The 69,937-nt window shown below is 40.6% G+C and overlaps 5 protein-coding genes, 1 long non-coding RNA gene and 2 pseudogenes across 10 annotated transcripts in view; 1 reads left to right on the top strand and 7 right to left on the bottom strand.

Annotated features, from left to right (window-relative positions):
* Window positions 1-549: 549 nt before the first annotated feature.
* LOC114860919 (serine/threonine-protein kinase NLK2-like) lies at window positions 550-3,499 on the bottom strand (annotated as a pseudogene).
* Window positions 3,500-9,490: 5,991 nt separating this feature from the next.
* LOC114860920 (myc-associated zinc finger protein-like) lies at window positions 9,491-12,722 on the bottom strand (annotated as a pseudogene).
* A 5,400-nt stretch (window positions 12,723-18,122) lies between these two features.
* On the top strand, window positions 18,123-21,456 carry LOC129604485 (uncharacterized). Its single transcript, XR_008695402.1, has 2 exons — window positions 18,123-18,318; window positions 18,437-21,456. It is a non-coding gene; the product is annotated as an uncharacterized LOC129604485 (long non-coding RNA).
* Window positions 21,457-30,891: 9,435 nt separating this feature from the next.
* LOC114860088 (ceramide synthase-like) lies at window positions 30,892-34,150 on the bottom strand. Its single transcript, XM_029158375.2, has 6 exons — window positions 34,018-34,150; window positions 33,712-33,795; window positions 32,698-32,923; window positions 32,267-32,362; window positions 31,999-32,108; window positions 30,892-31,915 (listed from the first exon to the last, which is right to left on the bottom strand). Exons 1-6 carry the CDS (start codon window positions 34,134-34,136, stop codon window positions 31,729-31,731), a joined length of 822 nt encoding a protein of 273 aa, XP_029014208.1. The 5' UTR covers window positions 34,137-34,150; the 3' UTR covers window positions 30,892-31,728.
* Window positions 34,151-34,832: 682 nt separating this feature from the next.
* LOC114860083 (serine/threonine-protein kinase NLK2-like) lies at window positions 34,833-43,655 on the bottom strand. The gene is made up of 12 exons (XM_029158371.3): window positions 43,266-43,655; window positions 42,229-42,636; window positions 41,576-41,705; window positions 41,409-41,464; window positions 40,867-40,973; window positions 40,657-40,742; window positions 40,370-40,579; window positions 39,833-39,934; window positions 39,143-39,229; window positions 38,734-38,932; window positions 38,500-38,593; window positions 34,833-38,382 (listed from the first exon to the last, which is right to left on the bottom strand). Exons 2-12 carry the CDS (start codon window positions 42,534-42,536, stop codon window positions 38,334-38,336), a joined length of 1,428 nt encoding a protein of 475 aa, XP_029014204.1. The 5' UTR covers window positions 42,537-42,636; window positions 43,266-43,655; the 3' UTR covers window positions 34,833-38,333.
* A 2,815-nt stretch (window positions 43,656-46,470) lies between these two features.
* On the bottom strand, window positions 46,471-52,815 carry LOC114860084 (myc-associated zinc finger protein-like). 2 transcript variants are annotated; one of them, XR_005897964.2, is made up of 8 exons: window positions 51,616-52,815; window positions 50,569-50,719; window positions 49,673-50,064; window positions 49,095-49,351; window positions 48,785-48,848; window positions 48,029-48,200; window positions 47,338-47,786; window positions 46,471-47,224 (listed from the first exon to the last, which is right to left on the bottom strand). XR_005897964.2 is itself a non-coding variant. In XM_041071880.2 (7 exons), exons 1-7 carry the CDS (start codon window positions 51,646-51,648, stop codon window positions 47,461-47,463), a joined length of 1,395 nt encoding a protein of 464 aa, XP_040927814.1. In that variant the 5' UTR covers window positions 51,649-52,815; the 3' UTR covers window positions 46,471-47,460. The 2 variants fall into 2 exon arrangements, 1 of the variants encoding a protein (XP_040927814.1); XM_041071880.2 differs by having other exon boundaries at window positions 46,471-47,786.
* Window positions 52,816-53,328: 513 nt separating this feature from the next.
* On the bottom strand, window positions 53,329-56,852 carry cdipt (CDP-diacylglycerol--inositol 3-phosphatidyltransferase (phosphatidylinositol synthase)). 2 transcript variants are annotated; one of them, XM_029158377.3, is made up of 7 exons: window positions 56,666-56,852; window positions 56,216-56,350; window positions 55,725-55,878; window positions 55,485-55,566; window positions 55,298-55,379; window positions 54,857-55,002; window positions 53,329-53,768 (listed from the first exon to the last, which is right to left on the bottom strand). In XM_029158377.3, the coding sequence occupies exons 1-6, from the start codon at window positions 56,706-56,708 to the stop codon at window positions 54,860-54,862; spliced, it is 639 nt and encodes a 212-aa protein (XP_029014210.1). In that variant the 5' UTR covers window positions 56,709-56,852; the 3' UTR covers window positions 53,329-53,768; window positions 54,857-54,859. The 2 variants fall into 2 exon arrangements, with proteins under 2 accessions (XP_029014210.1, XP_029014209.1); XM_029158376.3 differs by having other exon boundaries at window positions 53,329-55,002; window positions 56,666-56,851.
* A 979-nt stretch (window positions 56,853-57,831) lies between these two features.
* The window catches only part of LOC114860082 (serine/threonine-protein kinase TAO2-like), a 16,046-nt gene continuing 3,940 nt past the window's right edge, over window positions 57,832-69,937 (bottom strand). For 2 of the 3 annotated variants that reach the window (XM_029158369.3, XM_029158368.3), the window contains 18 exons: window positions 68,083-68,154; window positions 67,885-67,986; window positions 67,680-67,725; window positions 67,499-67,595; window positions 66,886-66,999; window positions 66,653-66,744; window positions 66,462-66,555; window positions 66,265-66,346; window positions 65,985-66,155; window positions 65,685-65,894; window positions 65,175-65,303; window positions 64,784-65,020; window positions 64,333-64,461; window positions 63,965-64,168; window positions 63,355-63,594; window positions 63,059-63,280; window positions 62,616-62,798; window positions 57,832-62,457 (listed from right to left, as the gene is read on the bottom strand). In XM_029158369.3, the coding sequence (XP_029014202.1) occupies window positions 61,588-62,457; window positions 62,616-62,798; window positions 63,059-63,280; window positions 63,355-63,594; window positions 63,965-64,168; window positions 64,333-64,461; window positions 64,784-65,020; window positions 65,175-65,303; window positions 65,685-65,894; window positions 65,985-66,155; window positions 66,265-66,346; window positions 66,462-66,555; window positions 66,653-66,744; window positions 66,886-66,999; window positions 67,499-67,595; window positions 67,680-67,725; window positions 67,885-67,986; window positions 68,083-68,154 (3,294 nt within the window). In that variant the 3' untranslated portion in view covers window positions 57,832-61,587. The remainder of the gene's footprint in view (window positions 62,458-62,615; window positions 62,799-63,058; window positions 63,281-63,354; window positions 63,595-63,964; window positions 64,169-64,332; window positions 64,462-64,783; window positions 65,021-65,174; window positions 65,304-65,684; window positions 65,895-65,984; window positions 66,156-66,264; window positions 66,347-66,461; window positions 66,556-66,652; window positions 66,745-66,885; window positions 67,000-67,498; window positions 67,596-67,679; window positions 67,726-67,884; window positions 67,987-68,082; window positions 68,155-69,937) is intronic. The other variant, XM_029158370.3, reaches the window with a different exon arrangement.

Genomic DNA, 69,937 nt, shown 5'->3' on the forward strand with positions numbered 1-69,937 from the left:
ACAGACACACACATCCTTTGTGGTTCTGTTTTACCCTCATTAAGTTGTACCTTATCTATCTAACAACACCGCTTTCACCATCAACAGTGACAAGAGCAAATTTCGTTTCCGGACAAAGACCAGCATCCACAGAGCAGGTGCACAGCCTCGGTGTGGCTCCCGTCAGATATGCATGTAGAGCACAGACACGACGACGGCTGAGGAAGGAACAAGAGACAAGGAAAAATGCACTTCATAGTTTGTCTGAGCTTTTTTCTTTTTGATGAGGTTTGTCAAAGTCATGATTCTTCTCACCATGTCGAAGACTTGCGGCTGATGCAACTAGTTTAACACTGTAAGGTTTTAATGCATGTATGTTTTTGACACAAGAACACTTGTCGACTGCCAAAACTCATTAACGTTGGTCATTCGTGCAGTCCCACTCTCTGCTCTGTATAGGGTATGTTCCTTTCAGGCTGCCAAGACTATAAATGTGACAACAGCAAATAACTGAACAGTCCAGGGCCTTGAAATTTCTCACATATATTGTTCTACTCTGTTCTGTCTTGTTCACTGCGGAACACTGTTCCAGCAAACTCCTTTAACCACTTCTGTGGTGAGGATATTCACATACTGTTTTCTGAACTGTAAACAAAAAGTGTTAATATTGCAGTCATGTAATTGACAGACTTTTTAATGTTGGGCTCTATAGCAACAATTTAGATCTGAACATTTCTTCTGAGGTAGACTGGGCCAACCTTGTGGCTGCTGGAGAGAGCATATCATGATAGTCCACGTCACCGGTTGTGCGGCGCCGCCCTCAGGATTGGGCTCATACACCTTCACCGGCCGACCCAGGGCTGAACAGAGGAGGAGTTCCTCCTAGCAATCTGTGATCAATCCAGCTCAAGCAGAGACAATGTTATAGAAAGCGATACAGTGAACAACCATGATGTTTTCTTTCCATCACAGCCAGTTAAACATATGTGGTTCTGTGGTTCCAGACCTGTACACTTGTAGACCACTGTTCCTAAATAACTCTTCACGATCATCTACTATAATTCTTAGGACATCCAGTTTTAACGAAGAACATCATCAAGGGTTACAGTTTTATCTCCTAGAAATTGTTGTTTGTTGGACTTGTGGAACACCTAATACATCTTTTCTGACTCAATCTATAACAGAAATCAGAAACTGCATTTCTCCTTGTAACTGGAAATCTGACCTAACTGCATCCTTCACCATAAGGATAGAATAAACAGGTATATAGATCATACTGAACAGTGTGTTAGAAGTAAACTTCCCTGAAGTAAAATTTGAGCTGTGTTCCCTTGACAACCCCACCTGCTGAATCGGCTCTGAGCTTTGAAAGAGGATGCGCGTCCCAGCCAGTTCTTCAAAAACTGGCGCCAACTGACCAAAGTCAATCGCTGAGCCCGTAAGTGCCGGCAGCCCATCAGCACCTCAGGTGCTCTGTAGTACTGCGTTACCACCTCCTGGTGTCATGTGACTGATGGGCGGGCTCCTCCACCGTGCCAGCCAAAATCACAAATCTAACACGACCCGAAAAATGTTGACAATCATTGTGTTGCACTTTTGGTCTGGGGGACCAACACAAAGACAAACTTACTTAAGCACGGTTCTGTTTTGACCAGCAGGTTTCCAGGTTGATGTCCCTGGCAGAATGCCAGCAGAGTGCAGGTACTTCAAACCCGAGCGATGACAGACGTGTAATGGTTATTTGTTAAGAAAACTCACTTTTCCAGAACACTTTTTTTGTCTTGCTAAACAATGTTGTTACAATCACAACACATGAGTCCCTGCAAGTAGCCCTCACCACCTGCGAGGATCTGAATAGAGACAGACTTGATGTGGGTCAGTGGTGAGAGGCTGTGAGACGACATCACTTGTGGAAGTCGCCTGCTCAGTTCTGTGATCACGTAGCTGCGGGCGGCTTGTCACAGGGAATAAAATCTCGCCCGTGGACTGACCTCACCCACATAAACACGTGCCCTCTCGAGACACGTGTCATTTTCAGTAGCTGTGAACTGGACACGGTTTGCTCAACAACAAGTGTTAATGCTTTTTCCTTTTTAAACCAGTCCTCACCTCAACTACCACATTAAATATCAAGTATTGAACGTGGGCTCACGACTGCAGTGATGAGCTGGATTTAGACCCGAACAACCCTAATAAGCGAATCAAAAAAAAAAAGCATGACGTACGGACAGTCAAAGAAGAAACTGGGACATGAAACAGGAGGGTTTGAATGTATGGAAGGGAAAGGGAATACTAGGAAGTGCATTTAGTGTTATATTAACAAATGTTGAATCTATGACTGCTGATTCAGTTTATCAACAAAAAGGATACATTTCCTCAAAGCAGTCAATTTGTGAGAGTTGCAAGATGTCCAGAGCCGACAACACCTTCTTACCCGAGAAAAAAAAAACCACACACTTATCATCCTTTAAGTCCCCTTTATAACTGCCTTGATGTGTTTAAATGCCACATTGCCACCTTTGCTCCATAGTCCTTACAGATATCGTCATGTTTCGTTTCTACCTACCTGTCATGTTTGAAGAAGCACAGCATCCTCAGCTCTCTGAGACCCTTTTACGGACACCAGTTCTGGAAGACATTAGGCATCTTCTTCAAAGCCACTTACCCGACCGTCACTGGGATCGGTATACTGACCTGTAAGAGATGGTCGGCGTCCATATGATGGCTTAAATCAGATTTCCTGTAAGAGCTTTGTTGTGACTTTTGTAGCATGCCTTGTACAAGAATCCAAGTAGATTAAATATGAAACAAAAGTGATTCATCAATTTAGGGCAAAACGATTTTTGGTCGTTCAGAAGGCAAATGTTTCCAAATGTATAAAAAATCAACTTTGCAAGCATTGGGGGTTGTAGAGTTTGGTGAAAACGAATCAGAAACCTCATCTATCTCTCTAGCTCTTCTCCACGTGTTTATGCATTTAAAACCCACTCTAAGTGACAGCCACCGTTTAAATACTTCATATCAGATTAGGTTCCATATTTTTTCAAGTTCAGGTGCGAGATTACATAGTGAAGATGGTTTGCAGCGTTTAATGTGCAATGACCCAAACGGAATGATATCTTTACGATCAGAGCACCAACTATTTGTAAGCGACAGTAAAAACTCGCACATCACAGGTTCAGGCCTTGGTCTTGTTGCACGTACCAGACGACACCGAATGCGCCATAACCTATGGGTCGGTCCGGTCTCCATCTCTGCGGGCTGGGGACCTCGCTGGCCGGTGTTTGCTGTAGAGGCTGAGGCACCGCTGCGCGCGCCGCACACGGTGCTCTTCCTCCGAGGGCTGTGGGGTGACGAGGGGTCCCGGCTGTGGCATGGGTCCGGTTAGGCACGATTGGCGCTGAGGCCCGTAGAAGAGGGTTCCGCCAGAAGAGTTTGACACAAAAATACTTGTGCCCAGCTCGGAGCCCGGAAACAACTCTCCACAAACAGTTTGCCGGCCTGCGCCGTGAAATGCCATCCCCGATAGAGTCCACTTCTTCTGAGCGGCACCGAGCTACGGCTGGCCGTTATGCGAGAGGAAACACTGCTTCTCACCACTCAGCATGGCCCTTTAGTTCCCCTGTGTGTGCATATAGGGTAAGACTGAAGCATCAGATGCATCGATGTAACAGACACCTCGCTGTCGAGAAATAAAGAAAAGCCAAATAATGGTGTCAACGTATAATCCACGCACCAGACAGAAGCGCGACTATTTAACCCAACGTGTTGAAAAACAATAAAAGAATAAAGCATGTGGTAGTGAAACCGCAAATGAGTCAGGCTGCGACTCTTCTCTTCACCCAATCAATGGTTTTTAAAACTCAAATGTTTTTAATCAGCGAGCTAAGCTACCTTTGTTTGTAGCGACAGCTGCATTAACCTGGTTAGCGCAGTCGCTCTGTTCATTCAGCTACCGGTATCTGGCTAGCTAATGTGAGTAAAGACGGTTCCAAACTGAAAAAAACGAATTAGCCGACTCCTTTTCCCATAACCCGAAAAACGCTGGATCACTGATTAAAATATACAAAGCTTTAAATATTCGTTGAACTCACAGAAGTGTTCGCTAGCTAGCTATATTGCTAACCAGCTGTTGCAGCTAATACGTAACCCAACAATGTCCTGTGGACCCACATAGTATCATCGGTTCGGTAATAGTGACCTACATACATCACAGAAATGTTTCCCTGTGATAAATGATTAAAACGAACTTACAAATCAAGCTCGGATAAACCAGTGATGAACTGCTTCAAACGGATTTTAAAGGGAAAAGCCGAGTTGAATTGCTACGTCCAGGAGCTGCTGCCCCCATCCTTGGGGCAGCGGGTTTGATTAGTCTACCACTAGCTGCAGCTAGCCTTAGATTGCTCGCTAGCTGCCATCGTGTCACATAATCCACCGACGAGCGGTCCCATGAAGGCAGTCTCGTGAGTTTTCCGTGTGGAGTCTCCATCCAGCAGCTCAGCGCTATTAGTCAAACAGACTAGGTTAGGTCGCGTTTTCAGCGACCGCTAGAGGCTAGCCTGACTGCGGTCAGTGAGCCGTCGTTCTTTCATCCGTCGTTCACCAGCCCGCGTCAGAAACGCTCTTGCGCCCGTATTACCGCTTTACAGCAAGCACAAAACACGCTCGTCGCGACTTTCTCTTTTCATAGCGACCGTCTGGTCTGCTTTCCAAAAATATGAATGAAAATCACAAACAAACTATTGCATATATAGAAAAACTGTCGCCTAATAAAGATCTTGATACTTTTACTGTAAAATTTAGCATTTATTCCGTATTTAAAACTACCATGTCATACTGTGAAAACTTTAAATTAATACTTAACTTATTGGTGTGCATATTTTCCAGACTCAGACCACTTTCCCCTTGTTCTACTAGAGATGTACTATACCCCCAAAGATCTGTATATTTTTACTGATAGTTTTGGATTTATTAGTATTCAAAACTACCATGTCATACTGTTACAGTCAACTTTGATCATTAATAACTTGACTTTGGTGCACTAGTTCCATGCTGAACCACATTTCCCCTGATCTACTAGAGATGTACTATCACCCCACAAATGATCTAAGTGTACTGTACTGTATATTTTGTGATTTATTAGTATTCAAAACTACCATTCATACTGTAACTTTATAGGCCGTATAGTCAACTTTAATGATCATAACTTGACTTTGGTGCATAGTTCCAGGCCCAGCACCACTTCCCCCTTGTTCTCACTAGATAGTGACTATCACCCCACAAAAATTCATGTTTTTTACTGTTACAGTTTAGATTTAGCAGTACTTGAAAGTACTAGTCATCCTGTAATACAGTCACACTTTGATAATCAATACAAGATCTGTGTACTTTAACTGTATAGTTTTAGGATTTTAGAGTAACCATGTTATGCTGAAATATGGCCCTTACAGTCAAGCAAAAACCAATAAGTACTCACTACAAACAGTGTAGTGGTGTAACTTTCTTTTATGGGTTTTAAGTCTGTATTGTACGAGCGAATATTCATTAAATCTAATCCTGAATATTGGTTATATACATTTTGTATTTACTTTAGTGTTCAAAACTAGATTTACAATGTGTAGAACAGACGACGGCAATAACTTGATAAAAACAACTTCAGACATGGGAAATGGTTTAATGAGAACAAATAACGATTTCGTATCCATCCATTTTCACAACTGCTTTTTTCTTGGGGCGGGTCGCGGGGGCAACAGTCTAAAGCAAACTCCAAACTTCCCTCTCTCGGACACTTCCCTCAGTTCAGCCCAGCCCAGGACCTGTTGCCTTGGGAGACATTTAGCCCCCGACAACATAGCTCCTGGGGTCATTCAGCACCAAACTCCTCCACCACGTTAATGTATTTTCACACATAAATATTCAGTTTTTGACTGTTCAATGACTTTACATTAAACAATAAACATTTAGTTTCAATATTAAAAGTCACACTTGGCGTCCTAACAGTAGGTATAAAAGGATTTAATTAATGTTGTGTTGCTTACTAGCCTCACTCACGTTTTTTATATGAAAGTGACATAATCTGGGCCTGGAATTATCACTAAAGTCAAGTTATTCATCATCATAGTTGAATATAAGTCCCATAGAGTATTACAGTATGACCTGAAGTTTTGAATCTAATAAATCCTAAACTATCGTAAAAAATCACAATCTTTGTGTGGTGATAGTACACTTCTAGTAGAACAAAGGGAAAGTGGTCTGGGCCTGGAACTATGCACCAAGTCAAGTTCATTGATCATTAAGTTGACTATAACGGCCCACTACGTTACAGTATTACTGTAGTTTTGAATCCTAGAAACTCCAAAACTATAACAATAAAATACAAGAATCTTTGTGTGGTGATAGTACACTTTTAGTAGCACAGGGAAAGTGGATCTGAGCCCTGGAACTATGCACCCAATTCAATTTATTGATTATCAAAGTTGACTGTATTACAGTATGACATGTACATTCAAGTACTGCTAAATCCTAAACTATACAGTAAAAATACATGAATTTTGTGGGGTAGATATAGTACACATCTATTAGACAAGGGGAAAGTGGTCTGAGCCGTGAACTATGCACCAAAGTCCAGTTATTAATGATCAAAGTTGACTGTATTACAGTATGACTGGTAGTTTTGATCTACATATCCAAACTATACAGAAAATACAGAATCCTTGTGTGGTGATAGTAACCTTCTAGTAGACAAAGGAACTGGGGTCTGGCCTGGAACTATGCACCAAAGTCAAGTTATTGATTATAAAATTGTACTGTATTCATTATGACATAGTACTTTCTCAGTACTGCTAAATCCAAACTATACAGTAAAAATCAGGAAGTCTTGTGGGGTGATAGTACACTCTAGTAGAACAAGGGGCAAAGTTGGTCTGAGCCTGAACCTATGCACCAAGTCAAGTTATTATGTCAAAGTTTGACTGTATTCAGTATGACATGGTATTTTGAATACTAATAAATCCAAAACTATACATGTAAAATTACAGATCTTTGTGGGTAATAGTACACCTCTAGTAAACAAGGGAGAAAGTGGCTGAGCCTGGGAACTATGCACCAAGTCTGAATGTATTTAACGAATTAAAGTTGACTATACGGCCCATCACGTTACAGTATGACTTGGTAGTTTTGAATACATAATAAATCCAAACTATACAGTAAAAATACACGATCTTTGTGTGGTTATAGTACACTTCTAGTAGAAACAAGGGAAGTGGTCTGAGCCTTTGAACTATGCACCAAAGTCAAGTTATTGATCATTAAAGTTGACTGTATACATGTATGACATGGTATGTTTTGAATCTAAGAATCCAAAACTATACAGTAAAAATATACAGATCTTTGTGGGGTAATAGTACATCTCTAGTAGAAGAACAGGGGAAGTGTCTGAGCCTGGAACTATGCACCAAGTTAAGTATTAATTATAAAAAGTTTCAACAGTATGACACGGTAGTTTTAAATACTAATAACTGCTAATTTTAACAGTAAAAGTTACAATCTTTTATTAGCCGACAGTTTTTCTCTATATATGCAATATTTTGTTTCGTATTTTTCAATATTTGAACAGACCAGAACGTGTCGCTATTGAAAAGAGAAATTCGCGCCGAGCGTGTGTTTTGTGCTCTGCTGTAAGCGCGTAATACGGCGCAAGACGTTTCTGAAGCGCGGCTGGCTGAACGACGGATGAACGAACGACGGCTCACTTGACCGCAGTCTAGCACTGGTAGCTTGTCAAGTAGTGAGGCAGCCAGAAGCCGGGGGTGGGGGTAGTGTCGACGCTTTTTCAGTCCGCTGTGTAAATAATGCTAACACGACCTAGCAGGACCCAGCCACCACGGACAACGTGGCATCAGTGCTGGCAGGGTTGTAGCTTGATCCTCCACAGATCCGCATGATGAAAATGAGATCCACTAAAATCAAAATCAAAATAAATATGTTCTCAGATCACATTATTAGTCCACAAGGAAAACCAAGCTCCCAAACATATTTATCGTTATACTTAAAAAGGACGACAATCGCCGTACTGATTGTTCTCCATTCGTGTATGAAGTTACTAAACTTATACAGATATATTCAACATCGGACAAAGGACCTTATAATCGTTTCATGCACACACTACCAAATCCACATCCAAATAACAAGTCTATTTATAACAATATAATTAAACTCTGACGACTATGTTTTTATGAGTACAATACCATGGCGGCTTTGCAGTCTGTACAAATAATAAACTACAGACCTCTTCCTAGGAGTTCATCCTCCACAGAAAAGGCAAGTTCTAAACTTTTGTCTCAACATTACTAATGCGTTATCCCCAATGGTCAGGGGTTACAGTACAACTGGAGGATGTTGCCATACCATTAAACTTCCAAGCAGTACTGAGTAAATGGTCATGGTACCTGGTTACGTTCCACTCTTGTTTTGGATAAGTTTGTACCACCAGCAATCACCAAGACAACCATGAAGATGATTTTAACTTGAATCCACACATGCATTTTACGCCTTTTAATACAGTAGTAACAAGGCGCTATGCCACTATGCATCAAGTACAATCATATGCACAGCCACAGAAAATGTGTCACCAAGGTACGCTACAAATTACATGGCAATTGTTAGAATTACAAACCAGCATCCAGAGTAAGAACAAATCATATGAAGCAGAGAAGTTATGCACATTCAATGTTCAGGGGAAATTACACAACTATTGGTTGCCTTTATCAGCTGTACAAGGTGTGTCACTGTATGATGGCCCATCTGAAACTGCTGTGCCCATGTCCTGTTAGGAGTCCATAGTCTATAGTATCTGACAAAGGCAAACTGGAGACCAATGGTTTGTAATAATTAGGGGACAACTGAGATAAGTCACGTTCTATAAGGTCTTAAGGTCATCATAAACAAACAAACATCTGTAACAGGGAATATAATGTAATATGATGTAAAAACAGCAAAGGCTTTACAAAATCATAACAGTCTGTGCAAGTCAGTTATAAATCGAACATGACGTGATGGTAAGTCTTCTGGCTTTTACCTTTAGGTTGTATCTGAGTGTTGCCACATGACAATAACATGTTTTGTCCTATTGGAGAACTGTTAGTGGGTTTTATCTACTGACAGAGCAGAAAACAAAAGTCTGCTGTCCTCATGTGGCCATGGGTCAGCACTGAGGATTCCACAGCAAGTCTCCTGGTCCGTGGCCCACTGGTGTCAGTCTGTTATGAATATCCCTAACTGAAAAACATCATCACATCAATTGTCGTTATTTTCCTGTCTATTTACTGTAAACCATCAATCACATATTTCTGTTATACTACATGCAGATAAATAGCTCTCACCACCTGTTTTGGCGCATATCTTTCCATGCCACTTCTCCAGGTATCTCTTGTTTAATTAACCTTCACCTACACCCCCGGCCTCCATTCCCCACCCACTCCCACCCCCGCAACCCCCTCCCTCCCACATGCTAGCTGTGGGGCTGGGGGTGATACTGGAGTCCAGTCAGTTCCCAGCAGTCCACTGGTGCTAGTACTGACACAGTGACAGCCACGCTGGTGGTGCCCACGGGGCCTGCGCTTAGTCGGTCGGGGTTGCCGTCACCCTGATTGGCGTGGGTTCCCATGTGACCCTGAAGCTGTGTGGCCCGTTTTCTTATTGCACCCCACACAGCTGGCAGAGCAACACCCCACCGGCCCCGTGCCCCCAAATCCGCCCCGGCCCCTCCGCTTTCTTCCACTCCTGGCCATGGTGTTTCTGAGCATGAACCCGCAGGTAGGTGAGGGTGGTAAAGCCTGAAACACAGATTAAAATACTGTTGGTTTGTATACTAATTAGTATAATTTTTTTATTTCTTTAAACTTGTTAATAGTAATTCATAACCAATTTAAGACGTTAAATATGCTGTTTGTCCAGGCAGTACAAGGTAAGCTAAAAAGCTAAGAGGACTGAAAGTTGAACAAAACAAATGCTGTGCAAATTTGAATTGTTTTGAATAGTTGTGTTTTTCCGTTTTTCCTCCTCACTCTTACTGCGGTTTGCAAGGTGGCAGCGTGGTGCTTGCGACTGGTTGTGGACCCTCATGTGGTCGGTGATGTAAGCCAGACAGCAGCTTCCCCCAGATGTAACGTAACCTTCTCCTCATGACGGATCAGGTGGGCACGAGGCGATCGCGTGTGGAAACGCTGAGGTGCACAGTCTGTGGAAAGCGGCAGCCAAGCATGATACAGTGCATATCTAAGATAACAAGAAATGCAACAATAAAGTGAGTATCATGCGTCAATCTACTATTTCAAGCAGTCCTTAAAGAATTAGGTGCTCAATGAACTGTATCAGTTCATCCAATTTTAAAAATGCAAGTACTGGTGCTAAAATCCAATATGCAGTAACAGCAATAGGCCATATCATGAAGTCTTGTTATCACTGAAAACCCTGGATACTAAGAAACATTGTCAGTCATGTTTTTATATGTAAATACCAGGAAACAAAATCTATGTATGTAGTTATATTATGAGAAATGTACTTTTAATTGCCCAGCAAAAACAATTAAACTGACCTTTACTTGTGGCCACCTCTAATAGTTTTAAATGGGACTTTCATCTTTCCATATTTTCATACACAACCACACTCCCGATTAAAAGGTAAATGGCTTTCTTCATTTGAGGGCTATTCAAAACTTGGTCTATCATAATGCACAATCGCTATCATCTTACAATGTTTAGGCTCTGTCGTTTCACAATCCATCTTATGCTAACAGACAGATGAAGTTTTTACCCGTGCACTTGAACGCTCTCGGTGGTGCACCTGTCGGACGTGACTGTTGAGGTGGTCTGGCCTAAAACCAGAAAAACACAGCACACAGTTTTTTATACAAATCATAAAAGATCTTGTCCTCTACTCCTTATACTAAAATACTAGTCAAATATGGCTATGTACTTGTATGTATTTACTCCATTATGTTTTACTAGTAACACACCACGGTTGAGGGGTCTTGTAAACAAGAGAAGATGTTCTGTGGCATGACCCCAGATTAGAAGAGAACTTGCTACATTCTTTGCGTATCTGGGTTGCTACCTGGAAAGGACGGCTTTCGGCGCAGTGAGGACAGATGTGAAGGGTTCTTCTCCACGCCGCTTGATGTGAGCGGACATGATAACTCATCTTCTTTCCTCTTGAAGCGCTGCTGGCGATGGGGCAGGAGTAGGGCTTCTCGTCTGAGGGGGACAGTCGGTGGCGGGTTAGGTGGTAGACGTCTCTGAAGGCCTTTCCACAGGCTTCGCGGCGTGGTTCTTCCTCACCTGGTTAGTGCTGGGATTAGAGTTGTTGGGCTCTATCAAGCAAAGTAGACGCTTTCAGTTAGGGATACCTTTGTGTGTTTCAGGTTGGTGAATAGGCAAGGCAAGACTTGGAATCATCTTGTCCACTCTGAGCTTGTGTTGCTGCTAGTAAGTAAAACCACTCCTTTAAATGAAGTGTAGCTCTGGAGTTAATATTGGTACCAAGATGACAGAAGTGGAAAAATATCCAAACACAGGCATACTAGTGGTGAACCAGGAAAACGCCCTCAGACGATGCCAGGGTCCGGCTGCCACATCAACTCCCTCCATACATTTTAAACACAATGACTCTCTCTCTCATGAACCCACCTGCTCCATGGATCCACAACAACAACAGCTTCTTGGTGGGTTGAGGCGGTGCAGCCATGTTACAGTTTCCGGGGGATAGACACAGAGACCACTTGGCTCTCTTGGTTGGCGTGCCTGACCAGGCTCTGGGAGGGTCTTCCGGAGCAGGGACAGAGGAGAGAGAGAAGCTGTGGAGGTAGGGTGAGGTGAGAGCGAAAGGGAACTGTCTGCTTCTCCACTCGCGCTCCCTTCCCTCCTTCCTCCTTCTCGGCGACTGCTCGGTCCTTCATTTTGATGCCGTGTGCCCCCGACTGGTGCCGCCGCAGTTGTTTAGCTGTTCTTGAACTCTTTATTGCAAGTGGCACAGATGTGGCCGGCCGCTCGGTTTAATGAGTGGTTTGACTCACAAGACCAAAAAATTCAACATTAATTTTGAGCAATGCTATTTAAAGATATTTTCATACAAGTTACCACGGCCCTTTACCACTGCTGTTAGATATGATGCTGTTTCTGTATGTGGAGGAATGTATCCATCAAACACTTCTGCACCTTGTTTAGTTATTTTCAAACAAATAGAATTATTCTATATAATAAATGTGTTGACCAAAGTAAAATAATTCAAGTACAACATCGAAACAAAAAAAAAACAAATCAGCAAATAACTAAATATAATTCTCCCGAATGAAGGTACCTTGAGACTATCATGCAGGGTATACGTATGTTTGTATTTTCTATTCCCAAACAGATCAACAGAGTATTGGTTATTTTCCATTTACACCAGTTGTCATCCTGGCTTAATGGTTTCCCAACCCTGGTTTAATTAATTTAAAAAAATCAATGTACAATACAATCAAAACTACTAGGCATGTTTCATGGTAAACTACAACAGAAATCCTCCCTGCTCCCAGGTATAGGCCCTCACTCAGGGCGGCCGTTTCAACAGTAGACGGCGGCGTCACAATGTGCTCTTCTGAAGGACTCTGTGCAGCTCCTGTCAAATCAGGCAGGCGTTCGACTGAAGGGCGTCTCAGGCTGGCTTCTGAGGTCGACGGCGTCTGCCACAGTTAAACAAAACATGTTGGTTTCCCCAACAGCGACAGGTTCCCTACGTTGAGGTGCTACTTCTGCTTACTTTTATGATTCAACACTGAGGATGAACTACAAAGTTTAAAAAATGGACAAAACTTGATCTGAGATATCAGTACTCGAAAACACTGTTAGTATGGGAGCATTCGGCCTTGTTTCAGTTGCTCATTATACTCTGTCTAACTATCAAACTCTGGCAAGATTTGACATATAGAAGCAAATCTGGTTATCAACCTCGACTGATTAATAGAAAGTACTAAAGAAATTGTTTTTTTTTTAATATTTCACTGCTTTTGTCTGTGAATGTTTTTTTACAGCCTTAAATAAGTTACTTTATGCTGCACAGACATAGCTTATTTACCAATTCTAAATAACGCGCTCCTCCTGATACCTCGTGTATCAGTAAAAACATTCCTCCGTGCCTTGAACGGGCCACTTTGCACTCCCCGATGTCATCCTGTTCCATCTGTTCATGCACTGCTGGATTTTACGTTTCTTTGTGGGATGTTTCAGCATTATCAGTTCCACTGGGGTTAAAGTATCTCGTTGTTTACTACTGACGGCTCCCATTGCCCTTCTCAGAGCGTTAGCGCGACACCCCAGACCCGTGACTGTAATCAACTGTTTTCAGACTTTTCTCCAATTTGCTTATTTCAGCAGACTTGTGGCTTTTCTAATTACTTTACACTAATGGTGCTGTTTTGTTCTTAATTTTACGCTATTTAACTTTTTAGAGACAAATAAGATGGTCAGCACAATCTATGGTGTTCTTCAGTGTACCCAACTTTTGCACCTCAATATTATCAATTATTGTTACTATTTCTTTTTTATATATACTATAGTATATTATACTATTTTACTTTTTACTTTTACTTTAGTTACGTATTACTATTAATACTTTTATTAACTACTATATATTTACTGTTATTGTATATATATATTATATATTATATTATATATATGTCATATATATTATAGTTACTATTATTATTACAATTATTATTATGATTATTACAATTATTATTATTAGTGATAGTATAATTATTATAGTTATCGTTGACTTTCTTATTATTATTTACAGTAATATACCCTCGATTACTTCACACCACCCTTTTATATGCTTGTTACTACGGACTATTATAATTTTTTGTACACATATACAAGGCCCTTTTTTTTTTTAGGGTTTTCTGTTTTCTGTTATCTGTAGCTACTATTTCCAGCCCTGAACCAGGCGCTGTACTTCAAGGCTAAAACCAGTGTGTACCACCCCTGAGAGGGCACGGTGGCGTGTAGTCACACTTGAGCCTTTAGGCTTCGAAGTCTGTATCACTCCTGAGAGGGCACAGTGATTTCTATTCAGACTCGCCTCTTGACCCCCCTGTCCGGCGCGGGTCCTAATGAGCTCTTTTCCTTATCTAAACTTCTCTACCCTTCACTGGGTTTGCATTCACACTTCGCTTCGTTATTCGTCTCCTTTCTATTTTTTATTCTTTCTAAACACCCTTCAAATGCTCTCACTCACTTTCCGTATTTTACAAAACACCAAATTATTCCTCCTAAACAGGCAAAACACAGCCCTAACCAAATGGCAATCACAACATTAAACAAGCACTTTTCAAACTTATCCATCACTATTCTCCATACCCTTTCTTTTTTACTTTCTTTTATGACGAATTAACTTAGCGTCTTTAGCATAGCACTGGGCCTCACACACTCCCATTCACTCCCGGGCACACTCGGTTACACACACATAGATAAGGACGCTACGAGTGGTTAGTTAAAACTTATACAGACAAACAACATAAATTGTTAGTTGCACACAAAAACACAGACAAACACCTATAAATGCCTGTCGATCCTGGAGTACACTGCTTGTTCTCTAAAAAAAATATGTTTTAATGTTTTATTTTATTTCTAGGTTATTTCGGAAAGGCCCACACTATCTGTTGGCCTTGGGCTGGAAGGAGTAGACAGCTCGACTCATAAATTAGATAAATAAAAGAAAATTTAGCTCACCTTAATGGTGGATTGGGGCCCCTGAGCTTCGCCGTCTCTCCCCCAGTCCGCCGCCTCAGACACGGGCCGATCCTCCTGGCTGGCTCGCCAAAATGTCGTGTGCGACACTAAAGCCTTTAAATTTTGTATTCCAATCTGACTGAGCTTTTTATAAATCCTAACTAAATCCTAACTAAATGCACAGTAGTAAGTTTCCAGAAAATTAGTAACTTCCCAAAGAGGTGAAGAGATAAAACTCCCAAAGTGTGGAAAATAAACTAAGTCCAAAGCAAGATCCTAAAATTATTCTAAGTCCCAGTAGCCAGATCCCAAAATTATTCTAAGTCCCAACCGCAGGGTCTCAACATACATACCGACATATAATCCTATGTTTTGTTGTTGAATTGCATGTATGTTACTGATGGATGGTCCTTTTAGGACCAAAGGGGGGAAGTGTTGTGTAAAAATTCATAAAGTTTATAAAGTAATTACTGTTGAGATTCCAGGAGACAATGTTACAAAATAATATGGCACCTGCTGTACTACAACAGCACCCAACAGCACCCACTGTGGCAGGTGTGGATAATAGCACTCACGGGGTCATGTGTGTAAGGAGGAGACCCTGTTATGCAACAGAAGTGTAGTAGCACCAAGACCATTAAAACTACAGTGTGTTTTACTGACCTAGATAAGGCAGGTGGGAGGAGTGCAGCTTCTGCTGCAAGCTCCTGACCTAGAGTAACCTGACCTTGGGAAAGTGAAGGTTTGGAGGGGAGCTGCCCCGCCCGGGGAGAAAAGGGCAGAGCAACAAGTGTCTTCACTTTGTTTGGGATTATGATTGGGTAAAAATATAATAAAATAATGGTCAAAAACACCCATAAAGGTCAAGATGATGATCTAACGTCTGCGGAGCTGAATCCCCCCCCCGTGAGCAACAGGTATATAAGGTGATGTTGTGACCAAAAATCCTCAGTCTGTCTTGTCTTCTGTCACTTTTCTGTGGAATAAACGCTTTGTCGACCCTGGATCTTATTGCTCTGGACTTAGTCATTTTTTGAGACCCTGCGGTTGGGACTTAGAATAATTTTGGGATCTGGCTACTGGGACTTAGAAAATTTTTAGGATCTTGCTTTGGACTTAGTTTATTTTCCACACTTTGGGAGTTTTATTTCTTCACCTCTTTGGGAAGTTACTCATTTTCTGGAACCTTACTATTGTGCATTTTAGTTCATTTTTCTTCTTTTTGGGATTTACCATTTAATCTCTGGAATTTACATATTTAGAATTTTATTATCTCAATAAAGGAGAATTTACACCTATTGGATTTATAAAAAGCTCAGTCAGATTGGAATACAAAATTTAAAGGCTTTAGTGTCGGACACGACACCTCCCATGGTCCAAAGACAGGCAGTCAGGTTGATTGGTTCCTTTACATTGCCTGTGGGTGTGAGTGTGTGTGTTAATGGTTAAACAGCCACAAAATACCGAGAAGATTTCTTAATAAAATAGCTTTATTAAAGTCTTCAACATGGCACAAAAGAAACGTGTATTTACATATTTAAATAGGTTAGACATACATTACAATCTGAATCAATAGCAGAGACACAAACAGCCACAATACTGTTCTTTAAATCAACATTCTTAAATCTGTGGAAATTTAAAGGACATTCACATAAAAACAAAAACATGTAAACCGTTTCTTTAGGGCTGAACTATAGCATAATATGAGCAAACGTATAACGTTTCAGTTAATCATCAACACAGTCTCATTGATGTGAGTCCACAGGAAGAGCCAGTTCAGTTGACCTCTTCGATAGTGGGGCCCTCAGCGCCTCCTCGTGCCTGCCCTCTACAACTACCAGTGGGCATTCCTCCCTGATACAACTTGCTGATGACGGGGCTGCACACTGCCTGTCTTTGGACCATGGGAGGAAACCAGAGAACCTGAGAGAATTCATACAAACACAGGGAGAAGATGCAAAACCCAAGGATCGAACCTAGGACCTTTTCCGATGTGAGGCTCCACCATGCCGCCCACGATCATAACAGAAGGGACAATAATAACAATGAAGACAATAGACGACAGCAAAAACAGTATAGTTCATCTGGGTCTTTGATTCTGTGAAGTGATGACTGAGGGGATTAGGCTTCGTCCAAAGCATGCTCTCCTACAACTCAGAACCTTGTGTCTGCGGGCGGACGGAGGTCAGTGGAGCTACAGTAAATGTTTATCAAGTGGGTGTGTGGGATCCTGTTCTATTGGTATTGCAATGTGTTTAATTGCATAATTAAAGCCCATTATTATTTCCTGTTTCCAAAGTATTGAGGCATTAATCATTTGTTACAGTATAGTGACTGGCAGTATTTGTGCTGCTGTGTTGCTGTTTATTGTAATCACATGATTACAGTGAATGCTCCTCTGTTCATTCCAGTCACCTCGTTTTATATGGAGGAGGACAAAGCATTTGGCAGAAGTGAATCTACTGTATCACTTTGCATAATATGTATCCCTATACATTATATTAATTCTGTATATGCCCAAGCTATGCCCAACAGTAATAATACTAAACTCATGTTTGTTGTCAAGTGATTAATAATCTATCTACAATCATAACAGTAGTGTTCTTAGTTTAGAGTCACACAGTTATAAATCCAATCAAGTAACAGGTCGGTCCTGCTGATCCATTGCTTCCAGTATAGAGTCATCCTAAACAACTACACAACATTCAGATGATAAACTTGAAAACATATATTTAAGAGGTTTTTAGCGTAGGTGTGCTAAGTTTAGGACATTTTACGCGAGACGTCTCTGGGTCACATTCTTTCATTATTGAAATAATAGAGCTGTAGTTTTCAGTCGTAACACATGTGCCCAGTGTTCCAAACTGGTTCCCAGTGTGGCTTGCCATTATGAAGAAACTGATTTATAGTTATACGTATTACAGCCTTATTAAACTGGGCAGGATGAGTCCATTTAATGTGGTGGGTACTAGCTCAAAATACTAGATAGTGTAATAACAGGTCATGAGGATCATCTGAATGCATGTAAAAGTCGAGTTTAGAGTGAACACAACACTATGAACCAATGACCACAAAAAGGATGATGTGTTTAACTGCTGATTACAATGAAATGTAGAAGTTTCTGTGTTCTAGAAGTTTCTGTTGCAGGGTAGAGGACTGACTAATACTCCATCCAGCATGAGGATGCGCACCCTGCTCTGATTGGTCACTTCAGCTAAAATAAAAAGGATAGAGTGTGCGTGTTACACAGGTCTTAAACATATTTTCTTTCAAAATAAGATAGAAACATAAGCTTTCCAAAATATATTTAAAGCCAAATGCAGGTTTCACTTTTATTTCGAAAGTCTTAAACGGAACTTCTTCTCCTCTCGGGCTTTGACTTGACTAGGTAACTCTTCTGAAACGTCTAGAAACAGCTAGAATGCGATGCCTGGAGTATAAAGCAGCTGGTGGAAGGACAGAGAAAGAAAGAAAAGAAAGAAAGACAGCACCAGCACCAGCAGCGGCACGGGCACCGAACCGAACCGAAACGAACCGAACCGAACCGAACTGAACTGAACTGATGTGAACTGTGAGTACAAAGCGCTCGAGTTGTGATTCTACTTTAGCAGTAACAGCAGAGTTGAAGCTTCTTTGTTGTGATTTGGGGGAGTTTTGTATTTGCTGAAAACGTGTTTTGTTCATCGCAGAAATCCTCCTTGACGCAATGATGTTTCATATGAAGATAACCTTTCAAACGCTTCAGTCACAGAAGTTCGCAACAGGCCTGACGCACACAGCTTTCGGGGTTAATATTGATTTTTTCTGACTTAGCTAAAGCAATGATGGGAACGTTTTATTCGACATCGCTGTAAACGTGTGGCGTAATTTAGGAAGTGGACGGAAGAAGGAAGTTTTTTGAGCCGCTGTTTTCAATTAACTGATGAGATGTAACACACATTATATGCAATGACACGTGTTCATCTAGCGAGGTGATCGACTGAGCATCTGCAGCGTAGTGACATAAATTATTTAATACTGACTTATGAAAACTAAAAAATGTATTAGAGTGTGCAGGTTTGACAAACAAACAACAACTTTGCCAGTTTGCAGAAAAATACAAATGAATAAGATAAATTGATACGATGACATAATAGGCTAGCTCATTGGATTATACTGGGTAATCAATCTTCATGTTCCATAAAGAGATTTTATAAATATAAAAAGCCTGTAAATATTTTATACATATTTTCTTTATGAAGGCAACTAGGACACAGAGCTTTTACCTGGCCTGATCCGATGTCACTCAGCCTCTCAGCTTTTGTGTTTTTAATTTGAGATGCACAAAGATGAACAAAGAACTGGTTAAAGTCTGAACAGAGCATCAGGTTCACATGTGTAGCCCTTACAGGTTATCTTTCTAGTTTATCATGTTGGTTGTATGTTACGTTGCCAACAGCTGAAGGTATGGTGAATCTGTTTACAAAGCTGAAAAAGCTCCCCAGACTCAGTAAACGGGCTGTCGGTATCACTGCTGCTAACTGTTCCTCCCTCTAGCAGGTGCTTCCCACAAGATGTGAGGTGAACTCACATAAAGTAAGGACTCCAGAAAGTAGAAAGTAGTAGTAGCAGCAGTAGCAGCAGCAGTAGTAGTAGTAGTAGAGAAAAGACGGAGTCAGACCATATCAAATTCCTTGCTTGTCCTGTGCAAACTTGGCTTAGGCTGATGCTAATTAAGAAAAATCTATTTTAAAACTAAACCACTAAAACAATCTCTTAATTTTATTTCACTTTTGTTTTTCTACTGACATTATTCTCCTGCTCGTACATTTTCGAGAGCAGCGTTTTAATAAATACCAAGGTTAAACAGTGACATCTAGTGGTCGTAACCAAATTAGAGGCCGCAGTCAAACGTTTTACGGTGAAAAGGGCATTCCAGCTGTTCAGTACAAAAGATCCAGTAAAAATGTATGTCAGTCTAGAATAAAAGTTTTCTGTTTTAATTTTTTCACTCGACTTTTTCAAAAATTAAGTCTGGTCAGTAGCTTTTAATTTAGTTTGGTCAGTTGACATTTATATTGTGGTGTAAAATAAGGTGCTTAGCTTTGTCCATCTTAGCCAAGTGTCCTATAAACAGTTTAGCTGTGGAAGGGAAACAAGTACATTTTTTCATTTGCATGGTTGTATTTTTAGTATTTACAGGGTTAGCAGTCATGTGCTGCTCTTTAAGCTAAATCAAAGGAATTTTTAAAATATGCCAAATGTAGTAAATGTGTGGTTTATAGGTGGAGCTTTGCTATGAATTCAGAATATTCATATTATAAGGGTTATACTCTAGGCACATTGAGTCTTTCCATTATAAAGACCTAATGCAGATATAGATTTGGTACCTGAAGCAGTAAAATGTACACGTGAAAAATAATGTAAACCTGAAATAGTTTGATAAATATACCTTAAGATGCAATGAAAAATGCTAAGCTATATTTCTTCTACAGAAATAATAATAATAATAATTATTATTATCAGGTCCAACAAGGCATCACAAAAAAATCCAACCATTTAGTTTGCAAAGAATCAAGTATAGTTAAACAGTATAAAGCAACTCTGAGTAATTACAATAATTCACTTATTATAGTCTGCTGCTGGACTGCTACAATGTAAATAATGTCATGAGTGAAAATACAGCCTACCATTACAAAACTGTTTTTGTATTGTGTGGTGAATTTACAAAGTATCTAAAGCAGTTACATATCAGAAGTGGAGTAAAAGAGAAATAGTTTCCTCTAATTTATAGCTGACCTGCAGAACCTAATCTAAAAGGCAAATGCTCCAGTAAAGTATCAAAGTCAGGCACTGAGGTACAGTATATGAGAAAATTACTTCCCATCTCTCAGGACTAGACACTTGCAGTATAAGTACACACATTGGCTACATGTAGTTCTATAAAGATGAAGCTGCAGACAGGCAGTAAGACTTCCAACCATCAAATATTTCTTTATTTTTTTTAATCTGCTTATGTTTGTTTTCTTTTAATCATTTGATGAGATCTGCAGGTGGCCTTTGAAATTCTATTCACTTATGATGAGAAGAGCAGACATTTGAACTAAGTAGTTACCAAACTGCCATTTGACAATATGAAATTGATTGATGGGTGAATTCAACTTGACACATTTGGGAAAACATGACTCTTTAACATAATTAGATTTTACAATCTGGCTATTTAGAAGCAATATTCATCCTACTAATAATTTTGATTACAACAGAAGTTAAGTAAAAACAAAATTTGAAACAAAATGACGTGATATAACTTTAAAGTTAAAAATCAGTAACACAATATACACATATCTGACATAACACATAAGTTTATAAGTTCTCATTTTGTATTAACAATGACTAAAAATATAAGTGTTCATGTCTTTGTCTTCCTCATTACTTTGGAAATTTAATTTTATAAATTAAGTAATTGTGTTTTTTAAAGTAGCCTGACCTTTTATTTGAAAGGTTCCAGCTTCAGACCACAGGCCAGTTAGTCTTAATTTACTTCTGGTGTCCATGCTCATCACTTAAATATTTTGAATTTAGAATAAATTGATTCTCTGGTACTGTTTTGTTATAATGTCTAAAACTGTTGCTGCTGATATGCTGTCACCATATGTTGTAAAGCTATGAACAGTGACTTGATGATGATGATAATGATTTTTAACAGCTAAATAAAAGGTTTTAGGACGTTTTCGGTTCACTGTTGTTTACCTGTTTAAGACGTTCTAACACGGCCAACCTCTACTATAACGACCTGCCTGATCTAAAGAAAGCATTTAACTCTAATGCAAGACCTGAGTGACAAATAGCAGTAAATCCAGATACTACAGAAAAACAGTAATTCCACCACTAACTGAATAATGATCCCAGTTGTCTTATATTCAGGAAGGAGTTCTATTCCTAGTTTAGTTGTTGGACTGAGATAATTTGCTGAGAGGAATTCACACAGAGGCAGTAATACAGTTTTAATAAATGTATCTGAACTTACTCTAAATCTTGGGTCAAAATGATTTTTGAACGCAGAGATACAGAAGCGCGCGTGTGCGTGTGTGTGTCCATCAGTTCCCTTTCTTTACTGAACCTGAGAAGTGAGAGTAAAAAGGACAGAAAACACGCACAAGAAGAAAAACGATAGACACATCTGGGAACATATATGTTTATTACTTTTAATCATTATCGACAGCTATAAGAATTAAGTCACAGTAACATGATTTAATCAGAATCAAATTAAAGACTGACTAGTGATTGTTTATTCTTCATGCATATGAATGTGTGTATGTTTGAGAATACAAGTCCATGAAGGATATCTGTCACTTCTCTAGTTCCTCATCTTCATCTCCATCCAGTGAATCCAGTCAGACAAAGGAAATAGGTCACTTCTTCACTCCGCTGTTTAACAGCTGCATCCATAACATCTGTTTCATCACCGCTGTGAGGACCAAACTACCCTTCTCCTCTTTACACAAACCTCTCTCGTATGTCTGTTTGCTCTTAGATAGCACAAACTAACTTAACAGCTTTTCAGCTGAAAAACTAACAAGGTCCCTAAAATGTACAGTAAAAATATAATGTTGACCACGCTCACTAAACCTAATGAAAAGGAAGATGACCCAAAAGCAACCCTCATAATAATGTAATCAGGAGGCACATGCATAGAAACAACTACAAACAGATAAATAGGTAAGTTAGTGATTAAGCAAAACTAACAAGAACCCAACCTGGAAACGTGGGAGCAGAACATGAACACACCGAGCAGAGAGCTATTCAGTCAGAACGAACAAAACAAACAAACTAGGCACACAAATGACACAAGAACAATGCACTGAAATGAAACGGTGATCTCTGATCACCTAAAATACACAAACTAAACACACTATGTTTACCAAACCCAGACAGGAGATGACACCAAACTAACAGACTCCAGGCGAGACAAAAGATGACAGTGGACATAACATGTTGCTCATCATGTGATGGAGATCAACAACACTCGGCCGTTTCCCTGTGAGCCTCCTTGATCTCCAGTGTTTCTGCTCCTGACCCTCGTGATGAGTCATCTGCTTTCAGATGGTATATGGCTCCAGTGCTTGGCCTTCGAGCTGCAGCTTCAACCTGTGGGCGGATATCTGAGAGGCAGAGAGACACAAACCATCCTACAGAGCCATAGTTAGAACACTGAGGAGGATTAGCAACTGTGGGCTTATTTGTTGCACACAGGTAAAGCACATTGACAGCCACACCCTCCTCTCATACCGACATGATCTGTGGAAGGTTATAAGAGCTGGAGGTCAGCAGATAGAGAGTAAAATCAGCTTCTGCTACTTCGTGTGCCACAGTCAGGGACTTCAGCTGTGCAGAGCAATGTTGCATTCCTAAATAAGCACCACCCTCATGTTATCACTCTTGTCTTGCAAGACTAAAAATCCTGCTTTGGGGGCATCTCTCTCTTTGCAGCAGGAGCCATCTTCAACAAGGACTGCACCTTGTAGGCGAACAAGCATGTAGCAAGTCACATCCAGACACTTCACTAGTCTTTTACAGTCACAGAGGCACGTGCTGTCAGCACACACTTACCTCTCTCTGTTTCTTGCCACAAACTACTGAATTTAACAATCTCAGTGGGAGAGTCCTCTATCATTGACGCCTTCTCAAACTGTACAATAAATGTTTTTCAGCCAAATGATGATTACAGGTAGAAAGTCATAGTTCAACCCATGTTAAGCTACTAGCTGTTCATGTGTTTCAACACCGGCCTTTTGAGCCATGTGAACAGACATGGTCTTGTTTCCATGGAGCTTACTACAGTAATGTTTTCTCATAGACATTGAGAGTCAAAGCCAGAAAGTAGCAAGTATTAGTATTAGTATTAGTAGTAGTAGTAGTAGTAGTAGTAGAGAAAAGATGGAGTCAGACCATATCAAATTCCTTGCTTGTCCTGTGCAAACTTGGCTTAAGCTGATGCTCATTCTAATTAAGGAAAGTCTTTGTTAAAACTAAACTACTAAAACAATCTTTTAATTTTGTTTTACTTTTGTTTTTCCACTGACATTATTCTCCTGCTTGTACATTTCGAGAGCAGCATTTTAATCAATACCAAGGTTAAACAGTGACATCTAGTAGTCGTAACCAAATTAGAGGCCGCAGTCAAACGTTTTACGGGGAAAAGGGCTTTTCAGCTGTTCAGTAGAAAAGATCCAGTAAAAATGTATGTCAGTCCAGAATAAAAGTTTTCTGTTTTGATTTTTGATCAAGTCGAGTGAAAAAATTATTTAAGTCTGGTCAGTAGCTTTTAGTTTTAGTTTAGTCAGTTGACATTTATATTGTGGTGTAAAATAAGGTGCTTAGCTTTGTCCATCTTAGCCAAGTGTCCTATAAACAGTTTAGCTGTGGAAGGGAAACAAGTACATTTTTTCATTTGCATGGTTGTATTTTTAGTATTTGCAGTAGTCGTGTGCTGCTTTTTAAGCTAAATCAAAGGAAATTTTAAAATATGTCAAATGTAGTAAATGTGTGGTTTATAGGTGGAGCTTTGCTATGAACTCAGAATATTCATATTCTAAGGATTAGAATACATAAAGACGTAGGTTCATATAATATGAACTGGGATTAAACTCTAGGCACATTGAGTCTTTCTATTATAAAGAGCTAATGGAGATATAGATTTAGTACCTGCAGCAGTAAAATGTACTTGTGAAAAAAAATGTAAACCTGAAATAGTTTGATAAATATAGCTTAAGATGCAATGAAAAATGCTAGGCTATATTTCTTCTACAGAAATAATAATAATTATTATGATAATGGTATTTTAGTTCACACTGGACAGCTATGAATTATGGATTTAAAACACTCACATTACTTAAGTAAGCCTTTGCTCTGTCACCTTCCTGTTACAGACTAAGGGCTCAGGTCCAACAAGTCATCACAAAAAATCCATCCATTTAGTTTGCAAAGAATCAAGTACAGTTAAAGAATATAAAGCAACTCTGAGTAATTGCAATAATTCACTTATTATAGTCTGCTGCTGGACTGCTACAATGTAAATAATGTCATGAGTGAAAATACAGCCTACCATTACAAAACTGTTTTTGTATTGTGTGGTGAATTTACAAAGTATCTAAAGCAGTTACATATCAGAAGTGGAGTAAAAGAGAAATAGTTTCCTCTAATTTATAGCTGACCTGCAGAACCTAATCTAAAAGGCAAATGCTCCAGTAAAGTATCAAAGTCAGGCACTGAGGTACAGTATATGAGAAAATTACTTCCCATCTCTCAGGACTAGACACTTGCAGTATAAGTACACACATTGGCTACATGTAGTTCTATAAAGATGAAGCTGCAGACAGGCAGTAAGACTTCCAACCATCAAATATTTCTTTATTTTTTTTAATCTGCTTATGTTTGTTTTTTTTTAAACATTTGATGAGATCTGCAGGTGGGCTTTGAAATTCTATTCACTTATGATGAGAAGAGCAGACATTTGAACTAAGTAGTTACCAAACTGCCATTTGACAATATGAAATTGATTGATGGGTGAATTCAACTTGACACATTTGGGAAACATGACTCTTTAACATAATTAGATTTTACAATCTGGCTATTTAGAAGCAATATTCATCCTACTAATAATTTTGATTACAACAGAAGTTAAGTAAAAACAAAATTTGAAACAAAATGACGTGATATAACTTTAAAGTTAAAAATCAGTAACACAATATACACATATCTGACATAACACAAGTTTATAAGTTCCCCTTTTGTATTAAACAATGCCTAAAAATATCAGTGTTCATGTCTTTGTTTTCCTCATTACTTTGGAAATTTAATTTTATAAATTAAGTAATTGTGTTTTTAAGTAGCCTGACCTTTCTTAATTTACTTCCTGTATTTATGCTCATTTAAATATTTTTATTTAGAATAAATTGATTCTCTGGTACTGTTTTGTTATAATGTCTAAAACTGTTGCTGCTGATATGCTGTCACCATATGTTGTAAAGCTATGAACAGTGACTTGATGATGATGATAATGATTTTTAACAGCTAAATAAAAGGTTTTAGGACGTTTTCGGTTCACTGTTGTTTACCTGTTTAAGACGTTCTAACACGGCCAACCTCTACTATAACGACCTGCCTGATCTAAAGACAGCATTTAACTCTAATGCAAGACCTGAGTGACAAATAGCAGTAATTCCAGATACTACAGAAACAGAGTAATTCCACCACTAACTGAATAATGATCCCAGTTGTCTTATATTCAGGAAGGAGTTCTATTCCTAGTTTAGTTGTTGGACTGAGATAATTTGCTGAGAGGAATTCACACAGAGGCAGTAATACAGTTCAAATAAATGTATCTGAATTTACTCTAAATCTTGGGTCAAAATGATTTTTGAACGCAGAGATACAGAAGCGTGTGCGTGTGCGTGTGCGTGTGTGTGTGTGTGTGTGTGTGACCATCAGTTCCCTTTCCTTAATGAACCTGAGAAGTGAGAGTAAAAAGGACAGATAACACGCACAAGAAAAGCGATACACACATCAATGATTACTTTAATCATTAACGACAGCTATAAGAATTAAGTCACAGTAACATGATTTAATCAGAATCAAATTAAAGACTGATTAGTGATTGTTTATTCTTCATGCATATGAATGTGTGTATGTTTGAGAATACAAGTCCATGAAGGATATCTGTCACTTCTCTAGTTCCTCATCTTCATCTCCATCCAGTGAATCCAGTCAGACAGATGAAATTGGTTACTTCTTCACTCCTCTGTTTAACAGCTGCATCCATAACATCTGTTTCATCACCGCTCTGAGGACCAAACTACCCTTCTCCTCTTTACACAAACCTCTCTCGTATGTCTGTTTGCCCTTAGATAGCACAAACTAACTAAACAGCTTTTCAGCTGAAAAACTAACAAGGTCCCTAAAATGTACAGTAAAAAAAATAATGTTGACCAGGCTCACTAAACCTGCTCCTGACCCTTGTGATGAGTCCTCTGCTTTCACACACAAACCATCCTACAGAGCCATAGAACACTGGGGATGATTAGCAACTGTGGGCTTATTTGCTGCACACAGGTGAAGCACGTTGACAGCCACACCCTCCTCTCATACTGACATGATCTGTGGAAGGTTATAAGAGCTGGAGGTCAGCAGATAGAGAGTAAAATCGGCTTCTGCTACTTCGTGTGCCACAGTCAGGGCCTTCAGCTGTGCAGAGAAACGTTGCATTCCTGAGTAAGCACCACCCTTATGTTATCACACTTGTTTTGCAAGACTAAAAATCCTGCTTTGGGGGCATCTCTCTCTTTGCAGCAGGAGCCATCTTCAACAAGGACTGCACCTTGTAGACGAACAAGCATGTAGCAAGTCACATCCAGACACTTCACTAGTCTTTTACAGTCACAGAGGCGCGTGCTGTCAGCACACACTTACCTCTCTCTGTTTCTTGCCACAAACTACTGAATTTAACAATCTCAGTGGGAGAGTCCTCTATCATTGACGCCTTCTCAAACTGTACAATAAATGTTTTTCACCCAAATGATGATTACAGGTAGAAAGTCATAGTTCAACCCATGTTAAGCTACCAGCTTATGTGATGTGTTTCAACACCGGCCTTTTGAGCCATGTGAACAGACCTGGTCTTGTTTCCATGGAGCTTACTACAGTAATGTTTTCTCATAGACATTGAGAATCAAAGCCAGAGCTGCACCACTGTTTTGATGGTTTCAAACACCATGTGACCCTTTGGGCTCCACATGAGCTTCCTCTGGGGTTTGCATCCCCTTCAGACCTTACCTTATCCCTTCAGGGTTGCACAACAGTGGAGTAACTAAATAACTCTGCATAAAAGGTTAATTTGACATAAGCAGTTACAAAGAATTGGATTCAACTGAAGAAATGCTTTGGTGCAATTTTTATTGAATCCATGACGATCATTTTTTCAAACTGTGGCTGAAAACTGAAATACTGTAAATGTTACAGAAAATGCATGTAAACCAACATACAGCCAAACCTATTAGGATAAGACACTATTAATACTCAGTTTCTGCTTTAGACCTCCTGCATCCATGCTGGTAAAGAACAACAGACCTGGCACCTGTTTAAAAATCTGAAGACTAATGCTGATTGAAGATTTGTATGAAGGAGAGTCTTCTATAAGCAAATGCAAAAATGTGTCAGGTGCCATCACTCACCAACCACAAGTCAATCGCTTTTAACCACTATTAACCACTATCACCAGAAAGAAAAAATTCAACAGCAAAACAGAGGGTGAATGCAGAACTTTGCCTTGAAAATTAAACCCTAACAGCAGTCACCAACCTATAATTACTTTCATCATTGACAGAATTATTGCTGCAAATGTTTTTTTTTTTCTTCAGCAGACAACAATGACCATCCTGCCTGTGCTTCTATTGATTCTGTCTCTCTCTCCCCTGGTTCTGATGACGGTTTCTTTCTAGTTAGAGAGGGAGGGTTTCCTCTCCACTGTTGCTGTCAAAATTATAATCAAATTAAGCTCTTTCTGAGCTGGTAATGTCCAGTGTTTTCAGGCTGGATCCTCGTTGGATAGCAAAATCTCAGCTCTCCATCATGAGCTCAGTCGCCCTGCTCCGAGGACCCTTGTAACCCCAGATTTTCCTTTGGCCTTCAGTGAGGACTCTGACACCTCCTCCACCTGCTCATGTCTCACCACAACCTCGTTCCTCATTCGTCTCAGCCCCTGCAAAGATTTCCCTGCTCTGTTGTGCAGTAACTTAGATGGCAGGAATTTACACCTGAAATTAAACTTTAGGCAGGTCTAATAACTAATCTCATCCCTAGTATCTAATTCCTTTGATCTTACCTGACTTACTAATTTTTAACAGTGTTATTCTCAGAAGACGTCCAATTAGAGTTTTAATTTTGTGTTAACTTTTTTCAAATTCTCCCTTAACACTGTTTATTTATATATTTGTTTTTCTCTATTTTTTTCACACTTCTTCAGGTTTCATGTTCCCTTAGACCTCTGCACTCCACTATGTGATGTGATTATGATTGGATATGTTTGACCTGAAAAATAATGATCTACAGTAATGAATTAGATGACAACCAAAGAGGTAAAACAGTGGAGTGTTTGATTATTGTTTATTTTAAGCAGCTTCAAGTCTTTTAACTTTAATTGTCTCAGTTGCATTTTTGTAAATTCTCATACTTTTCCTACTGCTAAACTTCAAATACAGTTATTAAGTTCCACAACTTCAGATGCTCTAACTTCCTGATTAAACCTTTCTGCAGCCTCTTATTGGTGATAATTTTGGAAAAAAGAGGCAAGATTCATCCAAATACAGTCACCTTTAGATCCATCCATTGTCTAAGCCGCTTGTTCCCTAATGCGGGGTCACGGGCGTGCTGGAGCCTAACCCAGCTGGCTATGGGCGAGAGGCAGGGTACACCCTGGACGGGTCGCCAGTCCATCGCAGGGCAACAGAGAGACATACAACCATTCACACACACACACTCAAATGTACGGGAGAGAGTCCAATCAACCTAATGCACGTCTTTGGGAGGAAGCCGGAGAACCCGGAGAGAACCCACGCAAGCACGGGGAGAACGTGCAAACTCCACACAGAAAGGCCTGCCTCCGGAAACGAACCTAGAACCTTCTTGCTGTGAGGCAACGGTGCTACCCACCGCACTGCCGTGCCACCCCACCTTTCGATCAATTCTCTTAAAACTAGTGGAAGACACGCACGCAACCACAATCAATAATCAATTAAACACAATCCAATGGAACACATCTTAAACACCCAAACACAATGGTCTGTTTTTATACAAACAAGCTGCAGTTTGGGATCAGAGCCTCTGCTCCGTCCTCCCAATGATGTCAGAAAAAGATTTAAAAAAGATCCAGCACTCTCTCTTATTAGTGGTGTTCGCAGCTGAGGATTTTCAGCAGTATGCAGTTAGATATTTAAATGCACTGTATGGCTTTTTGGCAAATTAGAGCTTTGTTTGTAATTTACAGATATGATCAGATACAAATCAGTTGACCACTACATCATAATGTTGTGGGTTAGGGTTGTCCAGAGCCGCTGATGTCGCTCTTCCTGTGGCACCATGAAAAACAAGGCTACTGCTGGTTCCATAGTTGCCCAGTGCAGCATTCAGGCTGTTCCTCCAACCTTCTTCAGGGACAAAAACAAGTACAGAATTTTAAAAGTACAAGATATGATCTTTAGTTATTAAAAGCATCAAAATTACAGAGCTTGTACACAAGCTGGTAAATGTAAGTTTTGAACTAAGTTTGGCTAAGCCAAGTTTTGAACTAAGAGGTGGTTAGTCCATAGTAATACATTGTCACATATGACCTGTACAGTGGTTAGAAAAATTAATGGAGGAATAAATTACACATTTATGGATGAAGTTATTTCATATGTTTCCTGCTGTTAAAATTAAATAGATCATCACAGAGTCCGTTAAATATAAAGCGTTCAAAGAGCTAATTTAAAAGGTCAGGACCAGTTTGTGACCTCTGCATTCTCCTTCCGTCCTGGTTCTTAAGCCTTTGGTGAAAACTCTGTAGACGTTCCAAAGGCATGACTTTAGTTTTAATTAAGCTTCTGATAAATACAATGCTGATAAGTAACAGTTCTACTGTGTCAGCTTTAATCAAGGCAATATAAATAAAAAACATTGTTGACATCTCTGTTCTGACTTGTTTCCAGCCACCAAAGACTTGATCAGCAGGAAAATACTTACAAATCAGCTGTTAATGACAGACACGTAGGTCATGGAATGGAGGGAGAAAACCAACAGCAGGACTGGATGGATGGACGTTCAGATCAACTGTTAAAGTATGACAGTGTCCTTGTTAAGGCAGATACAAGGTGTAGCTGAGACTGTATTTCATAAACCACAGAACAAATCAGAGAAAACACACTGTGACTGTGAAGCACAAAGCATCACTTTTTTAGAAATGTAGCAGAATTATGCAAAGTACTACAGTTAACATTAAATTATGTTCATAAACAGTCAAGCTATATTTTACAACCTTGTTTCTTTTATGTATTGTACCTGACCCTTTGTATATTACTGTGGGTTTGAAGCGTTAAATGCTAAAAATGAGTCAAATAAGAGAATAGTCCTGAAGTCAAACCAAACTTCATTTTATTTACTGTACCTGAGAAACAATGTGTGAGGCAGACATGCTCACACTATATGATAACCTGCTTATGTGAAAATGTTAGGAGCTAAACAAAGCAAGGAAAATAAACATTAAAATTATTAGACAATTAAAAAGGTGTGGATGGGAGAAGGGTGTTAAATTAAACGAGCCAAGATAATAGAAGAAAAGTTAGGCAGCTATTTGTCTGCTAATGAAATTGCAAATAAAGGTCATAAATTGTCATCCCCGGTAGATGGGGGTGGGGTGGTGGAGTGGCCCTTAAGGTCCGGGATCAAAAGATGAACATACAAAACAAATCAAATAACAAATAAAAACATTTGGAGGAGCAGAAACGACGACAACTGTTTGGTTGTGACTCCTGATTATTAAAAGGGTGCGTTCACGAGACCGACACTTAGGTCTCATAAAAACAGAAAAACAGAAAAGCAAACAGTATACATCCCCACTATATAAAGTATACAAAGCATTGACAGTATCAGACCCTCGGTTCATGTGTCTGTGTATAAGTAAACAGCTGAGGTAGAGAACTCTGAAATGATCGTGAGTGAGTTGCTCCTAGAAAAGGCTTTTTATCTTTTGAACATACTTGGTCATTTGAGTTCCAGTTTGTCTACCTAATAATAGACACACACTGTTTGCTTAATGACCTGAATGAATTCACCATTTGAAGTTGGGTCAGTGCTTGACCACAACTGCTTCTTCACCAAACAAGGACACATCTTCTGGTTCTTTTTCACTGCACTCAGAGAACTCTTCTTGAACTTTTCCTCACTTTTGGCAGCAGCGTCTAGTCGACTCATGTCATGTGTTGTGACGCCATGACTCGGGCTCTGACAGCGCCGGCTTTGGGCGTCCTCTGAACAGGCGAAGGGCTCCTCTGCAGATCAGTGTGAACCAGTAGAGCTGGAGAGGCCAGAGCAGAGCAGCTCCCAGGTTACACTGCCACGGAGCCACAAGAGGCACTGCGTACACCGGGATGGACGCGTAGCTGTGGCAGACATAGGCAGAGAGCTCAGTCCAAACATAAAAGGAGGTCTGAAGGGATCACAGATGGACAGACAGGGATGTTACCTGCTGTAGGCGTAGTACAGGTAGGGGAAGAGCAGCACTCGACAGCTGAAGAACGTGAGCAGCATGAGGACTCCGTTCACCTTGTGCAGGACCGTGTTCTGCTTCTTATACTGGTGAGATGAAGCGTCAGAGTCAGTCATTGATGAAAGGATGAATTTATCATAGTCAGGACGAACAGCGGAGTCGGTGACGTCTGCCTCCTGCATTTAGCTTAGCTCTGCATGCTCCAGCTGCTTAAACAGGACTTGTCCACCGTCATCACGCTTACCTGTATCAGGACCTTCCCCAAAGAGACGGACGGGGTGCTCAGCTCAGCTAGAAACAAAATGCCCTGGAAGTAGTCGCCTTTGCCCTGCCTCCAGAGCTGTCACACGGAAGGAGCAAATCAAATGAGAAATGTTGGAGGAAAAAAAATGATATGTTCTTTATTCATTTTTCCATTATTTCCTCGAATGGTGAAATAGGTCAATAAACCGCTTATAACTGACAATAAAGATATAAAAATATATGTTATATTGTGTATTTGTAGTTTGTAGAAATACATATCACATCTGTATTTTTCTGCATTAATAACTGTACTTATTATGTACTAAAGATCAAGGATACAACCAGTATATGTCAGAGGCTCCACACAGGTAAACTCAAACATTTTAAACCTAGATGATAATGTGAAGGCATTCGCATGCTTGCCATATTTACCAATGAGGCCGGGCAGCAGAAGGCCACCATGAAGACGTGATGTAGCACCATGAACAGCTCCTGACGCAGGTAACCCCCCACGGCCACTCCCAGGGACCTGGCACCGCCCTTCTCCTCCTCGTGACCTTTGACCTGCTGCTTGTGCCAGTAACACAGGAACATGGCGTAGATGTCGTAGGCAAAGTAAGGTGTGGCAAAGAGGATGTAGCTGTCGGTCAGCCAGTGTCTGAGGAGGAAACCAGGCAATGAGTGGCAGGTTTTCACCAGACACCTTAGACCCGCTAATTAATGGAGGAGTGATGAATCTGGAAATAATGCGCTAAAGAGAGAGCATGTGGCTTATAAGAGCATGAAATAGCACAAACAAATGCTCCCAGTGTTGCACATTCGCTGTGTCTGGGTGTGATTTGATAAACAAATGCGCCTCAGTGCTCGGACAAACTTCCTCTCCGCTTTGACTGGGAAATGAAGGAGCTGGTTGAGGAAATCAGGGATTTGCTGAACCCACAATCACCCATCTGTCACCTGCCTCATCATTTCACCTCCCATCATCCTCCATGCGGAGGATTAGTGCTCTGCGTCTGAAATAGCTGCACTGCTGCTCGGCTCAGCAGACGAATTAGGCTCAGATTGTTAATTAGATTGTAGACTAAGGTTTTGTTACAAGAACCAGGCCACAGTGTGTTTATGTAAACAGAGGCAAATCAAAATGTATTAACATGATGCTGAATGAAATGACTGACAGGGAATACTCCAATAACATTTGCTTGATGCATTGCATTGCTAATTGTTTTTAATTATTAATTATCAATTATTATTATCATCTGGCGACTATGAACACAGGTTGCATAGCTAAAAAACTTTATGTACTGGACAAGAATAAAAGCTTCATATATATTTGTCTGTAGACAACATTTCTGACTGTCCTATGTTTACTGTTATATTATAACACGTTTATCTGGAAGGAGGATATTTTTATACTGGAGTATTGCTGCTTTTACACTTGTTGCTTACCTGTCCTCTATGACGTCCCGGCAAGACGTGATGATGATGCACCCGGCTGATGAGGCCATTATGGCTTGAATGGACGACACCAATCTGAGACAAGTGAAACAGTTACATCTGTCTGAAACATCATGTGTCAAATATGTGCTGAGCAGTTTGTAACAGAACCTAAATAGAGCGTAAGGAAACTTTTTTCACCTCTGTAAATCTGTTTCAGTACCAAATGCTGATTTTTAACATAATCAGGAGCCGCTGCTCAAACGCTTAATACCAGCGTCCTCTCAGCTATTCAAGTGTTCTGGTGCTATTTCTTACCTTGTGGACACAATGGCAGCATCCCCCTCGCTCCATCCCATCATGCGCTTCAGCATCTGTTTGGACAGCAGAAACAGTCCAGGGAAGACGAGGGAGCCGGCAGCCACGAGGTACAGCATGGCCCATGGGTTCGCTCGTGTGTGTGAATGAGTGGAGCAGAGATATTTGTGTGTGTGTGTTCTACCCTGCGTGCCTCGTCTGTTAAACAAGGGCAGGTTGTAGGAGCTCAGCATAGGGGATCAGCAGGGTGGAGTCAAAGCAGGAACTGGACATGGGCTTAACACGTTTTCATTCTCTAAGCAACTGAAATGTAACTTCTAGTTTAAGTAACACTGTGAGTTTCCCCTTGTGAATAAAGTCTCTTTCTTCTGTCTTCACGTGCTAATATACAAGCTTCTTTCCCACAGCTGTTGAAATGCTGAAATCTCAGCAGTTACTATATACATTGTTTATCCTGAACTTTCTGCTTATTGTACTTCTGGTTGGATGCTGAACTGCATTTTGTTCTTAAGTATTTATTTACATGTATAATGACAATAAATATGAATCTAAATGCTTTAATAGAACCTCTTCATGGTAAAATTACTAAGCTGTGGCTTTAAGCGAAAGTGAAAGAAAATTAGGACAAATGGAAACGGTTTGTAGAATCTGGATTACACAATTTCATATTAAATATAAAATTAAACTCATTAAAACCAAGTTCAAATGTGACTTAATACTGCAATAAATGAAAACAATAACAATGTGCATTAATGTTTTCTGTGTCTGTTGTAAATCCTGGTGAGAAAAGTACTGACTGCTCAACAAAGAAGAGGAATATTATCCAGTGTCCATTTATTTATCATTCACTACTTCAGGTCTAAACATTTTTTTAAGAAATTCAAGTATTTGTTGAAAACACAAGTCAAAAAAAACCCAAACTTTTTGCTAAAACAAAGACAAAAACATGTTCAAAACATCAGTTTCATATATATATTTATATATATGTATATATAATAAACATCAAGTTTTTTTTTCATAGAAGAAAACAAGTCTAATCTCTACAGATGACCAGCCTTGAGAGACTTGAGACACACTCGTCAGCTGATCTCAGAACAGAGTGCAGGGGAGGAAAGAGACCAAACACAGGTCATCTAGTTCAAAAACTGTTCCTAACCTGGAAGGAGCTCTACTAACACAACAGCAATAAAAAAAGAAAATCAAATTGAAACAAAGAATTTTAATGTAAATAACGAAACGAAAGGTTTTGATTAACTGTTCAATAGATGTCAAGATGTGCCTCGAAGTAACACCATCAAACACACTAATCACTTTATTAAAACTAAGTGTGTCACTCAAAATGGCCACGTCTCAGTGCTGATAATGTACAGAACAATTATCAAAACCTTTGCATCTCTGACTCTAAAAGGTCTAATTAGATCACAACAAAAACAAAGCAATAAAACAAAGTCACTTCCTAAGATTAATTAAATAAAAATTACCACAAAATGTACGTTTTTTTTTTTTTTTTTTTTTTCCGCAATCGTTAATAAACTCAATCATTGCACAGCATTCAAACCCAAATGCTCTCCAGGGGGTAATAAATATACACATGCAGATATACAAGTTGGTCTGTGTGTTCCTGTAGAAGAGGAGCTGAGGTTCTAGGGGTTAAACTCTTAGGGGCTCAAAGAGGATGCTCAGGGGCCTCAACACAGCTTCACCAGCTTTCTAACACATGATCCAGAACTAAGCAGGAGCTAATGGTTCCTTCGGTGAGTTTTAGTTTCTGCCACATCACACAGAAGTGGATTAAAAACAAACAGCGTGATTAGAGACATAACGGTAGCACATCAAGCGTTTGTGGCCGCAGCTCCTAAGTTGTGTTTGCAGAGCGTCCAGCAACGTTTTCACTAGTGACCCATTTCATAAAGTTCCTGAGATCCTATAAAAGGCTCTTAGTAAAGTTCCTGCAGTTAAGGGATCGTCGCATCTGGACCACATGGAACCTGGAAGGGCCTCCCAAGCAAAGTTAGGTGATATAACAGGTTTTATTCTGAAACATTTCAATTACTCAACATTACTAAGATAGTTATATTCCACTTTATACATTCCACCCCCTCAAAACACTCATCGGTTTATTAGTATGAACATCCACTTTCAGAGACGGGAAGCTTCCAGATGTTGGTCTGTGGGTTTGCAGGTGATCACGAGCAACATTTGTAATCAATCCAAGAGACCAACAAACTGATGACTGATGTTTTAGGGGTTCCTTGTTTTTAACATGTGTAATAACTGAAGCTTGTATACAACTGACATGTGTGACATTAAAGTCAATAAAATTGTCCTGTAAAGATTTTTCAATTTTCTCTTTGATTAGAAATATCTGGGTTTTGCTCAAAAACTCCAATGAAATCATCTGGGGGACTTCAGGTCACATCATCAAGTTGCTCACAATCCAGAGTCTGCAATCTCAGTAGATCTGCTTCTCAGACACCACTGAAGTAATTGAAGGACTGTAACATTGACAAGTGATTATCAACAGGAAGCTTCATGTCTCTGCAGGTTTGGTTCATCGGCATCAGGGACAATTTGAAGCTGTAAACAGCAAAATTTGGACAACTTGCATTTTAAGGGCTGCACACGGAAATCTCACTGCTATGCTTCACTTTCACCTGAGGAGATCATCCCACAGACAGAAACCTTGGATATACTGTAATTCACATCCCACAGACAGGGAGCAGGAGCATCTGATTTCCCACTATGCAGATTCTGATGCAATTAGCTATTTCGGCTGGATCATCGCCCTGACAAGGGATCAATACTGGTGCATCCTTATGTGGCTTTATACAATTCAGTCTATGAGAAGAAACCTGAGCCTTTAACTGAATAGGGCCTAACAACAAACTAAGAAAAAAGAAGAAACAGCAGCATTTCACTGACAACATCCTCTCTGAGGGGCGGGGTGAGAGATGAGGAGTGAGCACGAGGTAAAAAGGAGTCACTGAAACTGGAGGAATGACATTAAGGTTGTGAAGGGAGGTTTTCAGATCACCAACATGCACTAACGTGGGGTCTGTGGTCTTCAGTTACTTTGCCCCCACCCCCCCATTCTTCAGGGTTTTAGGTAACAGAAACCACCACAGGTGGTCAGGTCACTTTAAACCAGAGGGGCTGAGACACACATTCTTCAACATACACTCAATAAATTAGAAATTTAAAAGAAAAAAAAAATATCTCCTCTGTCCACTGGCAGGGTCAAAGGTTAGAGGAGGTAAGTTGGTGAAATCATCCATAAGCTGTTCAGGTTCAATTTAACAAAGAATGTTGCCAAATGTTACATCTGCAGAAAAGTATCTTGTCAAACACACTGAAAGTCAATTTGCTGTCTTAATTAAAAAAAGGTCAACCTTCAACTCTGTTGAATGAAGTTTTTTTTGTGATCCACCCAAACTATACTCCATTCTCCGCTTCACAACGTGACCCTTCGTTTTCTAAAAGGAGGTCAAATACTGATCCACCACCAAACAGCTCACATCAAAGAGTGAAACTGAAAATGACGACAACAAAAGGTAAATATGAGTGAGGAAACCTGGGAACTGTGGTTAAAACCTGCTACATCTGTTAGATTGCATTATTACTGCTGCGCAGACGCACAGAGGCACAGCACATCCAAACACAGTGAGTGATGTTTCTTTAAAGGAACGGGAGCACCTCGGCTGGTGCAGGTGCCAGAGGCAGGGAGTTTGGCGGATGGTAACTTCTTATCTCATCGGAGCTGGGAGCTCTCGAGTGTCTGGCAACAACATTGTCCTGCCAGTTCAGCTCTCCCCGTTTGCTTTTTAAATTAAACCATATTGCACAGGAATGAACTGGAATGACTTCAAACTTAATTAAGCAACAATTCTACCAAACAATTAAAATCCTTATTCCTTAATGTCTCTACAAACTGAGGTGGAAATCCAATCAAGTACCAAGTTCAGCTTTTTTTCATCTTTCTTATTTCTCATCAAGCTTTTCAGCAGCATTTTTGTTTTTTTGTTGTTGTTTTTTTTTTGTTCAGCACCGAAAACCGTAAGCATCAGCTGTTTGGGTCATTTCAAAACATTAAATGATAGTTTCAACATTTAAGAAACTATAATATTTGAGGGTTCTCTGGTGGGTAGCTAGTTGATGTCCCACCAGTGTTGGTGGCTGTGTTTCCTGTCCACAGGTTTGACAGACACGGGGAGGAGAAAAAAAAAGAAAAAGACCCAAACTCTTCGGTATTTTCAGATGCCATGGCTGATGAAATCCCGCCTCACGCTGTCGCTCCGCATCTTGAAGAGGAGGACTGTTCATCTCTCCTCCTTCCTGGACACCTTGGAGGAGTGCCACGCAGTGGACCTGAGGGAAAACAACTGATCTCGTTAGGCACAAAATGCGTGACAGAGCTGGCTGAAGCAAACTGACTTGTAGTATGTAGCGAACTAAAGGAAAACATTTAAAACCCCTTTTTCTCACCTGATGAAGGTCTTGAACGCAGCACTCTGAGGGTTGATGCACAGCGGCACCCGCTTTCCCTGCTGGTGCTCCGTTATGAAGCGGTGGATTAATTCTGATGTTGAGGGGGAAACAAATCTTTGGTCAATGTTTTTAAATTGTATCTCTCCCCATTTATCTTAAATGTGACACTTTTAATCTACAGCCGGTTCCCAATATGAACATAGAACATTCTAATTCAGCCCATTGGCCTACCTTTTCCCTGCCACACAGACAGCAGGCTGTTCTCGTAGCTGTGGCTGAATGGACGTTCGGCTACTGGCTCAAAGTCCCTGGTGTAAACGCGACCGCTGGGAACGGAGTAGCAGCACTGACACATGCAGGTGTGGTACCGCAGGCGACCTTCGTCCAGGTATGGGTGAGAAAGAGCGTCACTGCCAGAAATCCTTTTAGCCTGGAAGAGAACAACACTGATCCAGAAACAGCAACAAGGTTTGGCTTTTTATATGAAACCTATACTTGAAGGCACGATAAGCTACATCTGAACCTGATACAGAACACACCATCCTTTGTGGTTCTGTTTTACCCTCATTAAGTTGTACCTTATCTAATCTAAACAACACCGCTTCACCATCAACAGTGACAAGAAGCAAATTTGCGTTACCGGATCAAAGACCAGCATCCGACAGAGCAGGTGCACAGCCTCGTGTGTGGCTCCGTCAGATAGCATGTAGAGCACAGACAGCGACGGCTGAGGAAGGAACAAGAGACAAGGAAAAATGCACTTCATTAGTTTGTCTGAGCTTTTTTTCTTTTGATGAGGTTTGTCAAAGTCATGATTCTTCTCATCATGTCGAAGACTTGCTGAGCTGATGCAACTAGTTTAACACTGTTAAAGGTTTTAATGCATGTATGTTTTTGACACAAGAACACTTGTCGACTGCCAAAACTCATTAACGTTGAGTCATTCAGTGCAGATCCCACTCTCTGCTCTGTTATTAGGTGTATGTTCCTTTCAGGCTGCCAAAGACTATAAATGTGACAACAGCAAATAACTGAACAGTCCAGGCCTTGAAATTTCTCACATCTATATTGTTCTACTCTGTTCTTTCTTGTTCACTGCGGAACACCTTGTTCCAGCAAACTCCTTCTAACCACTTCTGTGGTGATGATATTCACAATACTGTTTTCTGAACTGTACACAAAAAGTGTATAATATTGCAGTCATGTTGATTGACAGACTTTTTAATGTTGGGCTCATAGCTAACAATTTAAGATCTGAACATTTCTTCTGAGGTAGACTGTGGCCAAACCTTGTGGCTGCTGAGAGAGAGCAGATCATATAGTCACGTACCGGCTTGTGCGGCCCCCTCAGGATGTGGGCTCTAGCACCTTCACAGGCCGACGCCAGGGCTGACAGAGGAGGAGTTCCTAGCAGATCTGTGATCAGATCCAGCTAAAGCAGAGAACAATGTTATAGAAAGCGATACAGTGAACAACCATGAATGTTTTCTTTCCATCACAGCCATTAAACAATATGGTTCTGTGGTTCAGACCTGTATACCTTAAGACCACTGTTCCTAAATGAACTGCTTCAGATCAGCTACTATATATTCTTAGGACATCCAGTTTAACAAGAACATCATCAAGGGTTACAGTTTTATCTCCTAGAAATGTTGTGTTTGTTGACTTGGTGAACACCTAATCATCTTTCATGACCAATCTATACAGAGAATCAGGAAACTGACATTTTCCTTGTAACTGTATCTGACCTAATGCATCCTTCACCAGAAGGAAGAAATAAACAGGTATATAGATCATACTGAAGCAGTTTGTTAGAAGTAAACTTCCCCTGAAGATAAAATTTGAGCTGTTCCCTTGACAACCCCACCTGCTGAATCGGGCTCTGAGCTTGAAAGAGGATGCGTCGTCCCAGCAGTTCTGCAAAAATGCAGCCAACTGACCAAACGTCAATGGCTGAGCCGTAGTGCCGGCAGCCCATCAGCACCTCAGGTGCTCTGTAGTACTGAGTTACCACCTCCTGGGTCATGTGACGTGATGGGTCGGGCTCCTCCACGCGTGCCAGGCCAAAATCACAAATCTAACACAGACACAGAAAATGTTACATCATTGTGTTGCGCTGTTGGTCATGGGGGACACAACAAGAGACAAACTTACTTTAAGCAGGCAGTTACTGTTGACCAGCAGGTTTCCAGGTTTGATGTCCCTGTGCAGAATGCCAGCAGAGTGCAGGTACTTCAACCCTGAGCAGGAACAGAGTGTAATGTTATTTTTAAGAGAAACTCACTTTTCCAGAACACTTTTTTGTCTTTCTAAACAATGTTGTTACAATACACAACAACATGAGCCCTGAAAGTAGCCCCTCACCTCGAAGGATCTGATAGAGGAAGACCTTGATGTGGTCAGTGGTGAGAGGCTGTGGAGACACGATCACTTTGTGGAGGTCGCTCTGCATCAGTTCTGTGATCACGTAGCTGCGGGCGGCTTGTCAAGGGAATAAAAAGCTCGCCCGTGGACTGACCTCAACCCACATAAACACGATGCATCTCAGAGCACAGGTCTCATTTTCAGTAGCTGTGAACTGGACACGGTTGCTCAACAACAAGTGTTAATGCTTTTTCCTTTTTAAACCAGTCTCACCTCAACTACGCACATTAAATATTCAATATTAACTGGGCTCACGACTGCAGTGATGAGCTGGATTTAGACCAGAGACAAGCCGCTAAATTAAGCGAATAAAAAAAAAAAGATGACGTACAGGACAGTCAAAGAAGAGAAACTGGGACAGAAACAGGAGGAGTTTGATGTATGGAAGGGAAGGGGAATACTAGGAAGTGCATTTAGTGTTAATATTAAACAAATGTTGAACTCTATGACTGCTGATTCAGTTTTATACAAAAAAAGGATACATTTCCTCAAAGCAGTCAATTTGTGGAGGTTGCAAGATGTCCAGAGCCGACAACACCTTCATGAACAGGAAGAAAAAAAAACCCACACACTTATCAAGTCCTTTAAGTCCCCTTTTAACATCCTTGATGTGTTTAAATGCCACATTGCCCCTTTGCTTAGTCCTTACATTGTCATGTTTGAAGAAGCACAGCATCCTCAGCTCTCTGAAGACCCTTTTACAGGACACCAGGTTCTGGAAGACATTAGGCATCTTCTTCAAAGCCACCTTCCGACCGTCACGGGGATCGGTTACTGACCTGTAAGAGATGGGCGGTCATATGATGGCTTTAAGAATCAGATTTCCCTGTAAGAGCTTGTTTCGTGACTTTTGTAGCATGCCTTGTACAAGATAATCCAAGTAGAATTAAAAGTGAAGCAAAAGTGATTCATCAATTTATGGCAAAACGATTTTTGGTCTGTTCAGAAGGCAAATGTTTCCAAATGTATAAAAATCAACTTTGCAAGCATTTGGGGGTTGTAGGTTTGGTGAAAACGAATCAGAAACCTCATCTTCTCTAGCTCTGCTCTCCAACGTGTATTGCATTTAAAGCCCACTCTAGAAGTGACAGCCAGCCGTTTAAATACTTCATATCAGATTAGGTCATATATTTTTTCAGTTCAAGGTGCGAGATTACATGTGAAGATGGTTTGAAGCCGGTTTAATGTGCAATGACACCAAACGGAAATGATATCTTTACGATCAGGAGCTACGCAAACTATTTGTAAGCGACAGTAAAAACTCGCACATCACAGGTTCAGGCCTTGGTCTTGTTCACGTACCAGACGACACCGAATGCGCCATAACCTATGGGTCGGTCCGGCTCCATCTCTGCGGGGCTGGGGACCTCGCTGGCCGGGTTGCTGTAGGGCTGAGGCACCGCTGCGCCGCCGCCGGTGCTTCCTCCGAGGGCTGTGGGGTGACGAGGGGTCCCGGCTGGGGCAGTGGGTCCGGTTAGGCACGATGTGGCGCTGAGGCCCGTAGAAGGGGCTCCGCAAGAAGAGTTGACACAAAAATACTTGTGGCCCAGCTCGGAGCCCGGAAACAAGTCTCCACAAACAGTCTGCCGGCCTGCGCCGTGAAATGCCATCCCCGATAGAGTCCACTTCTTCTGAGCGGCACCGAGCTACGGCTGGCCGGTTATGCGAGGAGGAAACACGGCTTCTCACTCAGCATGGCCCTTTAGTTCCCTGTGTGTGCATATAGGGAAGACTGAGCATCAGATGCATCGATGTAAACAAGACACCTCGCTGTCGAGATAAAGAAAAGCAATAATGGTGTCAACGTATAATCCACGCAACCAGACAGAAGCGCGACTATTTAACCAACGTGTGAAAAACAATAAAAAGAATAAAGCATGTTGGTGAAACCGCAAATGAAGTCAGGCTGCGACTCTTCTCTTACACCCAATCAATGGTTTTAAAACTCAAATGTTTTAATCAGCGAGCTAAGCTACCTTTGTTTGTAGCAAGCTGCATTAACCTGGTTAGCGCAGTTGCTCTGTTCATTCAGCTACCGGTATCTGGCTAGCTAATGATGAGTAAAGACGTTCCAAAACGTGAAAAAACGAATTAGCCGACTCCTTTTCCCCATAACCCGAAAAACGCTGGATCACTGATTAAAATATACAGAAGCATTTAAATATTCGTTGAACGCGACAGAAGTGTTCGCTAGCTAGCTATATTGCTAACCAGCTGTTGCAGCTAATACGTTAACCCAACAGTGTCTGTGACCCACATAGCTATCATCGGTTCGGTATAGTGACCTACATACATCACAGAAAATGTTTCCCTGTGATAAATGATTAAAACGAACTTACAAATCAAGCTCGGATAAACCAGTGATGACATGGCTTCAAAACTGATTTTAAAAGGGCGAAAAAGCCGAGTTGAATTGCTCGTCCCCGGAGCTGCTGCCCCGGCTCTTGGGGCCAGCGGGGTTGTTAGCTACCAGCTAGCTGCAGCTAGCCTTGATTGCTCGCTAGCTGGCCATCGTGTCACATAATCCACCGCACGAGCGTCCCATGAAGGCAGTCTCGTGAGTTTTCCGTGTGGAGTCTCATCCAGCAGCTCAGCGCTATTATCAAACAGACTAGGTTATGGTCGCGTTTTCAGCGACCGCTAGGGCTAGCCTGACTGCGGTCAAGTGAGCCGTCGTTCGTTCATCCGTCGTTCAGCCAGCCGCGCTTCAGAAACGTCTTGCGCCCGTATTACGCGCTTTACAGCAGAGCACAAAACACGCTCGTCGCGACTTTCTCTTTTCATAGCGACACGTCTGGTCTGTTCAAAATATTGAAAAATACGAAACAAACTATTGCATATATAGAAAAACTGTCGCCTAATAAAGATCTGTATACTTTTACTGTAAAATTAAGCATTTATTAGTATTTAAAACTACCATGTCATACTGTGAAACTTTAAATTAATAACTTAACTTTGGTGCATAGTTCCAGGCTCAGACCACTTTCCCCTTGTTCTACTAGAGATGTACTATTACCCCACAAAGATCTGTATATTTTTACTGTATAGTTTTGGATTTATTAGTATTCAAAACTACCATGTCATACTGTAATACAGTCAACTTTGATCATTAATAACTTGACTTTGGTGCATAGTTCCAGGCTGAGACCACATTTCCCCTGATCTACTAGAGATGTACTATCACCCCACAAAGATCTGTGTACTTTTACTGTATAGTTTTGGATTTATTAGTATTCAAAACTACCAGTTCATACTGTAACTGTATAGGTCGTATAGTCAACTTTAATGATCAATAACTTGACTTTGGTGCATAGTTCCAGGCCCAGACCACTTTCCCTTTGTTCTACTAGAGGTGTACTATTACCTCACAAAGATCTGTATATTTTTACTGTATAGTTTTGGATTTATTAGTATTCAAAACTACCAAGTCATACTGTAACTGTATGGGCCGTATAGTCAACTTTAATGATCAATAACTTGACTTTGGTGCATAGTTCCAGGCTCAGACCACTTTCCCCTTGTTCTACTAGAAGTGTACTATCACCACACAAAGATTCGTGTATTTTTACTGTATAGTTTAGGATTTATTAGTATTCAAAACTACCAGTTCATACTGTAACTGTATAGGCCGTATAGTCAACTTTAATGATCAATAACTTGACTTTGGTGCATAGTTCCAGGCCCAGACCACTTTCCCTTTGTTCTACTACAGGTGTACTATTACCCCACAAAGATCTGTATATTTTTACTGTATAGTTTAGGATTTATTAGTATTCAAAACTACCAGTTCATACTGTAACTGTATAGGCCGTATAGTCAACTTTAATGATCAATAACTTGACTTTGGTGCATAGTTCCAGGCCCAGACCACTTCCCCCTTGTTCTACTAGATGTGTACTATCACCCCACAAAAATTCATGTATTTTTACTGTATAGTTTAGGATTTAGCAGTACTTGAAAGTACTATGTCATACTGTAATACAGTCAACTTTGATAATCAATATCAAGATCTGTGTACTTTTACTGTATAGTTTAGGATTTTAGTAGTACCATGTTATGCTGAAATATGGCCCTTACAGTCAAGCATAAAACCAATAAGTACTGCACTACAAACAGTGTAGTGTGTAACTTTCTTTTTTATTGTTTTAAGTCTGTATTGTGAAGAGAGAATAATTGCATTAAATCTAATCCTGAATATTTGGTTATACACATTTTGTATTTACATTTTAGTGTTCAAAACTAGATATTACAATGTGTAAGAACAGAGACGGCAATAACTTTGATAAAACAAACTTCAGACATGGGAAATGGTTTAATGAGAACAAATAACGATTTCGGTATCCATCCATTTTCAACTGCTTTTTCTTGGGGCGGGTCGCGGGGGCAACAGTCTAAGCAAACTCCAAACTTCCCTCTCTCCGGACACTTCCTCCAGTTCAGCCCAGCCCAGGACCTGTTTGCCTTGGGAGACATTTAGCCCCCGACAACACAGTATGACATGGTAGTTTTAAATACTAATAAATGCTTAATTTTACAGTAAAAGTATACAGATCTTTATTAGGCGACAGTTTTTCTATATATGCAATATTTTGTTTCGTATTTTTCAATACTTTGAACAGACCAGACGTGTCGCTATGAAAAGAGAAAGTCGCGACGAGCGTGTTTTGTGCTCTGCTGTAAAGCGCGTAATACGGGCGCAAGACGTTTCTGAAGCGCGGCTGGCTGAACGACGGATGAACGAACGACGGCTCACTTGACCGCAGTCTAGCACTGGTAGCTTGTCAAGTAGGAGGAGCAGCAGAAGCCGGGGTGGGGGAGGGTCGACGCTTTTTCAGTCCGCTGTAAATAATGCTAACACGACCTAGCAGGGGACCACCACCACGGACAACGTGCATCAGTGCTGGCAGAGGTTGTAGCTCTGATCCTCCACAGGATCCGCATGATGAAAATGACGATCACAATAAATCACATAAATATGTTATAAGATCACATTATTATCCACAAGAAAAGCCAAGCCCCCAACAATATTTATCGTTATACTTAAAAGGACGACAATCGACGTACTGATGTTCTCATTCGTGTATGAAAGTTACTAAACTTAATACAGATATATTCAACATCGGACAAAGGACCTTTTATATCGTTTACATGCACACACTAGCCAAATCCACATCCAAATAAATAAAGTCATATTTATAACAATATATAATTAAAACTCTGACGACTATGTTTTTATAGAGTACAATACCATGGCGGCTTTGCAGTCTGTACAAATAAATAAATACAACTCTCTTCCTGGATTCATCCTCCACAGAAAGGCAAGTTCTAAACCTTTTGTCCTCAAAATTTACTAATGCGTGTTACTCCCAATGGTCAGGGGTTACAGGTACAACTGGAGATGTTGCCATACCATTAAACTACCAAGCAGTACTGAGTAAATGGCTACATGGTACCTGGTTACGTTCCACTCTTGTTTTGGATAAGTTGTACCACCAGCAATCACCCAAGACAACCATGAAGATGATTTTAACTTGAATCCACACATGCATTTTACTGCCTTTTAATACAGTAGTAACAAGGCGCTATGCACTATGCATCAAGTACAATCAATATGCACAGCCACAGAAAATGTGTCACCAAGGTAGCTACAAATTACATGGCAATTGTTAAGAATTACAAACCAGCATCCAGAGTAAGAACAAATCATATGAAGCAGAGAAGTTATGCACATTCAATGTTCATGGGGAGAATATACACAAACTATTGGTTTGCCTTTATCAGCTGTACAAAGGTGTGTCACTGTACATGATGGCCCATCTGAAACTGCTGTGCCCATGTCCTGTTAGGAGTCCATAGTCTATAGTATCTGACAAAGGCAAACTGGAGACCAATGGTTTGTAATAAATTAAGGGGACAACTGAGATAAGTCACGTTCTTAAGGTCTTAAGGTCATCATAAACAAACACTGATAACAGGGAATATAAATGTAATATGATGTAAAAACAGCAAAGGCTTTACAAAATCATGACAGGCTGTGCAAGTCAGTTATAAATCGAACAATGACGTGATGGTAAGTCTTCTGGCTTTTACCCTTTAGGTTTGTATCTGGAGTGTGCCACATGTACAATAAGCATGTTTTGTACTATTGGAGACATGTTAGTGGGTTTTATGCTACTGACAGAGCAGAAAACAAAAGTCTGCTGTCCTCATGTAGCCATGGTCAGCACTGAGGAATTCCACAGCAAGTCATCCTGGTCGTGGCCCACTGGTGGCAGTCTGTTATGAAATAATCCTAAAACTGAAAAACATCATCAACATCAATTGTTCAGTTAGTTTTCTGTCTAATTTACTGTAAACCATCAATACACATTATTTCTGTTTATACTACATGCAGATAAATAGCTCTCACACCTGTTTTGGCGCATATCTTTCCATGCCACTTCTCCAGGTATCCTTGTTTAACCTTCACCTTACACCCCCCGCCTCCATTCCCACCCATCCCACCCCCGCAAACCCCCTCGCCCTCCCAGCATGCTAGCTGTGGGGCTGGGGGGCGATACTGGAGCAGTCAGTTACCAGCAGTCCCACTGTGCTAGTACTGGACACAGTGACAGCCACGCTGGTGGTGCCCACGGGGCCTGCGCTTGTCGGGTCGGGGTTGCCGTCACCCTGATTGGCGTGGGTTCCCATGTGACCCTGAAGCTGTGTGGCCGTTTTACATTGCACCCCACACAGCTGGCAGAGCAACACCCCACCGGCCCCGGTGCCCCCAAATCCGCCCCGGGCCCCTCCGCTTTCCTTCCACTCCTGGCCATGGTGTTTCTGAGCATGAACACGCAGGTAGGTGAGGGTGGTAAAGCCTGAAAAACACAGATTAAAAATACTGTTGGTTTGTATACTAATTAGTATAAGTTTTTTATATTTCTTTAAACCTGTTAATAGTAATTCATAACCAATTAAGACGTATAAATATGCTGTTTGTCCACTGCAGTACAAGGTAAGCTAAAAAGCTAAGAGGACTGAAAGTTGAACAAAGAACAAATGCTGTGCAAATTTGAATTGTTTTGAATAGTTGTGTTTTTCCGTTTTTCCTCCATCTTACTGCGGTTGCAGAGGTGGCAGGCGTGGTGCTGCGACTGGTTGTGGACCCTCATGTGGTCGGTGATGTAAGCAGCAGACAGCAGCTTCCCACAGATGTGACACGGTACCTTCTCCTCATGACGGATCAGGTGGGCACGGAGGCGATCGCGTGTGGCAAACGCTGAGGTGCACGTCTGTGGAAAGCGGCAGGCCAAGCATGAATACAGTGCATACTCTAAGAGTAACAAAGAATGCAACAATAAAGTGAGTACATGCGTCAAATCTAACTATTTCAAGCAGTCCTTAAAGAATTAGGTGCTAATGAACTGTATCAGTTCATCCAAATTTAAAAATGCAAGTACTGGTGCTAAAATCCAATATGCAGTAACAGCAATAGGCCAATATCATGAAGTCTTGTTCACTGAAAACCCTGGATACTAAAAGAAACATGTCAGTCATGTTTTTATATGTAAATACCAGGAAACAAAATCTATGTATGTAGTTATATGTATGAGAAATGTAACTTTTAATTGCCCAGCAAAAACAATTAAACTGACCTTTACTTTGTGCCACTCTAATAGTTTTAAATGGGACTTTCATCTTTCCCTGATTTTCATACACAACCACACTCCGATTAAAAGGTAAATGGCTTTCTTCAAATTTGAGTGCTATTCAAAACGTGGTCTATCATAATGACAATCGCTATCATCTTACAATGTTTATGGCTCTGTATGTTTCACAAATCCATATTAGCTGAACAGACAGATGAAGTTGTTACCGTGCACTTGAACGGTCTCTCGGTGGAGTGCACCTGTCGGACGTGACTGTTGAGGTGGTCTGGCCTAAAACCAGAAAACACAAGCAACACAGTTTTTTACAAATCATAAAAGATCTTGTCTCTACTACTTATACTAAAATACTAGTTCAAATATGGCTATGTACTTGTATGTATTTACTCATTATGTGTTTACGTAATGTAACACAACCACGGTTGAGGGGTCTTGTAAACAAGATGAATGAATGTTCTGTTGCATGACACCAGATTAGAAGAGAACTTGCTACATGTCTTTGCGTATCTGGGTTGCTACCTGGAAAAGGCTTTCGCGCAGTGAGGACAGATGTAAGGTTTCTCCACGCCGCCTTGATGTGAGCGGACATGATAACTCATCCTGTCTTTCCTCTTGAAGCGCTGCTGGCAGATGGGGCAGGAGTAGGGCTTCTCGTCTGAGTGGGACAGTCGGTGGCGGTTAAGGTGGTAGACGTCTCTGAAGGCCTTTCCACAGGCTTCGCAGGCGTGGTTCTTCCTCACCTGGTTAGTGCTGGGATTAGGAATTGGATTTGGGCTCTATCAAGCAAAAGTAGACGCCTTTCAGTTAGGGATACCTTTGTGTGTTTCAGGTTGGTGAATGAGGCAAGGGCAAAGACCTGGAATCATCTTGTCCACTCTGAGCTTGTGTTTGCTGCTAAAGTAAAACCACCTCCTTTAAATGAAGTGTAGCTCTGGAGTTATATTGGTACACAGATGACAGAAGTGGAAAAATATCCAAACACAGTCAATACTAGTGGTGAAACAGGAAAACCCCTCAGAACGATGCCAGGGTCGGCTGCCACATCAAACTCCCTCCATACATTTTAAACACAATGACTCTCTTCTCCATGAACCCACCTGCTCCATGGATCCAACAACAACAACAGCTGCTTGGATGGGTTGAGGCGGTGCAGCCATGGTTACAGTTGCCGGGGGGATAGACACAGAGACCACTTGGCTCTCTTGGTTGGCGTGCTGACCAGGCTGGGGGAGGGTCTCCGGGACAGGGACAGGAGGAGGGAGAGGAGAAGGCTGTGGAGGTAGGGTGAGATGGAGGAGCGAAAGGGGAACTGTCTGCTTCTCCACTCGCGCTCCCTTCCCTCCGTCCTCCTTCTCGCGACTGGCTCGGTCCTTCATTTTGATGCCCGTGTGCACCGACTGGTGCCGCCGCAGGTTGTAGCTGTTCTTGAACTCTTTATTGCAGGTGGCACAGATGTGGGCCGGCCGGCTCGGTTTAATGAGTGGTTTGACTGCACAAGACAAAAATTCAACATTAATTTTGCAATGCTATTTAAAAGATATTTTCATACAAGTTACCACGGCCCTTTACCACTGCTTGTTAGATATGATGCTGTTTCTGTATGTGGAGGAATGTATCCATCAAAACACTTCTGCACCTTGTTTAGTTATTTTCAAACAAATAGAATTATTCTATATAATAAATGTGTTGACCAAAGTAAATAAATTCAAGATACATCGAAACAAAAAAAAAACCAAATCAGCACAATAACTAAATTAATTCTCCCAGAATGAAGGTACCTTGAGACTTATCAATGCAGGGTATACGTATGTGTGTATTTTCTATTCCCAAACAGATCAACAGAGTATTGGTTATTTTACATTTACACCAGTGTGCATCCTGGCTTAATGGTTTACCAACCCTGGTTTAATTAATTTAAAAAAATCAATGTACAATACAATCAAAACTAGGCATGTTTCATGGTAAACTACAACAGAAATCCTCCCTGTCTCACCAGGTAGAGGCTCCTCACTCAGGGCGGCCGTGTCAACAGTAGACGGCGGCGTCACAATGTGCTCTTCTGAAGGACTCTGTGCAGCTCCTGTCAAATCAGGCAGCAGTTCAGACTGAAGGGGCGTCTCAGGCTGGCTCTGAGTCGACGGCGTCTGCCACAGTTAAACAAAACATGTTGGTTTAATCCCCAAGAAGCAGACAGGTTCCCTACGTTGAGGCTACTTCTGTTTACTTTTAATGATTCAACTGAGGATTGAACTACAAAGTTTAAAAATAGGACAAAACTTGATCTGAGATATCAGTACTGGAAAAACACTGTAGTATGGGAGCATTTCGGCCTTGTTTCAGTTGCTCATTATACTCTGTCTAAACTATCAAACATCTGGCAAGATTTGACATATAGAAGCAGAATCTGGGTTATCAACCTCTGACTGATTAATAGAAAGTAACTAAAGAAATTGTTTTTTTTAATATTTCACTGCTTTTTGTCTGTGAAGTTATTTTTTACAGCCTTTAAATAAGTTACTTTATGCTGCACAGACATAGGCTTATTATTCCAATTCTAAATAACTGCTCCTCCTGATACCTTGTGTATCAGTAAACATCCTGCCATTAAAGTCCTATGCAGTAACCTTCAAGTGAGCTGCTTTGAGCACAATATAATGTACAGAAATATGGAGGATGGCGGTGCAACGTTAGCTGAGCATTAACACACAAATTTATATGATCAGTACCAGTGAAGACACTAGTAAAAAACAGCACAGAGCCCCCTCGTTTCAGTTTCTGTTGTTAGTGAATTTGCGCAAGAAGTGATCTAATCTAATACAGCCAAATATTTGATAAACATGTCTGCGTGTCCAGAGTCCTCATCCAAACCACAGCTGAGGAGCCAAGGTTCATCCTGACCCCTCGGTGACCTCCACCCTCCCGCTTTAACCCCATGCAAGAAATTAAAAAAAAAAGTCAAACACCCCGCTGTTTTCTCCTCATAGCACCCCCACCCCCTCCACAAAACCCCAAAGCTCCTCAAGCATCAATCAACACTTACCTGAAAGAGGAAATTGCTCCAGGAGGTATCCATCCTGCCGGACTAGACGCTAACCTGGCTGGGACTAAAGCAGGGGAGGGAGGAGGGCAACAGAGCCGAGGAAAGGAACGCTCCAGCTGCTGCTATGAAAACCAAACGTGAGGCCTGTACGGCTGCTCTGCTTCACCTGCCTGGCTCAATTAATGGAAATCTACAATGACACCGGACGATGTTTGGCGTAAATTATCTACGACTTAATAATTAGACCTCTGTGAGTTATGCACATCTGTTGGCAATATACAGACACTGTCAAGATGCTTTTGTAAATGCGACAAAATGGTTGGTATGATGCTTGCTTTAATGGTGCATTTTAATAGAATTTGCTTATGTCTACTGTAAAGACATTTTGCGAATTGCATGCAAAATAGATATAATTTTTATGCATATGATGGATGAGTAATCGAGTCGTGCTAATCATAGTCAGCAGCTGGCGAGAAGGCATTTAATTTTGCCGTAGCTCCGAAAAGGCCGCAGCGTCAGGTCCCGAGCCTCGGCGTTGAGTAGAGTACGTCCCCTAACTAGAGAGCTCCTGGTCGGCCGCGGTCCATGGCTCCGCCTCGGTGTCTCAATCGACAGGATGACATCTTTCTCTTTTTTTTCAAAGTCTCTCCATCGCTCTCCCACCCTCCCTTTCTGTCTTTCTTCCTTTTCTTTTTTTATCTCTTCTTCGCCCCCTCTGTCCCTCTCCGCTTTAAAGGGAAAGTATTTTGTGTATGCACCCTCCTCTCCTAGCGGACCCCGTCTCCTCCTCTCCTCTCGTCCCGTCCCTCTCGCCCCCGCCGCCGCCGCCAGTTGTCGGTAGGCCGACAAATAATGAAATCGCACATTTACCGAATCGCTCCCTCCGTCAGTTTCCCCGTACTTGACAGAAAAGAAAAAAAATCCTTTTAGCGCTTCTAAACATCCGTCACCTGGACCGGGTTTGCCGGACACACCGAACTCTTAGCTAAAATGGTGTCGCGTTTAGCTAAAACAAGGCTTTATCTCAGAATCTTAAAGGTAACGATGCGCGCAAGTGCAACAGCTGGATATTGGCCGACTACGCGTGACGTCCAAACCAAACTCGGTTCAGAAATTATACATTTCAGGTTCGCCTGTTTGTTGAATGCTTATGTGATTAATTACGTTGACCTACAAGGAAGAAGGTATTTGTGAGAAACATCCCAATATTCGTCCTAGATTAGTTTCATTAATAAAAAAATAAACACCAGTTATTTTCCCACCTAAGGGTGAGCAAGAAAATGTGATGAGGTACAGTAAATGCACCATAAAGGGCATATGAAGGGTCTTTAGCAAAAACTGTAAATAAATGAATACACAACACTGAATGTTTGATAATTTTCAAAGTTTATGGCTAAAGAATGCAAATATAATAAATCTTTCTGACTACTTTTTAAAAACACGACAATTTCATTTATTATTAAATAAAAGACATTTAATAGCAGCACAGCTCCTGGATTTAGGGGAACTAGGTAAAGAGGGCCTGAGTTGATGTGGGTTCGGGCTAAACAGGACTGGTGAACTGGGCTAAAATGTGGCCGGAGTGATGTTGAAATTACCTTGTGTATAAGACTGAGACAAAAATTCAGATGTTTAGTACAATATTATGTTGGCATTTTGGAATTATTTTAATACCTAGTAAAGTCTACAAAATGAGAAGCCAACAAACCTCCATTCAATTGTTCATTGTATTTATTTTGCAGATACTTTTAAAGTGAATTCAAACAATGTGAACACTTCATCCACTATTAATCTCTATCTTAACTAAAATACCAGTTTACATATAGTTTAAATATAACATTGTACTTTTTAAGATCACATTCTAGAACATGAGTTCCTTCCAAAACAAAGTAAATATTTATATTTCAACACATTCTGCAATAAAACATTTTACATTTCATCTAATATAGCAGCACACAGTTCATCGACTTAACTTTAATACTTGGTACTCCTCATGTGAATTACAACTTTCATAACTGTTTCTAAGTAGATAAAAAAACACTCCTACCACCTTTAAAGAATATCAAGAAATTTTAAATAAGTATCATCTGATCGACATCAAGATATCAACAGGGACATCAGCCTGTGAACATTGGCAACAGCAGGACGAGGGGCTGTGAAGAGGTCACAAAAGTAGAATGTATCAACATACTTCCTGTCAATTGCTTAGTAAAGAAGCATCTGCATTGCTTCATTTATATTGGTCTAAGCCATCGTTTCAGGGATGTAATTTGAATTTATTTGTCATATACAAACAGGAAAATATGAATAAGGAAAGATTAGGTTTTTGAAAATGTTTTACAGATCAAACCTTTTTCAAATGGGCCATTTGATTGCAGAGCATCTGATCCAGATAACAGACATTAATGAATAATATTTAAGACTACAAACAATAGTTCAATACACCAGGCTTCACTGAGTCAATCTTTTTTGTAAAAAAAAAAAAAAAAAAAACTAGAGCTCAAACATACTGTGATTGTATTGTATTTTTTACTATAGGACAGTTATAGTAAACAACTTTATGATACTAAAGCCAACAGATCGTGAAATTGTGTGCCACAAACTGGATAGTGTAGGGTCTCTTTTGTACTTCCATAAAGACTATGGAAACAATAAGATTTGCGCTTACCCAATAAATATTTTCATAATTTCTTTTGATTTATTAGTTGGTTGTTCCATCTATCTTAACTTTTTATGACCTGAAAATAGTTACATTTTAGGTGAGAAAGTAGACTAATTTTTTCCTCTTCAGCTCGAGGAACATCTGGCAAACATACTGAAGAAGTCTTCAATTTGTTAAGAGGCACAAAAGCAGCAACCATCTCCATAAATTTATCCAGCTTTAAGCAATATGGGTAAAATCTAATTTTACTGGCATACATTCATTTATATTCAGATATAGTTTTTGTAGTAAAGCAACATCTTTGCAAGTTAAGCTCTATCACAATTTGAACCATGTTATAGTGTCACTGTTTGTGAAATGAGTCAGAGAAAATAAACTAAAGGAAATGGTCATTTTTCTACTTCTTCGATTCGGAATAGGAAAGCTTGGTAGTTTTGGTCATTCTTTTCTTTACTTTGTGATGTTCAGTCTTCAACTCAATGGTCCACAAACTCCCTTTACACAAATCCCTTTACAAAAAAATAAACATAACCATGGTGGATTCATCAATCAGGTCTCAGCTGACCGAGTCCCCCTGACCTGTCACTGTCGCTTCATGGCCTTCTCTCGTTCACTGGCATCCAGGGCAGCCATGTTCTGCGAGGCAGAGATAAGGTGTAGGACACTGATGCCGGACTTCAGCAGGCAGATTGTTCCACAGAGGCCCTGCAGCCAGTAGATCCAGGCTGGAGAAGAGCACAGACACAACTATGATTACTAACCACAAAATACTAAAGGGGGCATTTAAAAAAAAACATGCTTCTCTGTTTATAGTAATGATATTTAAGTCAAAAAAAAACTAATACAGCTTAGTGTTTATTCTGTTTTTAGAATGATATAAAAAGGGAAGGTTTAATGAAACCTCTTGCTCTTAAAACCTTTTTGCTGGAGTCTAGTGGCAATTTAATGTCAGTGGATGTTAATTGAAGCCTTGGTGTAGTAATCAATAAAAACCAGGGGGAGGAAAGGGAAAGTTCTTACCAGCAGGTTCCTGGATGTGATGAAGGACATAGAGCAGGCAAAAGAACAGCTCATTCCCAGCACACATCACAAACAACACCGGCTGCAAGAAAAAAAAACTAATCTGCATCATTTTCATGAATTTTAGATCAACACAAGTGTCAGTATACAAACACTATGTGTGACACGAAAAGACAGTGCTCCTGACCTTTGATGTGTAGTAGATTCGAAGGATTGGGTTGCCGGACAGGTCGATGGCTTTGTGACTGGCTGAGCCCTTAACTGTAGAGCTGAGGAAAACAAAGATAGAAATCTCAATCTACAGTAACCAAATCTTATTCTCATCCCTGTCACGACAAATGATAGTTTTTCATTTTTATTTTACCATCAGGCTAAATTATTTCTATTTAAGCTGACTGCACCCTGGTAAAGACTAGAGCTGCCATACCTGTGCAGGTGTAGCCAGTGGCTGGCGATGTCCAGACACATACTAAGCTGGAACAGAAAGGTGTATGAGGGGTAGAGGAGACACAGATTCACCAGCAGACACATGGTAGCGCAGCGGTCTGTCAGCATGTCCAGCATGGCTCCAAACTTGGTGGCTAATAGAAAACATCACCAAATGGAAAAACAGGACGAGCATGATGACCTGATCTGTGTGTTTGTCATAAATGCATCCCTGTCTCAGCAGGGATGAAAGCTTTCTTTATAAATGTTGATCTGTGACAAGTAAGGGGATATTTAACATGTCCTTCTTGAATCCTTGGCAAAAACTTCTATATAGCAATACAGCAAAGCGAATATTTAAAAAAAACAGACATTATAGAAGACAAGTTTAGAATATATCAAATCCATCAAGAGTGCTGCATGAATGAAAAATAACTTATGTGAACTGGACATATCATCACAAGTGGGATTTACAGCCTTTCGGATACACACATTGATTCAGAGCCCGTGCAGCGTGGCCGTCAAAAGCATCGAGCAGAGCACTGAGCAGGTAGCAGAAGACCGCCGGCCATGGGCAGCAGGGCATCAGGTAAAAAGACAGGAAGGCCAACACAATGCGGGCATAACCTGCAGGAACAGAGAGTCATTCAAAGTGTTAATTATTAGAGCAAGACTAGCTGGTTACTGTATTTCTCATCAATAACAATAAATTTAATGTCCAATAACAGTTATTATTATTTGAGTAAATAAAAATGTATATATATATATTTGTTTTTCTTTGATTTTTTTTGTTGAGGGTTTATGCATTTCACTGACTATTAAAGATTAGACAGAAAAAAAGTCTAGCTGGTTGGAGTTTGGTTTGGATAGGAGCATCCACTATGCATTGCTAAAGCAAAGCTAGCTAACTGCTACATGTTGGCAGAGCCGGTAAAAACTCACCGATCAAATTAGGAACGAAGAGGAAAATGTTTTCCTGCGTCATCTTTGAATTCTGAGTCAGATTTGTGACCGAATCACGACGTCTCTCTACACGTAGGTAACAATTCTTATTAGGAAAGGAAACAATCAACGACAACTGGCTTTGGTTGGACGATTACTTCCTTCTTGCACGAGTTTCCGCAAGTGTGTACGTGTTGGGGGGGGGCTAACTTCCTGTGAATTTATTTTCAGATTAAAAGATGAACACGCATAAACCATAGAAAACATTCAGGCTGCAGATAAACGCACACGTACATTATTTATCATACATGAATATAATATGTATAATATTTTATGAAGTAAAAATATGTTTTGTCTACTTTTGCAATACATGCTTAAAGCCTGTTACTGCTGAATGTTGTGTTTATATAATTAAAAATGTAAAAAAAAATAATGTTAAGAATATGCTATCAGAGTGTCTAAAGTGTATTAATAAATAAATCCCTAGTTGTTAGATTGTAACAAATGTATGAAATTAGAAGTTTTCTTCTTAACATTGATAAAAAAAAGTTAGATTCATTTATATTTATTCAATCGCTTCCTTCAGAAAACAAGGACACATTTATATGGACTTGTTTAGTATTAAATCTAAATAAAATTTTGGTAATTAAATTAATTAAAAATAATCATAAAAACGGAAGCAGCAATTTATTTATTGTTTAAAATGTACAGTATGCTATGCATTAAACGTGGATCGCTTGCGTTCATTGGAAGGTTGAGAATATGAGATGATTTTCAAATGTGCTATGTTATGGTGCTTTGGCTCTGACAGCAGAAGCAAATAAACACTTTTTGCAGCAAGCCTTTGTAATAAAAAAAAAAAAAAACTCCTATCGTATCCTATTTTATTTTCTTACTGAAGAGGAAACACACTTGCAGTGGTCGTAAAATGATTTACTTTAGGCAAACCTAGACTGTAGCCAAGGTCATATAGAAGGAACGATCACTGATTTAATGTATTTAAAGCATTTAAGTTATTGTAAGCATTATGCAGAATATTCTGAATATTCAAATTAAAAGTAGATAGTAGATGTACTGTATAGCAGTAGGCTCCTGAGTGTAACTCGGGTGTCATAAAGAAATGTTCATATTTAACCAGCTACCAAACTACAATAAACAAACAAAACTTCTGTTTTTGTTCATTTATTTCTCCAAAAGTTTGTTACATTTCTGTACAACCAATTTTTCCAACACTCCTCCAAACATTTTGCATTTAACCTGAACATGTTAAACTCACCGTCCTGCTTAAAAAACAGACTGAAATCCATCCATGTCTCAAACATCCATCCTATCCTCTGCACAAACACTGACTCTCACTGCAACATATCCTCAATCCTCATAGCTGCTCCTGTCAGTTTAATGCTGACCAACATCAACGCCAGTCTGGGGGTGGTTTTGTTTTCTTTTAGGCGCATGTGAGGTTTTCTTTGCATTTAGAAGCTGAGGCAGGAACACAGAATCTCACAGAACCATTTTATAATTGCACCAAGAAATCCAAATTGAATAGGCGGACATTTTGGGAAAAGTAATTGTAATTAAAGTGGATCTAAAAGCAGCATTTTAACAAACACCTTTCCAGAGCGGTTCCATGCGTATTGCCTTTTGTTTCTCCATCAAGATAAAATCTAACCACAAATGAAAGCCTTAGTGAAAGCAACATTTAAAAAAAGAACTGCTTTAAAAAGGCAAAAAGAAATGTTTGAACTCCCTGCCACAAATAAAAAGTGAAGACAGTGAAGTTAAAATAATTAGTTGATAAATGACTGGGATTTTATAACTGACGATTTTGGGTGTGGTCTTTTTTAGAAAAAAAAACCTTAACACTGATGAGGAAATCAGTGGCAGATTCATCAACGATAGAGGAAACAGCAGACGAAACTTCCTAAAGACCTTTAAATTTGGATTTGGCAAAACATTAATATGCGAATGTCAGCGTATTGTGCGATGTTTGCCTGACCGTTATTCTGAAAATGTACACTCTTGGGATGGGATGAAACCAACAGTGATTCTGACCCACACACACACACACACACACACACACAAATCTACAACATTTACTAGTTGAGGTATTTTGACCTACTTTCCCCTAGTGCAGCTTTAATTGGCAAAATGGGAATGTCATCACTGACAGTCTTACAAAATAACGCATTAAAAAAAGTTGGCAAAATGAAATCTCACAGTTAAAACATTTGTCCTAACAATTTAAAGAATGCAGATGCAACAGTCCATCCACCCCCAGCCAACAGACTTCTACCACACACTTCCACCAATTTAAGACCAGTACAACATGTTTTTTAACCTATGTTAACACACACACTGAATGTCCTTTAGTGTCTGCACTCAGGATTCAAGTCCAGCATGTCTTGTAGTGACGTAACAGCAGAGGAAAGGAATCAAAATCTTTACAGCTTCCACTCTAAATTCGCTCACCGAAGATTGAGATGGCGTGAGGACCCACTTGTCCCCTCCTGCTCTCATTCTTCACTTGATGTCAACATTTGCAAAGAAATAAAACGAAAACTAAACAGATTTAGCAAAGTCAACTTTTTTTTTAAGTCCACTCAAACATTCTTTTACTATCAGTGCAAATGAGGTAGACATGACAACTAAAGACCGCATCAGATCACACTCTGGTCGACTCTCTGCAGCAGCAATGGAGTCTTATGAAAAATCGAATAGAATCCTGAATTATTCTCCACTTGTCGTGACCTGTGGGATGGCTGCAGAAAGAGACCACAGGATTTTTCTACCCATTCGAACTGTGCAAAATCAAATGATGAGGTGTTTACTTAAGGAATGATGTAGAGTTCTGTTATGGAGCTCCAAAGTGTTTAAAATTATGAGAAGCGATCATTACTTACATTTCACAAATCTATTATTTGTTTATACTTTTTTTCTTACAAACAAATCAAACAGCTTTGGGCTCCATATTCTGCAGGTTACAGTGTTTCTGGGAAAGTCCTTCACACAGTAAAGCGTGAAAGAAAAAACAAACAAACAAACAAAAAAAAAAACCTAAAATTATGGCACCAAATGTAGTGAAAGAATCTGGGAATATGTCATTCGGTTTGCCTGTGGACACACCACTTCTTAATACTGGCTCAAAAAAATAAAAGAGTAAAGAACACAGCCCTGCCCTGAACTATAGACCCCTACCCTGAGACCTCGATGGGAATGCTGGGAAAGGTAGTCCTTTTGTCCTCCTTAAAAATGTTGTTTATAGCTCTCACAGTAACATTGCGCTTATTCCCCACCTAGTGGTCAAAATTGGCATTACACACACAAAAAAAAGAAAACTTAATTCAGCAAACATAAATATACCAACTGCAGTAGTAGTAATAATAATGATAGCATCTATTTGTTTGCATCTAGTACAAATCGGTTTAACTCACGTCACAAAAGAACCATTATTATTATTATTATTATTATTACTCTAACACAGTCTGAGAGTTAGTGCTTCTATGTACACTGGTAAGTACAACGAAAGTCAAAAGTGATGTGACAGTGAACAATCTTTAGTATACCTGCTACATTTACACAGGTATCTTACATTTATATGCATTTATATAAATAGGTAGTGTGCATGTTATTCATACAAATGTTGTCTGTACATATGTTCCATGCACTGAATTGTACTAATCTGTAATGGACATGTACACCTTATCTACAAATGCAGACATGGGAGGATTGGGGGGTGGCGAAGCTGTGAGAGCTGCACGCCCGCACACACACACGCAAAAAAACACTCTCAGGCAGTGTCCCTTCAAAAGGGCCACACTGACATCTGGGGAGATGTCCTTATTTGCGATTCAACACATTTTGGATCAGACGACTGGTATTTAGTAGTATGGCAACCATATCCCAGCAAAGCAACTGACAAACTATGCTTTTTTCTTTGTAAAACTCACTTCCAGAGCTTATTAACATAATAATAATAATAATCATCAAGACAGAAAACAAGCCATTTCCCCAAAAGGTCAGAATGTTCCCGGACGAGATAAACGGCAGTGGTAGAGTTGTCTTTTGTCAGTCCTAAAAACAGATGGCAGTGTATTTTGAACTTTGAATTGTCATATAACTACACTACACTAAAAAGAAATGTATTTTTTAAGAAATGTTCCCTTGGTTATCATCTGTGTTGTTCTACTCCCCTCGACCCACTAAACGAATGAACTTAAAAACCGGGCTTACAATTTCTCATTATTTACATAGTTACAGTGGTTTTTAAAGCACCGCTAGCCAAGTGGAAGCTCCACAACCGACGATCGTTACTCGGTTTAATCCAAACTGAAAAGCAGAAAATTAGATGCAAACTTAAACCTGCTCTGTGACCCCAACCAACACAGAGGTCTTTAAAACCGTCCCTTGCAGTTAAAACACAAATACACTACGAATCAGAATTGTGCAATAGATTCAATGCATTAGGAACAAAAGCGCGTAGACTTGACTTGGTGACTTGGTAGTTTTGCAACACATGTTTTCTTGTTTTCATGAATGAAGGTGTCCCAAATTCTGCAACATTGCTTTGAATGGGTTTGTTTCATGTCTGGGTACTGTAAGCATTTTGCTTTTCTATAATACATCTGACTGCCTAACAATATAGGCAGCTGCATTGTAACTCATTGAAGTCACCCTCTCTCTCTTTCCCTTGTGCACACTTGCAGAAAGGACATCCAATAATTTACATTTGTAAAATTTGGGTTTTTTTCCTTTACTATGCTCAAGCTCTGTGAAGCTTTTTTAAAACAGGATAAAAAAAATAATTCTATAGCTCTGCCTCAGCCACGTATTTGGCTGGAACAACTTGTAGCCCTGTTGATTGGTTTTCCTTAACGAAGCAGAACTCAGCTCACATATTAGAGCAGAGATTAAATCAGGTGGCTTCATGAGTAAGAGAGGTGTGAGCCATTGGAAATGTGAGAAGTGACTGATGTGCTGCGACTGAGGCCTCCATCGCTACCTCCACTGCCACCAGGCCCCCCAGAGGCAGTCCTCCTCAGCGGTTGAGGGCTGTTCCTGAGGGCCATAAGACTGGGCCCTCTAACACTTAGGCCACCGCCAACATAACCGCCCTGCGATGACGAAGATGATGAGGCAGAGGAGGGAGGAGAGGACGAGGAAAGAGAGATGGGGGGAGGTGGCGGTGGGGGAGGCAGGAGAGCCAGGGACTGTGAAGAGGCATGGGAGGAGAGATGAAGGTGCCCCTGGGGGTGATGGGAGTAGTGGCTCCCTCCCCCCACCCACTCCCTAGCCCGTTCTCGCTCTCGTGTGTCACGCTCGTGACTGTCGCGGTAGAGCTGTGGAGTGCTCTGGTGGTGTTGGTAGTGCTGGGGGAGGTAGTGCTGCTGGTGATGGGAAGAAGAGGAGGAGTGGCCCCTGCCACTCTTATTTAGCTCGCTGTCCCTGCCAAGACCATGGGAGGATGTAATGGACTCGGCCCGGTTGAAGCTTCCTCCGCTGTGGTTCTGACTGCGCCAGGATGGGGTGGCCACAGAGTTCTGCACGCTGTGGCTCCAGTGGCTGCCTGAGCGGGGCACAGGCCGTGATGGCCAGCCACCGGATCCGGACGAGGGAGTGGGGGTGGGGTAGCCCTGGTTAAAGGCCTCAGCTGGGATGCCAGTCAGCGCCATATTGCTGAAGCCGAGGCGCATGCTTTCTGAGTCGAAGGCCTCAATCTCATGAGCCTGGCGCTCAAGCAAAGTCCGAATCCTCTCTGAACGTTCATTTTGCAGGGAGAGCATCTCCTCCTCGATCTAATGAACACAACAAATATTCAGAACATTAGCCCTGGATTGAACGCAGCTCCATTCAGCAGACAGCACCCGCATGTCCACAATTTACTCAAATGTTTTATTGGCAGTTTTAACATTGTATCGGATTAGTTTTTGAATTAACTTGCAGACATCTGTACCCGTTGCTCGAGGAGGGCTCGGCGGATAGAAACCCTTTGCTCCAGGTCCTTCACCTCCCGCTCATGCTGGCTGTCCGTGTGGATCTTGATCTTGCTCTGGTAGGCGTTCAACAGCTCCAACTCTTGCTGCAGCTGCATCCGCAGCACCTGGTACTCAGCCTCTTGGGTCTCATCCAGCCGCAGCTGAGGAAACAAACGGGGACAAGCCTCGGTATCAGTAGAGCACAATCTACTCGGAACACTGATGTCACAGCCATTTTGTAAACAAATTATGTACGTTTATGTTTTTAATTTTTTAAATAACTATTTGTGCTTGCTTTTCATTTTCTAGATGGCTGCAGTATTTTTAGGGTAAACAGATACATTGGATGCTGGAGGTGCAGAGGATAGTGCTATGTAAGTGAGATGCTTCAGGTGTAGAAGGTGCACGTAGGTTTCCTTGCCTTACTCACAGCCTGTGTGGACAGCATGTCATTGATGGAGTGGTCGTACTGCTCAGCCAGGATGGCCAGTTTACGGGTCTGCTCCTCCTTAACACGTTTAAGGACGGCTTTGTGGTCAGATTTGGGAGTGCTCTCCAGCAGGTGGTTCCTCAGGGCTTTGTACTGACGAGTCTGGATTTTACAGGTTTCCTGGAACTGGCGCTTGATCTGTAGCTCTTTGCACTGAAACAAAAACACAATCAGGACTTCATCCTTTTTCCAGACTAACACACACATAATCATACATTTAATGTTACCTTCAGGCTCTTGGGCTGCTGCCTGACCTCCATGGCATGTTTTTGTCTTAGCTCTTGCTCACGGCGCTTGTTGTACTCCATCTGGTTGGTCAGTTCCGTTTGGTGTTGTGTTCGGATCAGTTCGGCCCGAGTACGTTGCACCGAGCCCAGTTGCCTGAACTCCAGCTCCTGCGTGGATTCATGGTGTCGCAGTAGCATGGCACACTCCAGATCTTTCTGGGTCTGTTTCTTGTTCAGGTCCTGGTGTTAAATGAAACAAGTCAGCATGATTTTATCTATAGTCCTGTGTTTGTGGGCTGATGAACCAGCTAAACCTTAAATAATGTAATAAATAAAAATGTTTTTATACATAAGCATTATTGCAATTAGATGTTGAAGTGGCAACTTTTAAACAGAAAATTTAACAATTAACAATTCTTCCCTCATAACACGTCACTGTGGTTATATGCCAAATAAAAATAAAAAAAAAAAAATAAAAAAAAAAGGTCCTCAATCTTTTTTTTTTTTTAAATATTATAAATTCACCAGACAATAAAAGTAAAACAAAAAACAAAAGCAACATCTCCCTGCACTGCCCTAGTGACAAAATAACGTGGCTGGAAGTTCTTACCTCTCTGAGAAGGTCCTGTTCTAGGTTGTGGCGAGCCAGCAGCATCTTCCTCTTGTACTGGCGACACTGCAGCTCGTAGTACTGCCTCTGCCTCCTGAGCAGGCTGGCCTCTTCCTCCGCCTGCATTTGCTGCATACATTCCTTCTGACGAATTAACCACTCCTGCTTCTCACGCTTTGGAGTCGACTGGTTTTCACTCAGCTCCTGGTAAAAAAAAAAAAGAAACGCAAACGTCACACATGATCAGAGGTAAAAACTGTGTGTTTTTGAGAGTAGTAGAAAACGGATCTGCCTTCTCTATGAATGGATCCAAACAAAACGCACAGGGACTGTTCTCTGATTTGAATGCGTTAAAGGCAAGCTCGTACCTCTTTCAGCTGCTCTTTGCGCTGTCGATACTGTCGTTTCTGTGACTCCAATAAACTGGTCAGCTCTTTTTTCTGCTGGCCCAGTATATGCTGTTGGAACTTCTTCTCCTCTGCCAGAGCTGCTTTAGTCTGCAGGAGGAAAAATACAGTGTGTAAACCAAGCACTGTTCAATGATGACGTTACCAAGTTAAAAAAGTCAATAAAATGCTGCTTTAATCTTGAATTAGAGGATAAACTTGTAGATTAGATTATTCGATTATTAATCATTTAGTTATAATGAACAGGGAAATAATGCATGCTCAACATTAACAAAAAAAAAATGTAATTCAGCCTAATTGTGCATTTTTTATTACAAAAAGCTTGTTCCCTTATTAAATGCTGACAAAAGTCTATACTTCAAGTGATTAAACTATTTATGTCAAATATAATATAAATATCTGTCAAACACACCTCCTTCTCCAAGATGGCCTGGTGCTTCTTGACCAACTTGTCGGCTTCGGTAGAGAAGCTGTTCCTCTGGTTCTCTAGCTCTTTATCTAGTTTTAGCTGGTGCTCGTCCATTTCTGCCTTCAGCTTGTTCTCCATCCCCATCAGTTGCTTCTGGTGCTGTCGCCTCATGCGTTTATATCCCGACATCTGCTCTCGCAATGCAGAGCCCTGCTCGTGTTCCTGGATCTGACGAGTCACCTGGAGGACAGGGAGGGAAGGACGCAATCAGGTGTGATGTATAGGCACTGGGCTCTTGAAAGATTGTGAAATATAGATATTAAGTGTGGAAGATTTCAACTTCATATTTAAATATCCAAATATTATAAGCAGTGTTTGTTGAAGTGGATCCTACCAATGAGGCAGTTCGGATGGTGGCAAAGTGATCACGGTTGCGATAGTAGGCTCGACGCCGTCCAGTGGATGGAGCCTGGGGTTGATCCATCTCTGGCTGGTAAGGGTCATCATAGATGTTATCCTGACCCTGAGGATGTTGTGTAGGAATAGGAAATGATAAAATAAATTCACATATTTACATACAAGGTAAAACAAAAATGAACCTAACATTTAATACATTCATCTGGTAAAAGGTAACTCCTTTCAGTTTTATCCCTTCAGGAGTCACCACAGCGATTAATTTGCATGGTTGATTTGGCAAGTTATTATGCCTGATGCCCTTCCTAACGCAACCCCTCACTGTGGAGATTGAACCTAGAAACCTGGGCAATAACCATTGGGCTAAAGCCAGGGCCAATTGATCTAACTACATAAAAAACAACCTAAATAACTTACCAAAAATATATCAATGTCAATATTTAAAAAGGCTTCATTGCAAATGACAGTATGAGTCTGGGCTAAGGTTTACCATAGGTCGATGGATGATAGAGCTGTTGGAAGTGACTGTGTGCTCTCCCTCCTGCATCATGGCCATCTCACTGCTGCTGTCGTCCGAAGCATCAGCCAGGCTGTTGACTGAGCTGCTTTGTGAACTGGCTGATATGGACATACTGGGAACGGACTGTGAACTCTCCATGCTGTTGACGGTGCCTGTCCGCAATAGGTACTGCTCCACCTCCTGTCACCGTGATTAAAATATTTTGTACCACAGAAGCTGTATATAAACTTGTTCCTACTCTGCTCTGCTTCTTCTTCCTCCACCCCTCACCTCTTCATCCTCTCCTCCTTCGGACACGGGGCCATTTTGCTGAGTCTCCTGGAAGAGGATCTTCTTCATCTTGCGGTATTGTAGGTTGTCCAGCTCCCGGACTGCGTCCTTTGTCCGCGCAATCAGGTCCATGATCACTGTCAGCGGACGCTCACGACACAGAAAGCGATGCTAAAGGCAATGAATACAAATGATAAACTGACTACACTGCAGCAAACAGTTTTAAATAAATATGTGTATTAATTAGATGGTACTGGATTTTGGCTGTGTTTGTGCTCACATTTAGCAGCACGTCAGAGGTAGGCCGGTCCTGGGGAATCTTCTGTAGGCAAGAGTCAACAAAGTTGCGGAAGGAATCAGACCTGGAGAAAATAATTGGGAGGATGTTAGTAAAGAAAATTATAGAAGAAACAAAATGAGCAGTTTTAATTGTTGCCAATTAAACTGAAAACAGGCAAAAGGAGACAATGTTCTCACCAGTGATTGGACTGCAAGATCGGGCTTTCATTCTGAGCGATGTGGTATAAGGCACTCATAGCATTCATATTGAACAGCGGGGGCTTCCTCTCAGCTGTAAAAGGTATCGCAGCACCACACTGTGATTTTTTTCATACATAAAGAGAGACATGAAACAAAGTAACACAGCACAGTGAGATTGCAGTTCATACCCAGCTCAATGCAGGTGATGCCAAGGGACCAGACATCCACTTTGCCATCGTACTGGCCCTCATCCATGGCCAAGATTACTTCTGGAGCCATCCTAAAAAAGGGAGATGCATTAGACAAATATTTTATAAAAATAAAAAAATAATAAAAAAAAAAGCAAATTTCTGTACTCATACATCAACTACATTAAAATAAAAAGACAATAACAATGTTCAGGTTTTACCTGAACACTTACCAGTAAGGAGTTCCAACAAAGGAATTGGCGGGAGCCACGATTGACGCAGAACCAAAGTCCCCGAGTTTGACCTGACCGGGCTCTGTCAGCAGGATGTTGCCCGCTTTCACGTCCCTAAAGAAAAAATAAAGGTTTTCCTCTGAATGAACCTGATGCCATGTCTACACCAGAAGTACAGTCAGTAATCAGTACAGGCTTTGGATTAGTGTTTACACTGGTTTCTGCCGTCTTAGGAAAGAGAAGTTTCTACAGTTATTCACTAGCTACATAAACAGCACAACCAACAATTAACCCAGCTTTCTGTTTTGATTTTTAAAGTCCACAAATGCAAAAAGGTGTCTGGTTATGTGTTAAGTTCATATATTTCTCAGTATTCTGTGGAAAGGAGTTGTTTTCTGTGATTTTTGTATTGCAAATAAACAAATAATAACAGGAGGAACCAAAAATGAGTGGACACATGGACAATGTATATAGCTACGTTTATTAAACAGAAGCATAACATTAGGTGACTTGTGCTGAACTAATAGAACTGTAACTGATACCTGTTTATATAACTCTTTTACCAGGATTTGTCATAGTATGCTACTAAAAACAAAAAGACCTGTGAAGTTACCTGTGAATCATATTGTGAGAGTGAAGATATGCTAATCCCTGCAGTGCACCATGGGTAATAGCAGCTATTTCAACTTCCTGGAGTGGCTTTTTGTGAACTGCAAGGAAAATACAAATGAAGAGTCACAATCACAAAATAAAGATACTTCAATTAACTTGTTTTGTGTAGGGGACAAACTAACCTTCGAGGAGGTCTGAGGCTGAACCGAGGCAGTACTCCATCACCAACTGAGAACCACCACCATCACAAGCATCGTCGGAGACGCACACACAAGCAAAATATTATGTAGTTAAAATCATATTTCTTTCTTAGCAATTGTGTTTAGTTTCTCACAAAAATGGCATCTTTTTTCCAAAAGTTAAGACATTACAGTAAACACTACATACCCATGCTGTGTGCTCCTTTAGATAACAACCCCGATACTCAATAGTGTTTGGGTGGCGAAGTTTCTGCAGGAACTTCACCTCTTTAATGATGTCCTGCCATTTCTGCACATGAACACGACAAACGGTGGATGCCCAGGTCAATAAAGTTATAGCACAGTTCAACCCATAAACTAGATAAGCATCTTTATTGTTTGATACCTCATTGGTCTGTTTACCACTGTAGGACATTTTCTTGATGGCCACCACCTCATTATTGCGCACATCTCGGGCCTATTAGACAACAGAAATAATGAGTGACATAGCAGAGGGGTGGAAGCTCTTTTTACAGCCCCTTTCACACATGCACTGGAACGGAACATGACAGGACAGTGTGAACAGGAACCTGTTGTTTTGTTGCACAGACATCAAACAGTCTTTCCCCACTGAGCTACGCAGTATTTATCCTGCCAACTGAGGGAACAAACTGACACTACAGGTTCTGTAAGTCCTGTAGCAGGTCAGCAACAACATTTTAATTAGCAAATGTCAAGAACTGGCAGTTGGAAAAACATTGATCAGGTTCATGGCTACAGAAAAGTTTTCATGTTACCAGAAATAAATACAGGACTTACTTTTATTCTCTCAAATTGACCTGAATGACATTTTGTGAAATCCAAATGAAAACAGCTCATTTTGAGAAGGAAATAAAAGAATCTTGGTAGTGTTCATCTTGCATCAATGCTGCTGTGAATTAACTAAAACACAAAGTTGACGTTTAAAATAAGACCACTAGGTGGTACCACAACAGCATTCCACCCTGCTCAATGAGCCAAGAATAAAGATTCAATTGAGATGTCAACTAAACTTCATCACTAGGATAAAATACTCATATCTCAAAGCTATGCCAAGTACTTATTCCTCCAAAGAGATTTATACTAATTCCCAACTGAGGATGTTGCCACTAGTCAGCAGATAAAATCGAATTGCAATGTGATGACACAAACTGCTTCACTAGACTATCAACAAAGCTACATGATGCCTGTCCGCTTATTTGAGCAGAATCATTTTTTAAAAGCAATAGCATTAATAGGATGAAGAGTTGTAACACCATTTCTAACATTATCATCTAACATCTTACATAAAGGTTTTATGAGCCCTTACTGAGGACATGGATCCAGTGACAGAGTTTACACAGTCTGGAGGAAACACTGTATGAACGCAGTGGCACTCTTGCTAAATTGATGCAAATTGATGCACATTGTTTATTTTCGTAGCCCATCTCTTAGGGCCTTTTAAGGATCCTCTGAAACTCAGACATCCAGTGTGCCAGTGAGAACATTGTGGAGGTGTTAGTCTACCACAGAGCCTGAAGAATATTTTACAGGTAAAATGAGACTTGCAGCTTAGTACATACACATGTTGTGTTCCCACTGTTTTTCTAATTAGGTGTGTGTGGGGGGGATCATATTCACAGTTTCTTTTATAAATGATAAAATGCAGATAAGATTGAATTATTGAAACCCACACAGAAGAACACTGGGTACTGTCAGGCCTCCTGAGCTCTGTGTGCACATAAGTGAAATACATTTTAAAAATGACTAACATGTGAGCACTTAAGACTTTCTTCAACAATATCTCAACAAGTAGGTGGTAACAGGCCAAATGTTGATAATATAAATGATTAGTTTAGTTCTACAGCACAGAATCATTGTTTATATCTCACTTGTTAATACAGATTAGTGGTGTTTGCTTCCAAAAGCTGAATAAACAATTGACCACTAATAATCAGAGCTTTGTATCAGTTCCTATGTCCAAACGATTTCTGTTTCTTTCTGACACTCTGACATTCACACCCATTTATGCTGTGGTAATACTGTGAGCCTAAGTAGTTGGCTGCCACTGAGCTCTGGTGAAGCTGTAGCACTGAAGCTGTGTGTCTTGTGCACGTTTATTTACAGCCCCAGATTTAGTTTGTGCTGGAATCAAGACGCTTTCTATAGGTTCCCAACTGAATGTCTCTGAACTCTACAACAGCAAACATACATTAAGTCTGGCTTTCTTTAAGTTCACCCAG

Source organism: Betta splendens, chromosome 8 (genome assembly GCF_900634795.4).
Source record: "Betta splendens chromosome 8, fBetSpl5.4, whole genome shotgun sequence".
Lineage (NCBI taxonomy): Eukaryota > Metazoa > Chordata > Actinopteri > Anabantiformes > Osphronemidae > Betta > Betta splendens.

Bases quoted from the DNA above. Each gene is read 5' to 3' on its own strand.
- LOC114860088 (XM_029158375.2), bottom strand. From the start codon at position 34,136: ATGCTGTACCTCGTGGCTGCCGGCTCCCTCGTCTTCCCTGGACTGTTT. The intron at 32,924-33,711 runs GTAAGCAACAAG...TTTCCTCCTCAG, and splicing joins CGGGACGTCATAGAGGACAG to ACACTGGCTGACCGACAGCT. The intron at 32,109-32,266 runs GTAAGCGTGATG...TCATCTCACCAG, and splicing joins TGGGGAAGGTCCTGATACAG to TATAAGAAGCAGAACACGGT.
- LOC114860083 (XM_029158371.3), bottom strand. From the start codon at position 42,536: ATGGCATTTCACGGCGCAGGCCGGCAGACTGTTTGTGGAGACTTGTTT. The intron at 41,465-41,575 runs GTAAGGACTAAG...CTGTTCATGAAG, and splicing joins GCTTCTTCAAACATGACAAT to GTGTTGTCGGCTCTGGACAT. The intron at 39,230-39,832 runs GTACGTGACTAT...TTCCTTCCTCAG, and splicing joins TGAGGGGGCCGCACAAGCCG to CCGTCGCTGTCTGTGCTCTA.
- LOC114860084 (XM_041071880.2), bottom strand. From the start codon at position 51,648: ATGGATACCTCCTGGAGCAATTTCCTCTTTCAG. The intron at 48,201-48,784 runs GTAACAACTTCA...CGCTTTCCACAG, and splicing joins AGAGACCGTTCAAGTGCACG to ACGTGCACCTCAGCGTTTGC. The intron at 47,787-48,028 runs GTAAGATGGAGG...TGTGTTTTTCAG, and splicing joins CTGCCACCTCTGCAACCGCA to GCTTTACCACCCTCACCTAC.
- cdipt (XM_029158377.3), bottom strand. From the start codon at position 56,708: ATGACGCAGGAAAACATTTTCCTCTTCGTTCCTAATTTGATCG. The intron at 55,567-55,724 runs GTATGGCAGCTC...TGTTTTCCTCAG, and splicing joins CACTGGCTACACCTGCACAG to CTCTACAGTTAAGGGCTCAG. The intron at 55,003-55,297 runs GTAAGAACTTTC...GCTCTTCTCCAG, and splicing joins TCACATCCAGGAACCTGCTG to CCTGGATCTACTGGCTGCAG.